General features: G+C 42.2%; 1 long non-coding RNA gene across 2 annotated transcripts; it reads right to left on the bottom strand.

Moving 5' to 3' along the window:
* Window positions 1–19,919: 19,919 nt before the first annotated feature.
* Window positions 19,920–34,306, bottom strand: LOC127389598 (uncharacterized). Of its 2 annotated transcripts, none has more exons than XR_007890670.1 (4): window positions 34,270–34,306; window positions 33,625–33,739; window positions 23,361–23,515; window positions 19,920–21,526 (listed from the first exon to the last, which is right to left on the bottom strand). It is a non-coding gene; the product is annotated as an uncharacterized LOC127389598 (long non-coding RNA). The 2 variants fall into 2 exon arrangements; XR_007890669.1 differs by lacking the exon at window positions 34,270–34,306 and adding an exon at window positions 34,044–34,201.
* Window positions 34,307–72,089: the final 37,783 nt, after the last annotated feature.

The raw sequence follows: 72,089 nt of genomic DNA on the forward strand, positions 1-72,089 counted from the left end.
GGAGAGTAGTTTTCAGGTAAGCATTGGGGTGTGTTGTGCTGCATTGTTGGCTAGGGGCTTGGTGGAGCAGGAGGGTTCACTGTGAAGATGAGGGTCTGAAGATGTGGAGCTGCTGCTAAAGATTTGCCTGACCTGCTGGGTAGGTTGTGAGGAAGAGGAAGAATGAGCGAGAAAAAACAGATAAGAAAAGGTAAAGTAAGGCCTATGCATAGGGAATGGAAATGTTTACTTTGGCTGTGTCTTTGGTCTGGACCTCAGAACACTGGTAGTGGTTTGCATTTTTCTCCCAGTGCTCAGGGATATGTAACTGGGAGGATGCAGGGCAGTACCATCAGGTGATGGGCAGTAGGCAGACAGCTTGCTGAGTGCCTGGGTACAGGATTTGAACAGGCAGATTTTGAACTCTGCAGGGGAAGGTCAGGCTCAGAGCTGGTCTGCACCCTGTGTTCCTGCACCCTTCCAGAGGTGCCAGAACATGCTGCAACCTTATGGGCCCATAATGCCTCTTTTCACAGAGAAAAACTGGATTTCCATGGATGTGTGGGGCCAGAAGGGGCAGGGCTGTCTGGCTTTTGCTGTGTTCACCGAGTACTAGCTCAGGCTGAGCCTGGCTTGAGGTCTGACTATGGGAGCTTGTGATGTTCCCTCCTTCAGACTGATCTCTGCTGGTGGCAGTTTGATTGTCGGTTGGTCTGGTGACAGTTAATGATTGTCACAATTAAAAAAGAAAAAAGTTATTTCCCAATTTTCTTTCCTGTGCTGCTGAAAATAATAGCAAAATCATTGCAAACTACATAACACTAGGAAAACAAATAGGATATCCAAGATGACCCAATTAAGCTGCTCACAGGAAGGGGGGAGGGTTGATTCTTCAGTGGGGCCTGAGAGAAGGGACATAGAGACACTCCATGCAGTGGAAAACATGATAATAACTGCTGGTATCACATAGATTTAATAGCCCTTCGTGTTGCCTTTTTTACTATTCAAAAGAAGTACAGAGGTAAGAGCAGTGATGTGAATGGTACTTCCCAAGGTGAAATGCAGAAAACAAATTCAGAGTGTGAATCAGGTTGTCTGGCAATTATATGGAGAGCCTGTTTTCTCATGTTAAAAGGCTGTGTGGGGCAGTGGGAGACCTACAGAAATACTATGACAAACCCATAATCTTTTAAGAATGGATGCAAAAGAAAGGTGAAAAAAGGAATCAGAGTTGATTTAAAAAAAAAAAAAAGAAATTGCTGGCTGTGTCACTTTTTTAGATCCCATTTTAGCTGTGATACAGTCAGGGTGCTAGATAGGGTGCTCTTAAATTTTTCTGCCTTTAATAAGATGTTCTGCCTTTAATGAGGTATCCCTGGAATGCTGATTAAGCTGAGATGCAACAGAAAGGAAGAGTGGGGCCTGCAGCATGGTGGGCAGTGGATTAGTAGGAGAGAGACTGCTAACGAGAGGAAAACGTTCCCCTTTCTCTGGCGAGTGGCATGTCTGGAATAGCTACAGTATTGGACTGTCATCTCTGAAGGAAGGCTCCAAGAAAGGAAGAAGCACAGGTAAAGAGAAGTCAGGAGAGAAGCAGTGCGAGTTCTTCTGAGAAGAGAGTTGCAGACAGAGCAAGAAACAAAGGTGCAGTCCCAAGGGGATGCCAGTGCTGAGCTTGGGGAGGTGAGTTTTGTAGATGTCAACAGACAAAAGATTTGGAGCATGAACTGTACTTAGCCAAAATGGAGCAGCAATCAGCATTTTTCACTCTGATTTGCTCTATTGGGTTTTTATTTTTGCTTTGTCCTCACACACACTGGACTGACTTACTGGTGAGGTTAGACCTCCCCTGGGTTGTGTGCTCAGTGCAGGATTAGAGCCAGGTCCCCGTTCTCTGCAAATCTTCTACACCTAACCTTCCCAAACTTCTACACCTTTTCTCTTCCAGTAAAAACTAAGACATGTCTCTTACTAAGGCTCTTTCTAAATCTAATGTGGTCCCCACCTATTTGGCTTTCTATTATCCACATTCTTGTTTTAAAAGAAAGAAAAAACTTCCCAGATTTAATAACACCAGTGATTTTCTGAAGAGGCATCTCAAGGAACTGAGGCTCATTATCTTCAGCTGAGAAATAGAAAGGAAAAGTTGAAACACTTCCCTGGGAAAACAACAGATCTGAACACCTGGGCACTTTAGGGTGAAGTGACTTTTTTTTTTTTTAATTGTTTAAATTAGTTGCTGCTTCTTTTTTTTTTTTAATGCTTAAGTAACTCAAACTAAAATTGAGTTGTCAGGTGGGAATGCTGCTGTGAGGGAGTGCTGCTGCTGCAAACTGCCTGTCCTCATCTTGGGGAGATGCCCACCTTTCTCCCTATTTTATGAATGCAGGTGGCTCCTGGATTTTAATTTTTCTGGCTTTCACAGTGGAGAGGAAACTGCTTTTGGAAAGCCTCTACCCCTTTCCTTTGACAACTGAGCTCCTGCAGGTTGAGGCTGGTTTTAACATTGTTCTGTGCAATTAAGCAGAGCGAGAGAGGGGCTTCTGCAGCCACAGTGGTGTTCCTTGAATGTGGAATACACTTAAAGCAGGATTCAGCAGCAAGCTTATTGAGGGGGAGGAGTTAGACAACACAATCCTCCCAAATCTGTCTTTGCAGAAAAGGAGCTTGAGTAAGAAGGGGCTGAGGGCAGACCTGCTGCCTGGCTGGTTGCCTGAAGCCTCCAGCCTCTGCTATCCCAGGCTCACCTGAAGGAAAATGCACAGGCTGAACAGGGAGGCAAGCCCAACATCCTGGGAGGCTGCTTTGCAAGGAGTGTAAAGAGACAAGGACTTGGTGAAGCCCATGGGATGAGTGAGCAGATGCAGGTGGGGCTGTGGGTTGGGGTAGGGGGGGATGTTAGTGGAGGAGAACTTTGAACAGACATCGTAAGCAGCACACCAATGCCTGGTCACCCTGCTGCTGCAGCTTGGAGTCACTTGCTGTCTTGCCAAGGGAGGTTTGTATATGCAGCATTTTAAAGAGGTGTGTCCCATCACTCTGGATGTGCTGTGGCACTCCTCAGTTGGGGACAATATGTCCCCTGGTCCCTCAGACAACAGACCCCATGCCCTTTGAGAGCTTGTCACCTCCTCAACATGACACGGAGATGAAACGAAGTCTCTCCTGGAAAGAAGAGCTTTCAGACAGGTGGGATAAAAGAAAACAGTGTGTTTATCCACAAATCAGATTATAATTCCAGGAGACTAGAAGGAGGGAGAGGGGAGGCAATGCTTGGAATTTGAAATGAGATTTAAAGGAATAATTAAAGGTTTTGCCACTGGAAAATGCCCATGAACTGACTAGGAATAAATCAGATTGCACTTGAAGGAAGTGACCTGGAAATACATCACTGACTGTCCCTTAGCCAAACCTCATCACCACAGGACATCATGGAAAGGAGAGTGAGGTGACCCTGGTTGGAGCCAGGGAGTGAAACCTGGCAGGCAGGGGCTTGGTAGCCTCTAAGTTGGCCTTTGTTCCAGGCCATGGAAATCTCTACTCTGAGCAAAGTAGCCCTTGTTGATACTATTTGCCTCTTGAAAATGCACACAAAATCTTTTATTAAAAATTCTGCAGATGAGTTAACAACTGGGAGAAGTTGGAATATATTAATGTCTCGTGAATTGGCCCTGGAGGTACTTTATGGAAATAAGATTTACAACACTATTACATGCAGTCCTGAATGTGGTTTACATTTTTAAATGAGAAGAATGAATGTTTCTTTCTGCTCCGCTCCCTTCCCCCTTGGGCCCTTGCAGAGGTACAGAAAGATGACCCAGTCAATTTGAGACAGGAGGATTTTTGTGCTGGGGGAGACATTGGCCTGTGCAGTTAATTGAAAGACCTTACTGGCCCCAACATTTTATCAAGAAAGGAGTCACAATCTGTCCTGACATGCAGGACACAATTACAAGTCATTAACAGAGAAATTATAGATGCTAGGATGGAAAGAAGGGGTCTATCAGGCTGCTTTGTCCATCTTCTCTTTGCCAGCACAGGATGGCTCCTGACAGCGTATGGTTCAGTGCTTCTGGAATAATTTAGCTCCTGACACCTTCTGAGAAGGGCAGTGCTTCCAGCAGTCCCATTTATTTCAGTGTTTTAAGTGTTCTACTTAAGATTTTCCTTCCAGACTACTCAAGCCTTGCTAGAGGGAGATGCTAATCCCTGTGGAAACAGCAGTAGGTGGAGCCCCTGCCTGGAGACCTGTGTCATTTGATGCTCTGTGGAGACCTTCCTAAAGAAAAAAGGCAAGTGTCTCCTCCTGGGAGCCCTCTCTGGCCAGAATCGTGGTACCCTGTGTTTGCTTCACTACAAGAAGTGTAACGAATGACCCTGTTTGGCAAGAGCAACTCTCCTGTTCCTTATGCATGTCCTCTTGCGTCTTCAGAGAAGCTGGGCTCCTGAAGCTGTGTGACCACCCTGTACAACACAGACCAAGTGTGCTCTCTCCTAGTGTGTGCAGGAAAGATCAGAATTTGAAAGCTAAAGCCCTCAGCCTGGTGGTTTTGCTCAAGTCAGGCCAAAAGGAAAGAAGGAAAAATCCCAGGGATAAGCTACAGGGAATAGCTGAAGAACCATGAACCACACATTCCCATCACCAAAACTGACCACAGGAGACCAAACCGGTTCAGGTAACCACAGGGTAATATGCCTGATAAGAAATTGTCTTGGTAGGAAGGTGACAAAACAGGTGTGTCCACTTGGGTGTTTCTACTAAAGCACTGGTTTTATTGCTGACTAGAAGATGAAGGAAGAGCTCTGAACTCACTTTGGGCTTCTACTGGTTTTGAGGAAGCTTTTGTACCCAAAATCCAGTAAATTTTCATGAGTGCCTAGTGTTTCAAGAAGCTGTGCTTAGGTAGGGACCATTTTGTTAGAACACAGTGCTGTCCATAGGCATCCCTGAGCTTAGCAGTGAGCCTTTCTGCTGAAAGTCTGCCTCTGGTCCAGACTATCTCAGGTGATCTTGGACCCAAAAATTATGCCACCCTGAAAAAGGGGCCAATCAGACCTGCTTCAATGTCTGGTATATTATCTGCTCCAGGCAGGCTGAAGGCTACAGTTATTCACTGGTTTACTGCGTACTTCTCAGTAGATTGTGCCATCTGAGAGAAACTGGGATGTTGTGAGCAGAAAGCAGAGGTGACATATCTCCCCTTTTACCTGAAACACAGTGGAGGGGTGGGATATGTGAGCCACAGCTAATGTGACACTAAACCTAGCAGTCCCTTGCTGTCATTTTTGTGACATGTCCAGTAAAATCTTGTTTTCCTCTCTGAGCTGCAGGTCAGGAAGCCCAGCTCAGTTGGGAGCAGCATGTGAAGCATGAATGTGGACTAAAGACTTGTTGGAAGCTCCTCCATGGCATGTGCCCAGGCCCTACAGGGAGCTCTAAGGTGAGCTAGCTCTGTCCTGTGTCTGTGGCAGCTGCTCCCCCCCCAGCAGGTACCTCTGTGCACTGGGCTTTTCTAGCACAGCTGAAGAACCAAGCTGCTGCCAGTTGTTGTGGTTAGGAGGTAATGTCAATCTGCTGGACTCCAAAGGGGTAAGTGGCTTTCTTCTGAGCTTACAGACTTTGAAGGCCTGTGGTATAGTGTTGGGGAACCCCTGCGGCTGCAGTTGGCAGAGATGTTAATGCCAAGTCAGACTCATTATTTTAGTTTTATTACCATCTAGTGGCAGGTCTTGGAAACTGAAGTCTTAAATCAGGTGTAAAACTACCCCAGAAGATTGCATGATACAACCTCATAGCCTCTTGCTCTCCCTTGATTTTTTTTGCCCTCTCTAATTTTATCTTTCAGTTAGAATTATGTTTCCATGGATCGGTGGCTTCTCACATATTCAGCCCTGAATCTCCATGTGAAAAGAACTACATATACTTATTTTAAAACCCGTGGCTCTTTTGGTGTTTCAGTCTCTTAAAAAAATCAAGGCAGCAAACAAATCCTAGAAGATTAATACCCTATAAATTAACTGGAAACTAATTTAGGATAGATTAATGAGAGGGAGTGACCAAGGGTTCTGAATATGCTAAGCCATCAAGGTCTTGACAACAAGTTTTAAACTTGCTCAGCACTGGAGAGCTGCTGAGACAAGTCAGGAGGACTTGTTGGTGTTGTCATGCCTGGATTAGAAAGTATTTTGGGTGAATGGCTCCTATCTCTAAAGGGGTTCCTCTTAGAGAGTTGAAAACCTGCCAGGGAGGATCAGAAGTTGCACAGGGCACAGGAAGGCTCCATCTTTGACCTTATTACAGGCTCTGTACTGGTTTTAGTGCAAGAGCACTGAATCCACAGTTAGCAAAACTAGTATTACAGTGTAACAGATAAGTAAATGTACTGAACTTTGTCTTTTTAAGCTGGCTACCAATCTAGGTATGTATCTAAGCATTTCTAAAGTGCAAGTCCCTCTATCTGTCCTCCCTTATCAGCCTTTGACTTTTTCAGGCCAAGCAAAAACATCGAGCTACTTGGTGCCTTAAATCTTTCATGAGAATAGATATAAAATATGTTGGAAAAGCTTTCCTGCATTACAATGAAGTATTTTGTATTTCCATCACATTTTCATGCCTCTCATTGTGCCATGAGGTTAAGGCAATAAAAGCCATCTAGGAGATTCTGGCTCCCTCTTAATGATCTTTAACTTCAAATGATTTTGTGAGCCTTAGCCTGCATTAAATGCTTGCCTCTATTTATGGCTCTGTTACCACAAGCAAATTATAGCTGATAAATGAGGGAAAAGCTAAAGTGGGAAATTTTCTGACATCACAACAGATTTTTTTAAAAATCACATGTATCTATTCTGGGAACTCAGCTGCCAAGTTGACACTTCGTGGCTTGTCAAAGAGCAGTCCTAACAGTATGTGGAGGATTCAGACAAGCCGGTTCCAGTTGTGTCTCTAATGTCCTATTTGTTGCAATAAAACACACCCCAAAACTGGAAAGAGGCAAAGTCCAGCCAGATGTCTGTGATGAGGGAAGTTATTTCAGCAGGCTTTGCAGTTTCATACTGGCATATCCACAGCTCTCCATCAGATTGTCCACCTCTGATCTACACCCTCACTACACAGGGCAGCCCAGCTCTGCCAAACAGCAATGCCAGTTGCTGGTGCTGATGTGCAAAGAAGTGTATGAAAACTGTGGCCACATCTTCAGCTCTTCTGGCAGCAGCACTGGACAGATCTGTCACTTAGAGTCTGCCCTGTCAGTCTCTGAGCTCATTCTGGAAAGACGGGTTTAGCACAGAGGGTCACCATCTCACCTCATGCACATACAAGTGCAAGATGTCATTCTGGCACCAGCAGTGACCAGTGGTGATGGCAGACAGCACTGGAAAATCATCACATGGGGAGCAAAGCAAAAATACAAAGCTGGCTTTTAAAACTGAGACATGAAAAAATAATCACCAAGGGTGCTTCATGCTTCTCTTCCAATAGCTTTCTTATGAGGAGAAAAACATCTTTGTGCTACCAGGTGCTATGCAGAAATGTTGTACACAGGCACTTCAGGGCCTGCAGAAGCTTCAGATGCTTACTTACAGTTTGCTGGTTATCCTAATGTTTTGCCTTGCCTGACCTATCTCCTCAGGGCAGCATAAAAATAACCAGCTTCAGTCCACTACTTGGCTGCTAATTGTCCACTTGTAGACCTTAGTCCCAGCTGGGCCTGTTTCTGCCCAAAGGCAGTTGTGTTGAGTAAAGTGGCTGTTTGCATTTGCAAGCAGGCTCATAATAGAAGCAGGTGGCTGCCATTTTCCATGCAAGAAAGCTCTTTGGAGAAAAGGGAAAGGGGCACATGAGGAAAGGGAAAAAGGGGAAAAAAAAAAAAAAGAAAGCAAACAACTAACATCTGAGAGGAAAGCTTCTGCACTCTTCTGGTTCAAATGGGTAGAGGCCAAAGGTGTGCATAAATTAAAAGAGAAGAGAAGCAAGATTTCTGGACATAAGAGTGAGAAGAAGAAATGCTGCTTCTGCAGTTTCTCTGTTGACCACTGCATCCAGAACTGCCCTGTTTTCAGTTTCAACTAGTATGCAACACCTAAGTGCTTTCCAATGAAGATGCAGCCCTCTGTACAGCTAATTTAAGCCTTCTGATTATTGTTTTCTTCAGTGAGTTAGCTGGTCTCCACAGCTTGAAGGAAGTATCTCTGTTCCCTGAGGTGGTGCAGACCAGGGGAGGAAACACGCAGCTAAGCATGCAGAGAGAGAATGGCAAGAAATCACTTCACTGCTTGAAAGCTTCTGAGCTCTCCTTTCTTGAGTAGGTGAAAAAGGAAACTTCTAACCTGCCTGTCACATCCTCTCACTGGTAACAAATGTCACCTGGAAAGGGGACAGCATGGAGCTTGTGTCTGGAAAGAAACAGTAGAGGAAAAGCACCACAGAATGTACTTGCTCAACAGTGCTGCTTAGCAGAACCCAGATTTAATTTGTTTTGTTTTGTTTCAAAGGAAATTATGTTATTTTAATATTTTTTTCATGCAGAAGTTTTGAAAATTAAGACTTTGAAATTTCTTGCTTTGTGACAACCTTGGAGGAGGAACCTATCAATCTATTAAAATGCTTTATATTACTACATTATAACACTGAATTCCATTATCTATTCTGTTACACTAGCTGGTATCTACCCCGGTGTCCACAGCATGTATAAATACAAGCAGCATAGTGAGAGTGGTTGGGCACTGACTGTTGACCTCTCTTTCCACTACAGGCACCTGAAGGCATCAAATAAAACCAACAGGAGCAGTTTGGAAACAATCTGTGATTCTTCAATCAGCAGGTAACTGAACTGTAGATCTTCCTGCAAAGGGACGTCACAGATGGCAAAAGTTTACGTTGGATCAAGGGAGAAACGGTCAGTTAATGGAAGACATTCCAGCTAGGCCTGCTAAAGACAGAGGAACTGCATCTGCCTCAGAGTCACAGGAGCTTAAAGGGTTTGAAGGTATTAGAGATTTATTAGTGTCCTGGTTTTAGCCAGGATTAAGCCAATTTTTCTTTTCACTGATTTTTTTTTCCTTCAGTAAGCTTTCTTGTAACTAGCAACTGTGTGTTCTGCTAGGCTGATAAGACAGTGGAATGTTTTTCTAACTACTGAGGCTTCAAGGTTACATCTTCACTCTGCCGGCTCAGACACTATGGGGAGATCTCTGACCCCCCCGTGGGAGGCTGAGTTAGACAGACAGCAAAATTGGCCAAAGATATTCCATTCCATATATCTACGTAGGCTCAGAGGAAGGACAGAGATCTTAGAAGACAGCTTCCTCCTTCTTCTCGCCGCTCTCTTCCGTCCATGGCCGGCGTCCGGGGAGGACTCTGCTCATCCGTCACCGCCGACCCTTAGGCTCGAGCCCTCCTGACCCTCATCACTCTCCGCTTTCTCCAGCAGCGGCTCCGGGATTTCTCGGGACTTTTGCCAGTTCAGGGGAGTGCTGTGGGAGTTGCTGGGGGTGGGGGGAGGCGAGAGGCTTTTGCCCATATCTGAATATATATCTGTATATAATTGTATATATTTTCTTGTGTGATTCATTAGTGTTTTAATTAAAGCTGTGTAGTTTAGTTTTCAATCCATCCAAGTCTCTCTCCTTTTCTCTCTCTCCTTCCCTGACTGGGTGGGGGGGGGAGGGGATCGAGAGCATTGTTGTCGGACCTGAGTCAAACGGTGACAACAATTTAATTGGCGCCCAACGTGGGGCTTGATTTTAAGCCCAGATTACACATTTTCATCAATTGGGAGTGTCCAAAATTCCATCTCTGAAGGGAGGAATCCCTCAGAGAGCAATGAGCAATAATTCTGCTGAGTGTCCTGACGGATTGAAAACTGAACAGACACTTGCTGCAATGAATCTACTGGATCTGTTTCCAAACCTGCAATTGTACATGTGGTATGTAGCTGAGGGCATTCTGCTCTTTGTAGCTGCTCTTGTGATTCTTTTGTGGTTTATTGACAGAACTGTAGCCATAATCAACCGTATCATTACCAGCCTAGTGATCCTAGGGATGATGATACTGTTCTCTATGGGGACGCTGTATGTGTACAGTTACACTGCTAGTCCTACTGGTACAACTCCTAAAGTGAATAGAACGGTCCATGTTGGTAACAGCAATAGCTGGTTCAATTTTACCTCTCCATATTCTCTCAAGCTGAATCTCCCAGCTCTTGATGTGAATAGCATGGTTGCAGTGGGGATGTTTTTGCTGAATGTTTATAATATATTGTGGATGCGTAGGGCCAGATGTTGTTCTGCTCACTGCCATTCCCCCACAGGCAATGTTGCTGCCACTGCTGCTGCCAACACCACTGCTGCCAATACCACCACTCCTGCTGCTACAAAAACAACTGCTTCTACAAAGAAAAAGCCTGATCCATCGCGAACCAAGCTAGTTAACCCTGTGACTAGGAGCAAGGCAAAGACAAAAGCAGCAGAAAGTGAGGGTGAGGAAGAAGAGGATCCCAATACAGATGATGGAGCAGGTACCTCTCAGACAGATAAAAAACCAGGCCACTCTCAGACAGATAAAAAACCAAGCCACTCTCAAGCAAATAAAAGAACAACAGGTCCTCCTCAATCAGATGACGACGATGACCTTGCCCACCCTTTCTCTATGAAAGAACTGCGCCTCATGAGAAAGGACTTCACCCGCATTGATGGTGAGGGAATCCTTCCTTGGCTGCTCCGATGCTTTGATAGTGGTGCTGAGACCTACAATGTGGATGAGAGAGAAGCCAAGCAGTTGGGATCCCTGGCCAGAGATGCTGGTATTGACAGAGCACTTAGTAGTAAGACAGGAACTACTACCCTGTGGGACCGACTTCTTTCAGCTGTGAGAGAGAGATATCCCCACAAGGGTGACATCGGATGGCGCCGAAGCAGAACACCCACTCTCGAGAAAGCCATCACCTACTTGAGAGAGATTGCTGTGCGAGAAGTGATCTATAATAACGATGGAATCACAGATCCTGATGATGTTGAGTGTGACACACAAATGTTCCGGAAGTTTGTTCAGGCTGTACCAGCAGCGCATGCCCATATATTCTCCTTCATGGGATGTTTTGAAGGTTACGAAAGACCAACTGTACGTGAAGTAACTGTCAAAGCACGACAGTATGGAGACATCCTCTCTGATTCCCTTTACTTCCAGACCTCAGCCGTTAAGAAAATGGTTGACAGGAAGTATAAGATGCCAAATGGAAGTAAACTCCAGACTCTTCCTAGAGACAACTGGTCACGTGTTGCAGCTATCAAGAAGAGACGTCCTGCTACGAGACAGCAGCAAGGAAGACAGGACTCACTGCGACGCCACCTGTGGTCTCTCTTGAAAAATCATTTTAGAGAGGACATGAGAGTCTGGGACAAGAAACCCACTGATATGCTCCAGTTACGTGTGCAAGAGCTTCTAAACAGAACAAAGCCAGGAGATGGTTCTTCCAAGAGGAAGGTCGCACCAGTCAACAACCAGGATGGTTCATCGAGCTCTAGTGCTCAACCTTAGGGATGCCCTGCCTCCAGCCAGGAGGAGGAGAGGGACAACCGAGTTTATTGGACTGTGTGGATTCGGTGGCCTGGCACATCAGAACCACAAAGATATAAAGCTTTGGTGGATACTGGTGCACAGTGCACTCTAATGCCATCGAATCATAAAGGGACAAACCCTGTCACTATCTCTGGAGTGACAGGAGGTTCTCAACAACTGACTGTTGTGGAGGCCGGTGTGAGCCTCACTGGTAAGGAGTGGCAAACGCACCCTATAGTGACTGGCCCAGGTGCTCCGTGTATCCTTGGCATAGACTATCTTAGGAAAGGATACTTCCGTGACCCGAAAGGGTACCGGTGGGCCTTTGGTATAGCAGCTGTAGAGACTGAGGACACTGAACAGCTGCGTACTTTGTCTGGCCTTTCAGATGACCCTTCTGTAGTAGGGTTACTGAAGGTTGAAGACCAACAGGTGCCAATTGCCACTTCAACAGTGCATAGACGACAGTATCGCACCAACAGAGACTCTGTGATCCCCATTCATAAGCTGATTCGGCAACTGGAAAGCCAAGGTGTGATTAGCAGGACTCATTCACCCTTCAACAGTCCTATCTGGCCAGTGCGAAAGCCTGATGGCGAGTGGAGGCTGACAGTGGACTATCGTGGCCTGAATGAGGTGACACCACCACTTAGTGCTGCTGTACCGGACATGCTAGAGCTTCAGTATGAGTTGGAGTCAAAAGCAGCTAGGTGGTATGCCACTATTGACATTGCTCATGCATTCTTCTCTATTCCCATAGCACCAGAGTGCAGGCCACAGTTTGCTTTCACCTGGAGGGGAGTCCAGTACACCTGGAATCGACTGCCCCAGGGGTGGAAACACAGCTCAACCATTTGCCATGGACTGATCCATGCTGCACTGGAGAAGGATGGAGCTCCAGAACACCTGCAGTATATTGATGACATCATTGTGTGGGGTGACACATCAGAAGAAGTTTTTGAGAAAGGTAAAAAGATAATTCAAATTCTTCTGGATGCTGGTTTTGCTGTAAAAAGAAGCAAGGTCAAGGGACCTTCGCGAGAGATCCAGTTCCTGGGAATCAAGTGGCAAGATGGTCGTCGCCAGATCCCAATGGATGTGATTAACAAAGTAACAGCTATGGCCCCACCATCAACTAAAAAGGACACTCAAACCTTTTTAGGGACTGTTGGTTTCTGGAGAATGCATATTCCATGTTACAGTGAAATTGTGAAACCTCTCTATGAGGTGACCAGAAAGAAGAATGATTTCAAATGGGGTCCTGACCAACAGAAAGCTTTTGAGCAGATCAAGAAGGAGATTGCACAGGCAATGGCCCTTGGACCGGTTCGAACAGGGCCAGACATCAAGAACGTGCTCTACACTGCAGCCGGACACAATGGTCCCAACTGGAGCCTCTGGCAGAAAGCACCAGGGGAAACTCGAGGTCGACCCCTGGGATTCTGGAGCCGGAGCTACAGAGGTTCCGAGGCCAACTACACAACAACTGAGAAGGAGATACTTGCAGCATATGAAGGAGTTAGAGCCGCTTCAGAAGTGATTGGCACTGAAGCACAGCTCTTTCTGGTGCCCAGACTACCGGTGCTGAGATTCATGTTCGAGAATAACCTTTCTCCTGTCCATCATGCCACCGATGTGACTTGGAGTAAATGGACTGCTTTGATCACCCAAAGAGCCCGAATAGGGAAACCTAATCGTCCAGGTATTGTGGAAGCAATTACAAACTGGCCAGAAGGCACCCACTTTGGAATGCCACCACAAGAAGTGGTGAGACGAGCTCAAGAAGCTCCACCATATGATCATCTACCAGAGACTGAGAAACAATTTGCTCTTTTCACCGATGGCTCCTGTCGTCTTGTAGGGAACCACCGGAAGTGGAAAGCTGCCGTGTGGAGTCCTACACGACTGGTTGCACAAGCAGCTGAAGGAGAAGGTGAATCAAGTCAGTTTGCAGAGGTGAAAGCCATCCAGCTGGCTTTGGACATTGCTGAGCGAGAGGGGTGGCCGAGACTCTACCTCTACACTGACTCGTGGATGGCAGCAAATGCCTTGTGGGGTTGGCTAAAACAGTGGCAGCAGAATAACTGGCAGCGAAAGGGTAAACCTATTTGGGTTGCTGACCTGTGGAAAGACATTGCAGCTCGGATAGAGAAACTGGAGGTAAAAGTGCGTCATGTGGATGCACACGTGCCTCTGAGTCGAGCCACTGAGGAACATCGACACAACCAACGAGCAGATGAGGCTGCTCAAGTGTTCCAAGTAGACTTAGACTGGGAACACAAGGGTGAGCTTTTTCTGGCTCGGTGGGCCCATGATGCTTCAGGTCATCAGGGCAGAGATGCAACATACAAATGGGCTCGTGACCGAGGGGTGGACTTAACCATGGACACTATTGCACAGGTGATCCATGACTGTGAGACATGTGCTGCAATTAAGCAGGCAAAACGGTTGAAACCTTTGTGGTATGAGGGGAGGTGGTCAAAGTACAGATTTGGAGAGGCCTGGCAAATTGACTACATCACACTTCCTCAGAGCCGCCAGGGTAAGCGCTATGTGCTTACAATGGTGGAAACAAGTACAGGATGGTTGGAGACATATCCTGTGCCTCATGCCACAGCCAGGAATACTATTCTGGGTCTTGAGAAGAAAATTTTGTGGAGACATGGTACTCCAGAGAGGATTGAGTCAGACAATGGGACTCATTTCAAAAACAGTCTTGTCACTGATTGGGCTAAAGAGCATGGTATTGAATGGATCTACCATATCCCATACTATGCACAGGCCTCAGGGAAAGTTGAAAGGTACAATGGTCTGTTGAAGGCTACCCTAAAGGCAATGGGTGGTGGAACTTTCAAAAACTGGGATAAAAATTTGGCAAAGGCCACCTGGTTAGTTAATACCAGGGGATCCATCAATCGGGCTGGTCCTGCCCAGTCAGACCTTTTGCATACTACAGATGGGGATAAAGTCCCTGTGGTATGTGAAAGAAACCTGCTGGGTAAAAGTGTTTGGGTCTATCCTGCTTCAGGCAAAGGTAAACCTGTCAGGGGTATTGCTTTTGCTCAGGGGCCTGGACATACTTGGTGTGTGATGATGGAGGATGGTGAAGTACAATATGTACCTCAAGGTAATCTGACTTTGGGAGAGAATCCTTAATTTGACAGCTGGTAATGTATAGAGCCTGTATGTAATATATGGTATGGAATAAGGGGTGGAATGTCCTGGTTTTAGCCAGGATTAAGCCAATTTTTCTTTTCACTGATTTTTTTTTCCTTCAGTAAGCTTTCTTGTAACTAGCAACTGTGTGTTCTGCTAGGCTGATAAGACAGTGGAATGTTTTTCTAACTACTGAGGCTTCAAGGTTACATCTTCACTCTGCCGGCTCAGACACTATGGGGAGATCTCTGACCCCCCCGTGGGAGGCTGAGTTAGACAGACAGCAAAATTGGCCAAAGATATTCCATTCCATATATCTACGTAGGCTCAGAGGAAGGACAGAGATCTTAGAAGACAGCTTCCTCCTTCTTCTCGCCGCTCTCTTCCGTCCATGGCCGGCGTCCGGGGAGGACTCTGCTCATCCGTCACCGCCGACCCTTAGGCTCGAGCCCTCCTGACCCTCATCACTCTCCGCTTTCTCCAGCAGCGGCTCCGGGATTTCTCGGGACTTTTGCCAGTTCAGGGGAGTGCTGTGGGAGTTGCTGGGGGTGGGGGGAGGCGAGAGGCTTTTGCCCATATCTGAATATATATCTGTATATAATTGTATATATTTTCTTGTGTGATTCATTAGTGTTTTAATTAAAGCTGTGTAGTTTAGTTTTCAATCCATCCAAGTCTCTCTCCTTTTCTCTCTCTCCTTCCCTGACTGGGTGGGGGGGGGAGGGGATCGAGAGCATTGTTGTCGGACCTGAGTCAAACGGTGACAATTAGTATCTCAAGGTCTTGCCTTGCTCTTACCTTCCTTTCCTTTGCTTTCAGCTCCTGCTGGAAGTGACGACTAGGTCTGATGGCCATTCGTGTGGCTCTTTATGATGCTCTCTCAAACTTAGAATTTTATGTGGTCCTCTGATTTTTATTCTATAGAAACATTTTTTAACTCTAAGAAGGGTCTATATTTGGAAAGTAAAAGCTGAATTCTTGCAGAATGCTTAAAGTGATATGTTAGAATACTGCTAACTGGTTTTCATTCATCTGCTGGGACAAAATATTGTAAGTTTTGCATGTTGATATTCTTCCATATTTTCACAAGATGTTTTTACACATAATTTTGGAACCACAATCAGTATCAGGTCAGTATTGCTCAGAATAATCTTTAACAAGGTTAAAAATGAGAAAAAACTATCCTGGATGCAGATAAGGTATGAATGAATTACAAGAGCTGGTTGTTGTGTTGTGCAGTTCATCTTATCCCAAAAAAGCTCCAGAAGTGCATTTTTCAGAGGGTTCTGTATTGGCAAGTGTCTTGCTGCAGTATTTCTGTCTTTCGAAGCCAGTGTGATGAGCTGCATGGGTGTTTTTAGATCTGAATCACATGCAAAAGGCTGATTCCCTTTTTTTTTTTCTTCTTCTTCTTCATAGCGAGCCCAAGGAAAGGAGACAAGAAAAAAAACAAACAAACACCACCACCTTTGGAAGAAGATCAGCAGCAAGGACACATGGAAAAGGTTTGTCAAGATTTTCAGAAATACTTGATTTGTACTTTTGCCATCGAGCTAAGTAAGTCTAGATCAAAGCTGAGCTTTGGTTCTTCATTCCACTTGCATTTACATTCTCTGGTTGGGCAGAAATTTCTGGCAATGTCCTGAAAATTAACCCCTCCTTCCTTTTTGGTGCTCTCAACTCAGCTACCTGGCTGACTTACCAATGCTGCTGAAGCTTAGTAGCACAGGTCCCCATTAGGCCCCCAGAAAGAGGTTAAGAGTCTGTGGAAGGGGTTTTTTTTGGTCCAGGCCACTTTTATTTTCAAGAACCCCAAATCACTCTGCCGAGTGGCTGTTAAGAAATCGAAAGTGACACACACCCTTTTCATATTTGTCTTCAGTGCAGATACTCACCTGTTATGCTGGCTTTGAGAACTGGGCATGTTCAGTAGCATTAAGGGAGCTGTGCATTTTGGAAAGAGCAGGTTTGCTTTTCTATTTTTAGCATCCTCTTTAAGCATGTGGTGTTTGATCTGAAGCTTTTCAGTGCCTAGTGTCCCCTCCCTATTGATGAGCTGCCAGTCTCATGGCTTGCAGCAGTGCACAGATAAACTTCCACAGCTAAATTAGCTGCTTTTATAGCTGATAACCTTGGGGCACATTTGAAATTCATGTCATAAAGTATAACACATCAGCACAAGGCACCAAATGTGCTGGTGCAGGGCAAGGAGTTCTCTTGACCATAGGCTGGAAGCAAGTGCTCAGAAGCAAGGTAGTTACTGATGTCAGCTGAGCACGGCTGGGAGATGGGGAACTTCCATTTGTGTGTGTGCTTTGTTTCCCAGTAGAGACAGTGGGCATCTTGGGGACACAGGGCCACGCAGCAGAGACGAAAAGTGAAATGACAAATGTTGTCTTGAATGATGGTTCTGATGATTGCACCTTCTGTCCTCCAAAATTGAAGTGGGCTGAGAATATTCAGAGAATAAAGCCATTGAAGGCAGTGGTAACAGAGAAGTGGAAGAGTTCAACTTTCTTTTAGCCAGGCCTGTGACACTGACCTTTCTTGCCCTGAATCACAACACACTTTGTGGTGTGTTGTGGGTTGGAGGCTGGGGGATTCAGAGTCAACCCTTAGCTCTGCACTGTGTCCTTCAGCAGGTCACAGGAGTGGATTGTCTCATTTTGAGTAGTTGCGTTACTGACTCCACAAGGATGCTGGGGATGGGGGCAGCATCACGGGCTTTTGTGCCACAGGTACATGAACTGACACCTGGATATCCACAGGTTCACAGTTGAATTAAAGTTAATACAGCTTTGGGATTTTATAGTGGGTAAAGTGGCAATTGTAGGAATGGAAAACATAGGTACTTGAAAAAGAGAGATCATCAGCTATCAAATTCTCATTTGAAAAATATAAATCTTTGGGCAAATAATTTTTTTATTTTTTTTTTTTTATTCAAAGAACCCTGCCAAGCATCATCCTGATGTTATATTTAGCTTGTAAATTAAGTGTGTTCTGAAATCTTCATCTGCTGAGTGATCTGAGCTTTTTGTCTGCAGCACATTGGCAGTAAGTGCTCTGGGAAGAACTCCAGGGTCTGTGGACTGATGTCTGTGTAGTGCTGGGGAGTGGCTCTGGAGCTGCAGTGCCCTTGAGGTGAAACGTTTAGCTGCTTTTAAGCTAAGATGTGGTCTGCAGCCTCTCTTCCATCCTTCAGCTTCTGGAGTAGAGAAGTTATGAAGAAGCTTTTAGTGTTTGTATGTGTAAATACTTACATGTTTGGGCATAAAGACTTACTTTATGTGGTTTGCAGCTCTGTGTGTTTTCTTTTGTGTTTCAGGACAGACAGGCTGTCAGGGAAATCGACTTATCCAGTCTTCTGAGTCAGAAATGTCCTAGAGGTGAGATGAAGGGAATAGGTGTGTGGAGGACATGCATCTTCTTTATACCTGCAGATGTGGCTGTCAGCCAGGGCGATGAGACATAGTTCTGCAGTGACTGTTGTGTACTCAGAGCAGGTCTGTGTCTATACAGGCCATGCACTGAGTGGTGGCAGAGGGGTGGAATAAGGTGAAAGCCTCTTGACACGAGGGTAGTCAGCTGTGAATGACTGCACAGCTGTTGAGATTTGCTTCTCCATGTCCTGCACATAACTGCCAGTAGGACAGATTTTCAGAAGAAAAAAAATATAAAGAGGCACCTGTTAAGCAAGCACATTTCTGAAACTGTAGGGAGTTATGTAATGAAATCCCTGTGTATTTTACCTTGTGAGTGTAGGGTATAATCTGGGCTGCATCCCGCTGGGTTTGAGAGGTGTACCATCAGGCTGGACATGGCACATCACTGGCTGAAGTAAAGAAGACTCTGCCGGGACAGGGTCCCAAACTCCTCCACCCCAAGCTGAGGAGCCCTTGCCAGTACTCCCCTGCTCTGGCAAGGAGAGTTCCCTGAGTGTTGTAAATCTCATTTTCTCTGATAGAGGGTTGAGGCAAGGGAGAAAACTCTCAGCCAATCCTTATTAGAATACCTTTTATTCATAAGAATACCTTTATTTATTTATTTATTTATTCTAATTTATTCATTAGAATACCTTTTATTCACTAAGTTGCCGCTAAGGGAAGCAAGCTTTAACCACTTGTGGAGGTAAGCCCTGCATCCTTCTGTCAGCCACACGATGGCAGAAAAACCAAAGATCATTGCAAAATCTTTTAAAACAGATGCTGCAACCAGGGAAAGCACCAGCCTCTCCATCTGTTGGTGACAAGGGTATCACCTCTTAGTTGGCTAACCCAGATCCCACTAGCAAGCCAGCCTGTTCCAGAGAAAGAAGGCTGGGAGGGCTGTGCTGCCTGTAGCTTCACCACAGGGAGGTCACAGCTTCATTCCTCTGTTCAGGAGATCATCATGCCATCACACACAGCCCAAACATCACACAAGACCTCTTATTGGTCTCCATGCAGTCCAGTGACCACAAAGAGCTTGAAGAAAGAACTCCCACACTTCAAAACATGCGGCAACTGTAAATTCAACAGCACAAGATCTTGAGCCACTTGCCAGAACTAGAGCTGCTTTGTACAGGCAGTTAAATAAACGGCCTCCAGAGGTCCCTTCCAACCTGAAATATTCCATACACCAACCTGGTCCGAGTCAGTCTCTGCAGGCAGCTCTGCTCCAGCATCTCTACACTCTTCCTTTTAGCAATGGGGCCCCAAACAAGCTGCCTTTGACCTGGAGCAGCCATAAGGGTCTCAGGGTAATCTTCTCACTGCACAAGAATGGCTTTAAGCAGCAAAGACCTATGCTCACAGTCTGAAATGAAAGTGGATTTCCCCTCAATCAGCTTACCTCCTATGTAAGATCTCTTACCTCAAAAACAGATTGGTTTTGGTTTTGTGTTTTTTGGCCATTCATTGTTTAAAACAGAAAATTAATACCCCTGGTGTAATTAAGATTTTTCTTCTGCTTAGTAGTGACAATTAGCTGCTTTCTGCCTGCTGAAGTGATCCACTAAAGGCTTAGGTTACTAAATATCAGAACTGAATCTTTGGTACTCATTTTAAGTCATGCAGTTTTGAGTTGTGTCAGTATTACAGGGAGCTGAAAGTGTGTTTCTCAACAACAACAACAATTAATATATATATTATATATATAATATATTATATATATTATATTATATATATTATATTATATATATTATATATATTATAAATTTTTTTATATATATAATAAAAATGTCTTTACATTTAAAAAACCAAACCAGAAGAGCACTCACGTGCACTGAATTCTGTCTCCTAGACATACAGTACTAACCTTATCAGTGCTTCTCCTCCTGTAGCAGCCTGGATGTCAGTGACAGCTAAAGAGAGCATTACCTTTGCTCTAGTCCCGAGCTGTGCAGCTGAAAAGATCTGGATGTGAGCTTAAATTAAGATACCCCAGGTAGCTCCTGCCTGCCCCCAAACCATCTGGCTCTGTTTGGGACCCGCAGCAGGCGGCGCTCCCCGGCTGCGGAGTGGGGTGAGCGGCTCCTGGGGCAGCAAAAGCCCCTTCCCCCCCTTCCCCGCTGCAGGGAGAAGCCCCTCACTGTGCAGTTATTCCTGCTGGAACCACAAACCGGATCCAGCTCTCAGCTGGGAGAAATAAAAGCAGGATTAGCGGTGGGCACTGGACAGCTACAGCCTTTTGGAGAGCGCCACGAGAAGGATAACTTCAGGCGTTTTGTGTTCTGGAAAGTCCGGGGCTTTGGCAAGTGCTGCCAGACAGATCAGCTGTGCTGCCTCCTGTAAACTGAAATGCCCTCTTGATTCCCCTGAAAAGAGAAAGAAATGAATGTGCTGCAGAATTGATACAGAACGAGACTGAACACGGGATCACTGCGCTGCCGTTAGCAATGATCACCCTAAGCACCCTGCGGACTTTCTGTGGTAGGAAGAGGTGATCTCTGTGAACAGAAATCCTCATGCTGACTTCCTGAGGTGGGAGCTGGAGTGATATTTTTAGATGAACCACATCACAGAGAGCAACCAAAGACATGCAGGAGACATTCAGGTTCGTTTGGTGAGAGACAGGCAATTCACACATTAATCTTGTCAAGAGAAATCATGTCCAATTCTGTAAAAATGCACCCAGTTGATTTTCTAGCAGCTTTCCAACTTTCACAGAAGTCTGGGTTCTGCAGGTAGCTTTAGGGACATCTAGCCTAACCTCCTGATATACAGGTTACAGAATTTTCCCCAGAAGTTCAATAAAGTGTATCTTGGAGATATATTCCAAACAGTGACACTCTAGGAGTTCACTCCAACAAGACTTGTCAATGTACAGTCCCCTTGTTGCTAAGAAATGATACCTCCAGTGGAGGTAGCAAATTTCTGCTTTTAGCTGTTAAATCTTGCTTGGCCTTTTATAAACACATATATAAAGGCCTCTTTTCCAGATCCCCTGTTTTATAAGTAATTCAGTAGCCAAACTACCTCTCTACTATTTTTTTAAACAAACTAAAAAGACACACTTTCTCAAATTTAACTTTAAAGACTTTATGGTCCTATTTTCAAGTTCCTTCGAACTCTCAAGACATTCCAGATTCTCCTAGAAACTTCTACACCAGAACTGGGAGCCCATTCAAATATCCAGGACTCCATTTACCCCCTTTAACTGATATACTCCCTCTTTTTTCTTCATCCCTTTACTTGGGAGAACAAACACCAGATGGACAGATGTGACTTACCTTGCCAGACCCCTGAACAGGATCCCCACTGCAGAACTGAAGCTGCTGCTTATGTCTTTGCACCACCCGCACCATGTTTGTTCCTCAGATCAGACACTCTGCCAGCAATACAGGTCTTCTGCATCCTAAGGAGAAAGAAAGTTCTTGGTGAAGTGAGGCAGGAGGCCAGCAAAACCGTTACCATGAATTTCCAGAGGGCAGACGTCAGCCTTTTTGGGACACTGGTTGAGAGAGTCCTTTGGGAGACATTCCTGAAGGACAAAGGAGTGCAAGAAGGGCTGGACGCTCTTCAAGAAGGAAATTCTGAGGGTGCAGGAGCAGGTTGTCCCCATGTGTCCTAAGACGAACTGGCAGGGAAGATGGCTGGCCTGCCTGAACAGGAACTGAAGCTGAGAACTCCCTGCATTTGAAAACACTAAAGCTGGCAGCACTGCTCCAAATTTACCACTGTGACAAGCAGCGCAATCCTACTAAAGTGGACATGCTTCTACTTGACCCAAAATTTGCCTTATCCACTCTTTATAATTTAAACCTTTGAGGAGACCAGTAGTGCAGTACTTAGCACGTGTCCTTTCCTAGCATGCACTTTTCGTCAAGTAACTTTTTTAGACAAAGAATTTTCACAGGAAGATGAGAAGATCTGTCTGATGAAATATTGACTCTCTCAATTCATATTAGATTCTCAAGCATCATTCAACAGCTCTGAATTGACTAAAGGCCATCACAGCAAATGGATTTCCACCTTCATCTTTAGTTCTTGTCTGAGTGATATTAATACACATTGTTTATCACTAATGAGCTCTAGAATATGATATTAACAGAAGCAATTAAAGCCCAGCATAACTGTCTGCAACACAGTGCTGGAGCTGAATATATGGTTAATGAATCACTTCCATAGCTCAGTTCCAGTTTCTGCAGTGCAGACTGTACTTCAGATGAGGTAAGCTCATCTTAGTGTCCAGGCTGTTGCCTTTGTTTTTAACTTCTGTGTCTGATGGAGGTTGCTTATGTAAGAGATCAAATAGGTATTTTGTACAGGTAGCCTAGTTGGGGTTTTTATTATTTATTTGTTGTTCAGTCATAGCAGCTACTTTCAAAGTGAGCTATCATATTTAGACTACTTCTTCCCTCACAAGGCATAGATTTAAACTTCTTTTAAGGTGTTTAAGCTCAGGAGAACAAAGCTTGCTTTGCAGCACTACTTAGCCAGGACTGCCAGACCCTGTCTTCTTGTGCAGTTAAACACTACAGAGACAACAGGCACATCAGGATGGGGTTTTTTGCCTGGTTAAACCCCTGCTCTCAAGGCAAAAGCCTTGGTGAAGTGCTGGCTTCAGGGCAACAGTTAAATGTCATTGGTGGCCACAAGAATTCAAAAGCTAAGACTGAGGTCAAGAAGGAAAGCAAAGTATGATGCTATACAGATAAATTTTGTTTTGTGCTAATGCCATGTCCCAGCAAAGGTTGGGCACCTCTGTCTTTAATGAACTGTATTAAACACTGAATCTTCAAGATGCTTCAGAGCTGACTCAGTCCTGAAAAGGAAACAAAAGCTGCTACTTGACAGCAACATTCTCAGAAGCAAAGATGAGAACTGCTGTAAACCTCCAATTTAATGACTTGGTCTTACACTGGAAGCTAGAGAATTTTTACTAGTGACATCAGTAGGAACATGTTGTAGTTAAAGCTTGACTTGAAACAGATGAGCTTTTCCATGTCCTGATATACTGAATAAACCACTCATCTAGTCTTGAAGGTGAGTGAAGAAAACCAGAAGTATCAGACAACATGATCCTTTAATCACATACTGCAAGAAATTGCTGAGACAAGCCAATGACAGTTTGAATTTGCTTTTGTCATATATTTTGGCAGAAGGCTCAAAATCTGCCTGAAGGTGCTCTGTCAGTCCAAAATGAGAGAAAGTAACAGCAGTTAAACTGTTTCTGTTTATACACTCACCTCTGGCTCTGCTGCAACAGAGCTGGCATCCTACATCTGTGATTTTTTCCTCCAAACAAACAGTTTTGCCTCTAGGCTCCCCTGGCTGGCTTGGACTGTGCTGCACGGCTGCTTCCCTCAGCCCCAGCTCTGGCTGCTGTTCTTAAAACATCCATCTGAAATGAAAGCTGAAATGTAGCTCTTCAGGTAGCAAAGTGGAACACACTTGTCTGCAGGAGAATCAATTTTTACCTGTCTTCACCAAGAGATGTTACCATCACAAATACAAGCAGGCTCTGTGACAAGCAGGCACTTTGACATTTTTGATCTCTGACCGATGCTTAGTGGCAAATTAGTCAGCAGTTCCTTTTTTATTTTTAAGGAGATATCTATCTAAGCAGCAAGATCAAAGCAGCGAAAGCATCATTTAATTATGCTGACTTGAATTGCAGTGTCACTTTAATCTGCAATCACTGAAGCAAAACTTCACCGAAAGCAAGGGAAATACTTCAGCAATTAGCCTGCTCTAAGCTCAGTGCTGCTGGAGTCACATTGCTGCAGCAGCCATGCTACTGAGCTCTGGGATGTCCCCACTGCCCAGCAAAGCCTGCAGGTGAGGGTCCAGCTCTGAAATACTGGAGCTATGACACTGGAGGTGAGAAAGGGAGACTTGCTGGGCTGTTTTAAACAAAACTATCTGGAAAGGATCTTTACAAGTTTTAACTTCAGTAAAGGCAGGGTTATTGAGCAACTTCTGTGCTTACAAGGCTTCTTGGTTTACTAGGGAGAAGACCATGTACTTCTACTGAAAGAGATCAGACTAGGTCTATGCTCTAAGTGTTTGGAAATAAACAACATTAATAATAAAATCATCAAAACCATTGTTTGGGTTGGAAGAGGTCTTAAATATTATCTAGTTCCAACCCCCTGCCATGGGCAGGGGCACCTCCCACTAGACCAAGTTGCTCCAAGCCTCATCCAACCTGGTCTTGAACACTTCCAGGGATGTGGCACCCACAACTTTCCTCAGGCAACCTGGACCGGTGTCCCACCACTCTCACAAGAAATAATTTCTTCCTAATACCCAATCTAAATCTATCCTCTTCCAGTTTGAAACTGTTACCCCTCATCCTATCACTCCATGTCCTTATAAAAGTCCCTGCCCAGCTTTCCTGGTCCCCTTCAGGCACTAGAAGACTGCAATAAGATCTCCCCAGAGCCTTCTCTCCTCCAAGCTGAACAACCCCAACTCTCTCAGCCCGTCATAGGACAATCACACAGATGGAAAGGAATGAGTAGAAAAGTAAAACCTTCCCTCCATTTTACATAGAGGCACCTAAAACATCAACTGAGAAAGCAGTTTACTTACAGTCCATAGAAAACCTGGAACACTATTACAGGCCACATCTTCACTGGCCAAAGCCCAGGATTAAATGGGCAGTCGCTTCCTCTCAGGGCCACCAGCAGCATAGACCCTTAGGACCATCCTTCAGTGCCTGGACAGCTGGGTGCCTGCCCTGCCCATGTGTCAGAGAATCATAGAATCATAGAATCATAGAATCCTAGGGGTTGGAAGGGACCTCGAAAGATCATCTAGAGGTAGGTAATTCAGAAGAGACATCCCCAGGGCTTTTTAGCCCATGAAAATGGTGGGAAGAGTAAGCCCCTTTACAAATCACTGGACAGGCAGAAGCAGCCACTGCCTCTCTATATACAGATACCTCAGAAAGCTCTGACCATCCATTTGCAACCTTCATTTTTTCCCAAGGAGCCAGCCACTGAGCACCAAACAAACACCAGCACTTACCGCTGGCGAGCGACCAGGTTTGTCAAAGGAGGGGGAAGACGCTGGTCTGAAGCAGATAACCCCCCCAAAAAAAAGCAGTCAACCCCCCAGTGAGTGCGTGGCAACCACCTCCTGAGGGCTCCTGGCCCATCTGCCCAGGCCAGCACCCGCCTCCACCCTGCCCGGGGCCCCTTTGTGCTGCCAGTTCTCAGGGGGGGCGGGGGTGGCCATGGGTGCTATATGAGGCACCTGCGGCTCTCACAATGGGCTGTGGGTGCTCGGAGGAGAGACAGATTGATGTATTGTGTGCGGGGGAGGAGGCTGTCACTTGAATCCATGTGAACCCAGGCTTTCGGGGCAAGGGAGATTGACAGCTTTTGTAGGTTGCAGCTCTCTTTCAAAGCTCTGCTTTATAGACAGTAGGTTAGGGGGCCCAGGCTTTCACTCCCATAATTCGAACAGGGCAATCATCAGCATTGAGAATTTCTTCTCTCTCTCTTTTTTTTTACCCCCCTCCACTTGTTATGCACTAAATGATTTCAGTGGAGGAATGTGCAGCATTAATTAGAATTGGTTAGCAGATACCAAGGGGAAAAGTTTCTTCACAACAACTATAGGAGGTGTCACTGCTACAAAGATGGTTTTGTTTTCCTTCTCCCCCACATTATCACTGCAATATGTAAGGTAGCGATTCTTTTCATTTAAATTAAGTGGAAAGCTACTAAATCTTGTTTTATTCTCCAAAAAGAGAAAGGTCCTTAACACTTATCTTTTAACTTCTTTTATTTTGTAAGGTTAGTGTTTACTTTTGCTTTCAGTCCTCTCCATTAATCGGCCTGCAAAGATGTGTATCCAGTTTTGTGTATCATTTAGCTCTTACAACTCTAGGCCAGTACAACTAATATATAAGGATTGTCTCCCGATTAAAGCAACAGTGTTACCATTTAAAATCAAAGGCGCTTGTCTAGAAGGACACATTGAAATGCAGAAGTGTGGCTGCCTGTTCTCTGCAGGGATTTCCTAGTTTCTTTCAACTTTTAAATAGAAGTTAAGCTAAAAGATGGACTCGAGCATATAAAGCAAGATCTTAGAAGAAACGCTCGTTAATGTATTTATGTTTTTGTTTCATTCCTTAAAAACTTTCCCCATTCACAACATGCTAAGAATGATTAGCCCTGGCAGTGTTTAAATAATTTCTCCTTTCAAATGTACTCCACCGGATTATCAAAAATAATTAAAAAACTATTTAGAAAAAAAAAATCAGACGTGAATGTCAACATTTAACAATAGACACAGTCCTGTCACTACATCACAGGGTAATATGAACACCATTTTCTGTCAGGGGGTTGAAAATTTCCAAATTATTACCAACATAAAGCATGTCTTCTTAAGACATTTAAAGACAACTGCAGCCTCCAGAAGTAGACTAAGTCTCCAAACCTTGCAACAATTTTACATGAAACATGAAGACATTTATACCTTGCCCACAGTCTCAGTCAGCAAAGGCTGCTAGTGTTCTTTGTACCAGGCAAAGTATAATTTTTGCTTCCTCCCCGCAAGAGAGTGCTGGCAAGTGCAGCCCCAGACAGAGCTGCCTGGGCAGGACAGAGCAGAGTTTCTCTCTTCCTACAGAGGCAACTGTTCTTCTCTTGCAGGGCCTGATTTTTTGTCTGACCCACATGCAGAGAGTCTGGCCTATGCCTTATAGAGTCAAAACCACAGCTTAATAAGTATGCTTTGTTATTCAGCATCTAGATCATAACGAGCTTGATTGTATTTTCATCTTACTGATAAATCAGGAGTTACTAGTGGGGTGGAGTTAGAGCTGTTTTAAACACAGCTCAGCATTGGAACAACTTTAAGAGCTGCATAAAGATGAGCTAAACAAAGCCTGTGCAAAGCAAGAGAGGAGCAGTTCCTACTAAGCATAGGATGCAGTTTTCTAAGTAGAAAGTCAAGTGAGTGAAAAGCCAAGTAAAATATTTCACCTTCTGGCTGGAGATTTTTCCCCCACCATGAACAGCAGCAGCAAGGTTATTAAACATCTGAAATCATCTTACAAGGAAAAATCCATTGGATATGAAGAGTTATTTTCCATAGTGCAGGGGAAGGGAGAAGAGTCTCTTTGCTAAGGAGATTCCTACCCCCCCTAAACAATAAGTTCAGCTTCAGTGGCTGGGATTTCAACCCTGCAGGGTGTGAAGTAACCCCAAAGGCTCAGTCAGAGCATAATTAATTAATTAATTAATTAATTAATCAGATGCCAATGTGCAGGGGATCCCAGGCAGCTGAGCCGTTTGCTGCCTCAGCCACAGAGCAGCAGTTTTCTGGGGAGCTGAGGTCACTGCAAAGATGGGTTTTGCAGGAAGCCCCAGCGTCGGTTGGGGCAGCCCAAAGCTCGCTGGTCAGCACCAGTTTCCTTCCCCCTGCAGCACTGGCACTGTGCAGCAGGACCAGAGCTGCATTGCTGCTAGGTGGGTTGCTCTCGACAATTTTCCCATGTCTCCTGCACCCTGGCCAGCTCCTTTTTCTTTTTTTTTCTTTTTTTTTTTTTCTTTTTCTTTTTTTTTTCTTTTTTTTTTTTTTTTTCCACCACAGTTCCTCTCTCAGAATTATGCATCCCTCATGCATGTAAATGAGAGGAGTCCAATTACAACCGAGGGAGAAAGGGCTTAATGAATCGTGAAAAAGCAAGAGTTGCATAGAAAAAGCTCAATCCCAGTGCCCTCTCATCCCCCCCCCCCGCCCCCAACTTGGAAACGTGTGTTTCTCATTTTTGAGAGTAAAGAGAGAAGGCAGAGGAGTGAAGGAGAGAAACCCGCAGCTGAATGAATACAGCACTTGTTTGTGTTTGTTACAGCCTGCACTTGAAATCTGTGATACACACTTTTAAAGAAACATAGTTAAGCAGAGAAGTTCTGTACCTCTACCCAGCACAAACAAATGCAATGCACGATTGTAGGTAACTATGCTCAAGTTCTCCCATCTGGGGTACATTACTCCTCTTACTCTCTTTTCCTCTGTGTTTCTGTGTAAGGTCTTACATGAATTCAAAGGACAAAGATCAAGTAGAAGCTGTTATTTATGAGGTTTTGTAAAAAACTGCCACAGGTTACACAGTGTAAGTTGTATGACCAGCTTTTCTCTAAAATTTGGTCTAAAAGTTTCCTTCTTTATTTCACAGAATCTTACAGAATCTTAGGGGTTGGAAGGGACCTCGACAGATCATGTAGTCCAACCCCCCTGCCAAAACCCCCTTTCCATTTGGGCATAGAAGTACCTGTGAGATTGCACATAGAAGTGATTTCTCATTAAGACAGGACACGTAGAAAAAGGAATAAGTGCCACAGAAACATTGATAGAATAACTCCACCTGTACACAGAGTTACACAGGAGTATGAATAACTTGTGGAGTTACACCAAGCTTAATTCAATTTTTTACTAACTTGATCTAGAACACTGCAGGCAAAATGCATAGGAAAGGCAGTGCACAACTTCAAGCAGCTGTGGGTAAATATTTGTCATTATAAGCAAATGGAATAAAAAAGGAAGACCTTCTGCTTTGGTGTGGCCCATTCTTAGTTATTTCTGCACAGGTGAAAGAGTCCTGAACCACTGCTGGTGATCCAGGAGCCCGCTCTGGTTAGTTTAGCTACTGCCATGAGTAGTGGAGCTAAACTCTATGATCTTATAAATAAGTTGTTACTGTCCCAAGTTGCTCCTTCAACTCTGGGGCATTGAAGTGAAGACAACAGAAATCCCATGATGGTGAAGAGAAAATAGAAGTGGTGCACAAGAGATGCCTGCCTTTGTGTCATGTACTCATTTTTTCTAATCTTCTAGTGATCTCTTTATTGGAATTGCCATTTGGCAGGGCTCTTGGATATGTTGTCAACAACACTGTCAGCAGGGAGGACATACTGGTCAGTAACCTCCATGTCCTGGATGGAAGTGCTTCCATCTACACTATTGAAATTGGAAGTGAAGAAATGATGCCAGCCCAGAGAGTGGGTGGAGTAGCCCAGATCACTTAGGAAAGGAAATAAAAGGAGCCATGTGGAAATACTGTACAATAGTAAGGGTTTGCCAGTCCCCATATCCACAAAAATTGTAAGTGTACACTCTGGGCTTTCTCAAAGAGACACAGTTGCTGAATTTTGTGAGGTTAACCTCCTGACTTTGTCTCAGGCTAGTTATCCTGGCCTCTTCACAGCAAGTGTTCCACAATCCTGAATTACTGGCGAGATTCACACAGATGGGTGCTGTCCCCTCATCTAACTGAAAATGAATGAAAATTTATAAGACGTCAGATAGAAAAAACAAATTACTACTTCTGGACTGCAGAAAGCAGAATGTTTCAGTCTGTTAAATTAATTTCATCCAAAGATGGTACAGAAAATATCCTGAAGAGCACACATGTTGTAGACCAAATTTTCATATATGTCACTTGTCCTTTAACTTTCCCCGGCCCACAGAATGACTCTGTCAGCCAGATAAATAAAACTTTGTTCAGAAACTAACAATTATAGAAGAACAGAGGGAAAAAAGACTATCTGAGATCCACAGTTTTTTGGATTGTTGTCCCCTTTTGTTACCTTTGCTGCATTACCTTTGCTCAGTGTAATGAATGTGGTGCTCAAGTGCATCTTGTTCTGGAGTGTGACTGACCATCATTCTGTAATTTTTTTACCTGGTTAGGAGTTTTGCTAATTTCAGATGAGAGGCAGTGCAAGGGAAGTTGCAAAGTTATGATCCTTCTGGCAAGAGCCAGCTCTTAGTTTGTCTCCTCTGCACTGTCAAACCACAAACTGCTCATGTGTGAGTCCATACAGTTGTCCTCCCTCCTCCACAGCTGTCACCTACTTCATATGATTCTGGATATGGCACAGGAGCCTGGGGAAAACACAGTTTAGGCTGGGATTTTCAGAATCCCTTCCTATGAATAATTCCCATGGACATCAATCTCTTTTCCCTTTGAACTGGTAACCTTTGTATCCATTATTAAAAACAGCTTTACATACAACTCTGTTAAGGAAAAGACCTATTCTGAAGCTCATGATTGGAATACATTTCATGATGGAAGGTGGATAAACAAAATGTTTTTAGTTGGCAGTTTCACCAATAGGCAGCTAACATGCTGTCAACATGTTTTCTTGAAGGCCCAAACACCACTTGGTGTTGAAGGACATTTTTTTTACTTTTGTTTTCCAATGAACACTTTTTTTTAAGTAATTTTAGGTCAACGCTTTCTTCATGCATTTTGAGGTTATCTTCTTTGTTTTGTAAAGCAGTGCAGAATAGCAGGTCTTTCATACAATATAATGGTAAAAAAGAAATACCAGTACAAATTATGAAGTCACTAATGAGATACTGATTTGGTATATCAACTTACAAAGCCACAAATAGCAAAGAACACAAAACCAAAGAAATGCTCCATTTCCCTATCAGTGGCACACACTGATAGCAGAAGGGACATTTTCTGCATCAAATCATACACCTGCAATCTTTATTTCCCAATATTTTCTCCACACGAGTGTTTCTTTTGTGCTGACGCATGGGGTGGTGGTCAGTTGGGTTGGGACAGCTTTCATAGATCACCAATTTGACCTCCACCTCCTGGAAAGGGGGTGGTATCTTTCTAATGCCTCTTCTCAGCAATGGCATAGAAGGACACCCAGGGGACTAAGTTCTTGCCAGTCTTTGCCTGCTTCCAGACTCTCTATCCCAGCCCTTTTTGCCCCATTCACTTGCTAACTCAGAGGTGAGAACATATGCACCTTGCCTTGTTCACCAAACCTCCTCTTTGTTTCTACACAACTTCTACCAAGAAGAACACAGGCTGGTGAGCCAGAAGGGAACAGCACAAGGTACAGACACCAATAAGTGAAAAACAAGGATCTATCTCAGTTTTGGTCCACCAGCTCTGACATACCTAGCTTTAAGATTTAACTGCACATGAGTTATGTTTTCAGTAATCAGTTCTGATTGTTGCAGCCCAGGATTTGACTGTCTGCACAAAAACATTTGCTCCTCTTTCAACAGAAAATGTACTAAAACACAGTTTAAAGTTGTTGTAGTTTTTTTTCTTAATGGGAAAACACGAGGTAATTAAGGAAATCATGCACCATGCCATGTGGAGGCCTCCTGACAAATACAACTTTGGTGGCCATGACCCTGGCCAGAGCAAGAAGGCTGTGATGTCACCTCATCCCCAAGTCCCAGTTTCACGGATACTATCTCTGAAAGGAATTGTCTAAAGGAGATTGTTCCTTATGAAAAGTTCACATGATGAAGTCTGAAGGGCTTGTTTCACTTGAAGCCCAGCAGGACAGAGCTGTTTGGAAAGAAGCATTCAGTGTGTTCTGTTTTGCTGAAAGCTGTCACAGTGAACAAGTACTTAGCAAACAGCATGAACAAGGATTTGAACTAGAAAACTAGCAGGGCCCTGACAACATTGTAACAGTGGGCTTGTCTGTCCAGAGCCTGTACATTGATGCATGGGGGCATGAGAAGGAAAACAGGAGAATTAGATTTTTGTATGTTTAATTTTTTAAAAGGTGGGAATTTATTATTGCTCTGAACTTGTTTGTATTTTTGTGGTCATCTTTGGCATCAGTGGGAGGGGAAAGCATCCTGGTGAGAAGGGGTGCAGGGCAGAGGCCCAGTGCAGAGCCCAAAGGGTGAACTGATTGCTTTGCTAGGAAGCAGCCACTGCTTTTCCTATTGTCCTGGTTTGTTATGTTTCTACTTCCATTATGATGGGCTGACTGTTTAAGCTGTTGCTCTTTATACCTCTAATCCATATTTTGCAGTGAACAAAATCTAAGTCCCAGTCCAGAGCTGAAGGAGAACCTGCCATTCCACACCTTGAAAACAGGTCACAGCAGCTGCTGAGCCACACAGGTAGAGGAGACTAGCACCCATGAAAGGCTCTCCTCCCCCTCCCCATCATACAAGAGACTGTTGAAGACAGCACATTGACAGTGACACTAGGATCAACAGAAATTCTCCTTTTAGTTTTACACACTTCAGCCATGCACTTGTTTCTAAAGCAAACCTCAAAAACACACTAACCACACCTTTTCACCAAGATAAGGACTACAGTTTTCTAGTTTATGACAAGAAAAATTTCAGAAGCTGTAATAAATAACATTTCATTTATCACTTCTAACATGATGTGGAATTTCCTAGACTTGAAAAATCCTTAGCTGGTGTTCTTCTTTGCTAAGGGGACTAACAGTCTCTTCTTCAGGTTGTCTTCTGCTAAGAAATTTACACAAAAACTCTGTTTCCCTCCTCTTTACAAGCACAGAAGAGGCTCAGGATGAAAAACACTTTTCTAGCCTATAGGAAAACCTGTCCATTTTAACAGGTCCTGGAACATGTTCGTGGACCTTCCATTCATTCCCTTCATACTCTTTACCATGGCTGAAAACCTCTGCTAATGGTTTGTGGAAAGAGCACAAGTGGAGAAAGATAGAATGAAGAACCACCTGTCTCTACCAAAGCTTAAACCTTGGACAGGAGCATTGCTCACCTAAGTTGATCCTAGGAATTCCTTGGTAGAAATTCCTTCTTTTCTCCATTCATGCTCAGTAATAGCGTTATTATTCTCTCTGTAAATTGGGATCAATATACATTGCCTTTAAATTATTATAAATTACTATTTTGTGATTCTGTGGTAAAGATTAACTTGTCTGGCTTCCTGTCTCAATGTGGCCCATATGCCATTTATGGTAAAATCTTGGGATCTGAGGAATGTGGAGCTTCCAAACCCTTTAGAATTAAGGACTCTTCAGAGCTGCAAAGGCAGGAATGTTTTTTAGTAATTCAGATGGTTTCTGGGTAAGTTCTGTACTAAGGCCCTTCACAGCACTGCTAAATGGGTAGAGCTGTGTTAAAGGGAAAGCAGAATTGTGACCACCAAAGTGACACGTCTGTGCTGGCTTTCTCCAGATCTGAGGAACATGGTTTATCACTTTAATGATAGTGCAGATGTATTATTTTCTAATGAACATGTAAGTATCAGGTGTTTCCTCAGGCTCAAAAATATCTTGTGGGATTGAATTTAGTCCAATGACACTCAAAGCTAATATATTCCTTTGACACCCACATACCTCAGGATCCTGGTAACTCTATAAAAAGTTTCTTCCCCCTATAACAGTGTTTTCAGCAAAGCAACTCTCTTTTTCAAGGAGAATAATTCTGATAAGACTGTTCTCCCAATGATGTTTTTCAGCTGCTCCCTAAACCAAAGAGCATATTTTCATTATGAAAAAAGTAAGTTATCTTCCCCTCTTTTTCTTTGCTTTTCCAGCCCAAATCTCCTCTCATTTCAAGTATACCACAGTGCAGAAGTTTCAAAGAGAAAGAATTAGGCTTGTTCTAAAATGCCTCCATTATTTAGGGACTCATAAAATTTACAGCCACAGCATCTAATCAGAATAGTTTTGTACAGAAGCAAAGCTGTTCCAATTTACCCAGCAGGGTCATACTCACCAGCTCTCAGGCCCAGCTCTCTCCAGTGGCTTTTTAACTGCAGACAGTCATCAGTCTGTGAGAGACAACAGTCCTGTGATCCCAAGTTCTCTATGGAAAGGCCATGCTGATTCAGCTAGAAAGATGAAATCCAAATGATTAAAAATGTCCTCTAGAAACTTTACCCATACTTATGCTGCACTGAAGCCTCTTTTCTAATTCTTTTTTCAGTCTTTGAAGATACAGGCAGATGTCCACTCCACAGGCAGCTGTGGCCACAGAACACAAGCCACCACTTGATTTGTGGGATGGCTTCTCTGAGTGCCCTCAGATTGCTCCAGACAAAACCTGGCTTAAATTAAACATTTTTTAATAAGACAGCTAGGTTTAGCCTGGAAAATCTCATCTTAAGAGATAAAACGCTCAGATTATGCCCTCACCACAGGACTGAGAGTGAAATCCCATGAAGAGGTGACCTCCAGGTAGAAATGGTGACATGCCAGCACCACAAACAGCATGACAGTTACACATCTGCTGCTAAAATTGTCACTGTTCCATCTGACCGCCTAGAAAATAACACTCAGCAGCAGAATTTCTGTCCTTGCATGCCATGGGAAAAACACATAGTGTCTTCCATTCCCCACCCCCACAGATAAACAGTATTACTTGTCTTTAAGATGTTCTCTTCCCAGGGTAGCCTATCTTTAACTCATGCACTGTTTGAAACTGTAAAACACAGAGCTCCTTTTATGCAGGGAGGGATGTGTTTCTGCCAGGTCCCAGTGTTCTAGGGAATTTGCCAGATCCCTCAATAACTTGATCCTCCGCTTTTTGGCTCGAATGTTCAAACTTGGCTCTTTGGTCTGAGTTCTCCCAAAAAAAAGATCTCCATCCCCTCCCACATCACACTCTCCTCACTGCCTGGTAACCTTGTGTGAGGTCCATCCCCTTTAACATTTCCTTCCCCAGCACGGCAGCCGGGGAGGGAGCAGGAGCAGTCAGTCTCTCCACCCTCCAGACAACACAGGAATATGTAAAACCGAAGGATTTCTATTTGCAGCGTCTCATTTCAGTTGTCTGATGCTTAAAACATTGCAGTCCTGTACTGGGTTTGATGACCACAGCACAATATATCCTTCATAGAGCTGCAGAAAACCAAAACAAGTGCCAGGAACAAGGAGAGAGAAAGTAAGGGACTGGGTCCAGCCCAGCTGCGCTGTACTGGGAGACCAGTCAGGGTTAGGCACACCTGCCCCTAACTGGGGAAGTCAAATATACATACCAGGCCCAGAGCTATGGCTCCTACTCTCTGGGACTGCTGCTTGGATAAGGGTTAGAATTTAGGCAAATTTATCATTAAAGATAATGCTAAGGGTTAAGTCCATGCCAGCAAGACTGCAAAAGTGTCAGCCTGAGAGAGAAGGGAGGTGCCACCCTGTTGGCTGTGGTGTCATTACACAAACACAGTGGCTGGAGGATATAGCTGCTCCTGTTCCTGGCCATCTGACCGACTTCCCTCACAAGCTCTTGTTCCCTCCTCTAACCAAAATGAACAGATTTTGCAGAAAAAAAGGAATGTAATATTACAAGTCCCATGTTAATAAAATGCTTGAAAAACACAGTGCAAATAATACTATGGATCAACTTTGTCCTGGGTTTCAGCCACTCTAACAAGCTTACAGCAGAGATGAATTTGCTCTGGTGCTTTTGTCAATAAAATTCTAGATTAAAAGAGACCCTATACAAAGCTGGTCCCAGAGGTAATTGCTAGTTAATCAGCCAATTAACTGACCCAACGAGTAGGAAAAAGGGGAGGGGGAGTAAGGGGGAAAACAAATCAGTCAAGGTATGGTAGAACATAATTCTTTAGGAGTTAATGTTAGAAACCTTTTCAAAGGGATTACAGCCTACCTTGACTCATTCCCCCATCTTCTTTTCTTTTCCCCTTCTTCCCAATTTGTAATTGTTGGTTCCTCTAATTGGCTGATTAACTACTTATCACAGACAGACCTGGAGGTATGTGGGATCCCATTAGCCACGGAACTTGATTTCATCTAGCAAAGCATCTGCAAGGGCTGTTTTTCTCCTACCCAGGCTGATGGTTTAGAGTCAAGCAGCATTTCATTTGAGAATATTATTTTTTTAAACTAGCATCTCTTTTATTTATTTAATACTACAAAGAAGGGAAAGATTTTTTTTTTTTGAGAGTTAGTTATGCAGAGTCATTTTTAGCACTGGTGTTTGTACCCCTCAAACTAACCTATTTATATTCACTGATACATTATCAACACGATCAAGATACTTTAATGAATGAGTTGTAACAGCTGCTTGATGTTATGGTAATAAGTAATGACAATAGAATTAATCTCTATTTTCCTTTGATAGTCACCAGGCTGCTTTCTACTAGCAGCAGTCCTGGGAGATGGGTCCTAATGGTGAAAAGGGCGAAGTAAGAAAGTTATCCTAATTTCCTCTCTTCGGAGTCCTGTGGGGGAAAAGAGCAGAGCTCACCCTTGCAGTTGTTGGCTTCACGTAAGATTTGTAGTAGATCAAAAAGGAGGTACCAGCCTGTTCTGGTACATCCGGAAAGCATGCAACCAAGGGGGAATTCAAAGTTGCTGTCTGAAGCTTCAAAGAGGAGTTTTGCTGTTTGATTAACATAAAGCAGATCTTACAGCATGTCATTAATGCACCTTTTCCAGCATCGTGTAGACAGAGATGGAGCTGCTGTCCTTAAAACCATGACATCCTAGGTAGACAGGGCACTAAGTCTGACCTCTCTAAAACAATACCTGTCAGTGCTCATGGCTGCACATTTGCAGATTATTTTCTAAATTCTAAATTTTCTAATTCTAAAATTTCTCTCTCCTCTTTGCTTGGGCAGCAAGACCCTTGGCAAAGCAGCAACTCCTCCACATGCAGTTGTCCAGGGAAATGGGGACATAATGAGGTTCTCCTAACATAACCTCTATTGGGTAAACCCCTCCTTCCAGTTCCGCTTCTTCAGCTTCAGAAGAAAGTTTGGGGTTTTAGTTCTATTTAATATTTGTGACTATTTATTGCTCCTGCCCTGTTTTCTCCCTTAGCAAAAGATCTGGCTGAGCATGGGCAGCCCATCCTCAACTGCATGTAAATCACAATCTGATTAGGAAGTGATATATTCATCTCTAACTCCTGCATAAAAGTTATTCAAGTATTTTGACAAACTAAGTGCTGTTTACTTTATACGTTTTCTGCTAATTCTAAAGATTTTTGCAAACCTAAAGGATCTCATGGAATTTACAGGCTTGTGGCTCTGCTATTGAAAGTATAAAAGCATGCTAAATTAAGTTGATTTGCCTGTGAAAGAAACACGTCCATTATTCATGTCAGGGCCCTGTCACATCAAATTGAGGGAGTGAAGAAAAACCTTTTTTATCAACGTTTAGAAGCAAGGAAAAACCCAACTATTCAGGGACTGAATTTCAATTGGGAGAAAGTCAGTCTGAAAGCTAGGTTAAAAAAAAAAAAAAAGTTGGGGACATGTCTAATGTTGGAGATCAGCAAAGGGTGGGTTGATTTAACTTTGGCTGGAGGAAACTTGAATTACACACAGTCTCGATGTCTCTCATGTAAACTTGTCAAAAGTAGTTAAGCTAATTCAGATGTAAGTCTCTTCAGACCTCATTTTTCTTGCTTGCTTCAAAGTAATGATAGAAATGGTTACACAGATGGAGCACTGCATTTGTGTGATGCTAATATTTTTATCCACTGGCTATCACATGTTTTGATTCTTATTAGCAGGCAAGATGTAGGGTTTTTAAAGTTTGATTATCTGATAGAAAAAAATGAATCAAGATTGGTTTAGATATGGTTGTGCATCTCTGTAAGAGACGGGGCTGACATGATCAAAAATACTCAGGTTTGTTATCTGGCCATTGTAAGACGTATTCTTTCATGTAGCCAGAAAATCTTGACTGACTTTTTAAATTATATACTGTGACTGGTACAGACAAAATAGAAGGCACATGTATACTTGTTATTTTATAAATAAAAATAGTTTGCAGTCTACTAAACTATTTCAATATACATAGAGTTAAATGAGAAACTGTACAGCAAATAGTTTTATAAACTGAAATTCTTCTCATTGCCCAATTATAATTTCTTGTGTGGCTTGCTTATTTAGCAAAACAAAAAGCTTACAGTTCCTTCTCACTACAGTTGGTTTTTTTATAAGCTTAAAACCAGCATGTTAAGTGGCATTTCACAGTCTTCTGCTTAAAGCTTAATTGGTTTAGACTGAATCCTTAGAGATATTCATTAAAGGAGGTCCAGTTTTTATGTCACTGACATTATTACACTGTACAAAGGGTAATTCAGTAACTTGTTTGCCCTAAATCATCCTTCTGGGTATCAGGCTTATATATCATTTCTGCATGAGGTTTGCTTTCCTACCTTTTGCTTTTCTCTAACCTCAGAGCCCTTTGGTTATCACTTTTTCTGCTTTAAATCTCTTATCTGAAAGACACTCTACCACCTCAGCCAGGCACTCTCTTATACTTCCCAGCTTCAAAGTCTCAAGCTGGGAAAGCAAATCTAAGTCCCAAATGCTGGACTGGCTTCTATAGGACCCTCCAGTAAAGTTAAGTTCTTGTCTTTAATTGAAAATTGCAGCCAGAGTAAATAGGAGTTAGTTTCCAGCAAGCTTGCCACAAAAGGAATTACCTCATGGAGTGGCTGCATTGCGGTAAACAGAGGGGACACAAAAAGAAAGAAAAGGAGAAATTAAAAAATGGATAAAAGAGAGAGGCATTGTATTGTGGAGGTAGCATGAAGACAAGGACTGCTGGCCAGAGGAATTGTATTTTGTGTGCTTTCAGCAACACTAACACCTCCCAAAAGTAAGGGTTACTACTAAGCAGGCCAGTAAAGAAAGGTGAGTGTATTAAGGGAAATGGAAAAATCAGGCTTTGTAAATAACAAAACCTTTTTATTCTGTAAAGACCAAGCAAAGTGTTGCTGCTGTGTTTATTTATAATACTTACATTGAGTTGACAGGTAATAGAAGTGATACATATCTAGCACATAGATTACTTTTTCTGCCAACAGCAGTTACTTCCGTGTACCCACAAATTCCTTATTTTACAGGACTTAGTGGGGAGGAGAAACCCCGTCTGCATTTCACTGTTGATATATCACACTGATCTCCTGGCAAAATGCAAGCAGCCTTGCTGGAAACATGCCAGGCCCTACTAGACCAGAACAAGGAGAGTAGTGGTGGTGGAATGAAGGGCAGGATCCCTTTTCCTTGCTCAAACCTCCACTGCCCTGGGATTGTGATGTTGATACAGAGTCACACAACATCATCAGCTCTTTGCAGTGACTCAAAAAGATACAGCAAGTGAGGAGAATCCAGTGATGTTCCCTTTCTCCTTTTTCCCACTCCCAGGAATGGGGGTGAGTTGTTTTTTGCTTGTTGGACTCCCTGGACTGGCTCAGTGAATGGTCAGACCAGCCCCAGCATTGGCAGAAGGGAATGGATGGGAGGAAATAAAATCTCCCTCTTTGGTGGGAGCTACAGTTGTAGTAGCTCACCTGCAATATGGAACTGCACCCTGAGATTTACTGTATTTGGGCTCAGTTCATAGCTCCTTTACCAACTCCTTGAGTCAACCTGGATATGTCACTTGATACCTTAATCATAGTGTTCTCCACCCACAAAATGGGAAGAATAACTCTTCCTTTTCTTCCAGATTCCTGGAACACCACGCACAGCACAGACACTGTCTTCATGGGAATCCACTCAGTAACTGTGATAGATTTTTGTTTAAAAATAATTATTATTAAAATTATTGTTTAAGCAAACATACTGACCTCTGTTCTGTCTTGAGTAGATCACTTAGACCATCCATCACATCACTCCATAACAATGGAAACAGTTCAGCTACGGAAACTCTGCAAAGTTTCTGAAAAATAACAGTATGGATATTATCAGGCAATCAGACTATTCCATTGTTATCTGTGCACATACTATGGGCTTTGTTGTGGTTTTTAAAAATAATTCATAGTTCATCACATTCACAATGCAGGTTTGAATGGAAGCCAATGGAACGAGGGTCTAAAAATCTAGTAGAAATTTAGCTGAGTCTGTCAATACATAATACAGAACTAGGGGAAGCTGTAATATGATTCTGTAAAATATATCCCACAATGTTTTTTCATTTATATGGCCTATTTTTAATAAAATACAGAGTTTGTGAATTAAAGAGCACTGCTGAATCAAAATTGTACTGGTTTAAAGTAGGAAAATGCATTTCTTTCTACTGATCTTTCAGTATCTTAGAAGTTGTGTTGATTCAAAACTCTCTCAAAAGTTTCTGCAGCATGAAACCCTTGGATGTATCTGTGAGAAACAGAACTGATTAAAAATCCAAACCATCCAAATAAACAACTTAGAAATGGCATTGGTTTTGAGAGTTCTGAAAGTCAGTCACTTAGCTGAGAACTTAGGAAGTCCTCTTTCAGTTTTATCTCTCGGACTTCAGTGTTTGTATCCTTGAAAGTTTTTATTTTTAATAGTATTTTCCTTCTTTTTTTATTTACTGTCATGGGGAATAATTGAATTGTGCATCATGTGAGACTCTCTCCATCTGTACACAAGCACAAATGCCATGCTTCGAAAACTTGGATCAAAATGAAGGCAGAGAAAGAAAGCACTTAAATTGAGACCTTGGCCATTATTATTCTGCTTACAGTGCACACTTGGGAAGTTTTCGTGTCCATAACTCAATGTCTCTGGTGCACCATACCTCTTGAAGATATCCAAGTTCATGTCAGCATTTATCTGCTCTTTTCTCCTCAGTTCAACTGTTTTTCCGCCTGATGATTAGAATGAATTGAGTATTTTGAACTCATCCATCAGATTTGGAAATGGTCCCTGAATTGATGAGAGTGTTTAACAGTTAATTGAACATTTCTGTTGTGAACTTTCATTGCTTCAAAGTGCAAAAATACTGCAGCCAGGAACATGGACAAAGAGAAGAGGATCCATGACACCTTTTTGCACCACAAATATTTTCATCCTCTAGAGAGCAGCAGGTATTTCAGTAGCAGAGGCATCACTCTGATCTCACCCTTTGATATCTCAAGTGATCTGAAATGGACTTTCACAGGACCCAAGGGCTCCCATGTTCTTCAGCAAGAAATAATTGCACATTTTTTAAATCCATGTTTTATTTGTGCTCACACAGACTGACTTCCCTAATCATACAATTCTGCCATCTAACCGCTACCCATGCCCATGTGGGACAGATGTTCATAACGACTGATATTGTTCTGCCCTGGTGACACACACCTTGATAAATAGCTCATTATAGGCAAGTACAGATACAACACACACTTTCTGCGCCCAGCAAGGCTTTCCAAAGGGACTTGATGATCCCAGTAAGTATTTTGTTGTTTATTAATCTTAATGTAATCTGTATATCCCACTGTCTTACGTAACGTTGAATATTCACACCTGCAACCAAGGAAAAAATAAAAGAATCTGAATTTTTCTCCCTTCTTGAGAGTCATGAAAAACTTCATCTTCCAGCTTTTCTGCTCCAATACAGCACTTCAACTAAAGAGAGATTAGTTTTCTCCATTCTGAAACTCCACCAAATCACTTTGTCGTACCTTTCTCCTTTTCACTGACTTTGGTACAATTCTTTCGGAATATGATTTCTTCATTCACTTATGGCAATCCCTTAACTCAATGTCAGTGCTTCCTATCATCTCTGGCACCCAGCAGGACATTGGAAGAGTGTCCCATCTTCTAAAGCACCTTCACTAAACTCCACTGCCTCTTAACAAGGACCTGAAGAAAGCAGTTGCTTCCTTGCACCTCTTTCAGACCACAAAGCTTTTCCACTGCAGAGCTGCCTACTCTGCTTCACTGACAAGGCTAATTCCTCTTGACCAGCTCCTTTTATTTAGTAGCTTTTTTTTTCCCCCCCCCCCCCCCAGCACAAGATCATTCCTCTCCACTAAATTGTTAATTAACTTTCCTCCCAGGTTTTCCAGGCTCCTGTGGTGTGAGAGATCTGGCCTCAGTCCTGCAGCTCTGGCTAAGCAGTCACATCCCCCAGCCCTGTGAGCTGGAGGTCTGGGCTTAATTTCCTTTGGAAGGCTTCTAAACAAAAATAAGTATTTATTTCCAAACTACATTTCTCCCCCACTGTGGGAAGCTGCTGGGCACGGACTTTATATTTCCCGGGAGGATAAAAATTTTTTAGCATAAATTCTAATTCAGAACAAGTTCTGCTCAGCACCAACTTCCTGAAAGGCACTTGGCCCAGGGCTTGCAATGCATTTAAACCAGTGCTAACAGCCATTGTCCCCCACTCCATCCTGGATTTTTTACTCCTTCATGTATGTGCCCATGCCATGACAGCACAGGCATCAGTGCAGTTCTGTGATGAACCAAGCTGTGAAATTTATCCAGCTGAAAGATGATTATTTTCTTAATTTTTTTTCTGGGCTACTTTCCAGCCCATCTCAGTTGATGATGTGACTCACAAGCACTGCAGCCAGAGAAGAGCTGGAAATCAGGAGCAGGGACAAGGGGTTGCTTTTCTGCAAGAGTCACAACTGAATGTCTGCAGAGCACTCACCTCCTGGAGGGTCAGTGGAAAGCCAGGCATCCTCAGAGGTGACCATGCTTATCATGGCCCTCATACACTGTCAGACACCTGCAAACACCAGTTACAAGAGGAACTATCACAGGAATATCACTCGTAATTTGACATTCATACACCTGCAAATGAAACCACTCCCAGGCTCTGGGGTCCCTCCCATTACGTGCAGAGCTCTAGGAATGTCAGTGATATCCTGGTGCAATGCACACACCTCAGTGCACAGCAGCTCGCTAGAAGAAATACAGCCCTGGAGAAATTAAAATCCATTCACTGCAGCATATTCCTATGTATACTCAAAGCACCCCTCGGACAGTGTCAGAATAATTTCCCATACATTACCAACCAGAAGAGAGCTGTGCAAATAGACAGAGGTATTTTGGAGGCAATTAGATTCTGCAGTACAGCAATTTTCTGTGAGTTTGATACACAGCTGTTCTCCTCACTGTACTGCAGCCAGCTCTACCTGGATTTCTCTCCAGGTGTTAGGCATTTTGTAAAGTACATAAAAACTGTATTATTTGTTGATTTTACATGTTGTACGTCCCCTTTCCTCTTCCCTTCAGGCCCGAGGTTCTCCCCCAAGAGCTGAGCTCAGGTAACTTGCCGGTTGCTCCGTGTGCTCCCTCTGCTGTACCTGCAGCAGAAGAGCAAGCCCGGAGACCAGCTGTGTTTGCATCAGCTGCTGGGGTCTTAACCTTCAGCACACCGGTTTGCTGGTGCCACCCTCTTGCTCTCACATGTTTCGGCACATATGCTTCTGTCAAGAAATATTTAGGAGATATGAGAAATATTATGGGGATATTCAACTAGCATTTCATAAAAATCACTGTAAATTTCATATCAAATCAAGTGCACATGTGCAAGTCCCTGGTTCGAATACCTGCAAAAGCAGCACAGAGAGCTATAGCCTAACCAAGATTGTTGGCTTAAATACAAGCTATCTACAGGGAAAGAAGTTTTTTTTTTAAATTGTGTTGTCGTGGAAATCTATGGTAATCACATCTCCAACTTCAGCAGAGTGAAGTGCAGGAGCACATTGGAAAGACGTTGCCCAGTGAAGTCTGACTGATTTACCCAGTCTTACCCTTGCTGCTTTATGCCTGGTCTGGTTTCTGCCTGAGACTGGGAACTCCTCAGAACTGCAAATGCCTCCAGTTCTTGGCAACTGATTTGGGGTACAACATTGTTTTTTAAAGAGACACCGTGAGTGAAAATAAGGGAGAGCAAAGGCTATTTCAACTGAAAGATAATCTGACACGAAGGTAGATTAACTGCTTGGGAAGAGTCACAGGGCATAGGGATGTAGCACTCTGTCCCCAGAGAAGAACCCTCATTAGTGTGGTAATTTGTTCTTTCTCTTTTTCTGGCCCTGGGAGTTTTCATTCCTTTCTGCCCCATGGCACAGCTTTGGTTCAAGCACTGAAGAAGAGTCGTATCTAGAACAGCCTCAGGGCACAATTATGTTTGAAATCTGTCAGGATGAGGACCAGTTAAACGCAGGTATTGCATCTGTGGTAAAGGTTGTGTCCAGAGGACATTGCCTGTGGTCGTATGCAATGACACCACTGTTTTCCAGCAGGTTTATGACTACAGACTGCACCAGGGAACCCAAATGCAGGGCATGATGCCACTGGTAACCCCTGGGAAGTCAGGAATGCACACCACTAGGACAGAGTTTCTTACATAGCATTGCTGGGTAGGGACACAGGTATCATCAGCATGAAGTTTAATCTCAATTTATAATGAAAGAAAAGCAAAAAGCAACAGTACTTCTCAATTTACAGTTTCACAAATAAATCCAAGATGATTATTCACTCATGGCACTGTCAGTACTAACATTCAAACAGAGTTAATCCCACCACGAGGCTGGCTTAAAATGAATACTTTCAAGGACTCATTATAGATATTATGAAGTTTCTATTTCTTTCTGCATCCTACTTTTGAAAATACTAGTGTGTAATTTGGTCCCAGGGGCGAGCTTTTCTTTGCAACTGTGAATTGTTTTTAAAAAATTTCCACGTTATAGAAACACAAAGTTCTTGGAAGATGCCCTGATTTCATATGGCACTGTTTACTCCTACAAGTTCACAGTAATTCTTCAAATGAAAACACAGTGTTGTATATTGCATTGAATTTGGAGACAATTTGAGCTTGTGAAGCTAAAAAATACATAAAAACAATGCAATAATTAAAATGATGAGATTTTCATATCCTGACAGAGTGAGGCTTGATGCTTTGAACTCCAACAGCTTTTCTGCTAGGGATGTATAGGAAGAGGGCAGGAGGTGTTTGCAAGGCTGCCTGGTAAATACTTTCCTGACACTGCTCTTCCTGCTACCTAATGCAAGATCCTGATGGATGGTTATGACACAGTGGATGTGGGAATAAAGGACTTCTGCACATATGCAGCAAGGCCCATAATGACACAGCTTCAAGCGTTGTAAATATTGGTCCAACCCCCAGTGTTTTAACAGGCTGTTAGAGGTACTGATTACCCAACAGATTACTTCAGACACTCTTGAGATTCAGATCATCTAACAAGATCTCAGGCAGGAGGGGAGGAGGGGCAGGGTTTACACAGGGGTGCACTGCTCTACGGGGGCTATTGAGAGATTTGACGATATAAAGACTGCGAGTGGCTTTACAGATAGTTCAATGAGAGGCTCAAAAGGTATTCTGTAGCTTTATACATACACAAACATTTACAGATCTTTTAAAGCTCAAGACTGTCATTTCCAGTTTATGTGCTGTATATTGGCATTATCCAGTGTGACCTCAGGGAAGCCGTAATGTGATGGTATGTTCAGCTCTGCTGGATCTCCATAGAGTGGGCCAGGAATGCATTGGTGAACAATACCCAGGACTGCACAGAGCAAAGAATGAAGGGCAGCAGAGTTTGATAACCACATTAAAGCACTACCAACATCTGTTCAAGCCAAAGACAACACTATCTCCAGGAATTAACCTTCTGAACCACTTAATCATTAACCTCAGCAGAGAGAAAGTTAGACAACAAGAGCCTATTTGTCAGTAGCCCCTCAGAGAGATGCAGTGAGCAATATTTTACTGAGAACAGCGTGAGAAGGGCTTGCCCAGCTTTATAAATTTTAAACACAGAATATATTTGTGTGGGAAACAAGGAAACAATGGATGTAAATAAACAGCTGATCCTACCTTGAAGCCTTCGTTCATTTATCCTGTTTAAAGTGGCTTGACTGGTTTGTTCTGCATCGTGCAACAACACTTCCTCCAAACAAATAGAGATATTTCAGTTCTAATTCAAAAATATTGCTGGTTGTGGAAAGATTTACAAATGGGTAAGATGCGACAGTTACAAACTTTCACCCATATCCACAAGTTTTCTGCTGAAAAATAGATCAAGGACTGTTGCTTTGCAAGAAAAGATTGAGAAGCAAATGAGTTTTGTTTAATAATTATTTGTCTATATACACTGTCTGACATGTGAGGTCAGCCATTAAGTTAATCTGCTATAACCTGTCCAAGTGCCCTCTCCCTTCACACAGTTATATTTGTTACAGATTTTCTTTCTTTTGGTTTTGTTTTTCAAGGGAGGAAAGGCTTTGGTTTCTTCAACCTGCAGCGCCCCAGATTTGTAGCAAAACTGCCCTGTATTGGGGATGACAGTTTGTTTCTCTGGACCTCACATAATCATTTACCAAGGGGGTGTAAAGCACTGCCACATAAGAATGATGCTGTTTAACACCCACTTTGCACCAACCTCACTGGCCACACAAGGTGTAGGACAATGCGTAACGAGGGCCCATATGTCTACTTAGATATTGCCACAGTTGGAGAGGGCAAAAGGAAGGAAAAAATAAAACAGTGGGGAAGAAGACTGACTGCAGGGCTGCAAACTGCTGAAACACAGGAGTTATCTAGCAACAAAATTGGGTTATCCCAGGAATGGCTCAAGGTCTCTGTGCAGGGAACAGGAAACAAGTTGCAGGAGAATAACCACTTGATATAAATATATTCTCCAGGTGACAGACTGGTCCCTACTGCCCACATGGGGGCTCCTGTCTGTTGCTACTTAAACTATCCTACTTAAAAGAGAATCATGATGTCTCTGTTGGGGGGAAAAGGGATGGTCTAACACCAAAGGATGAGGAAGGAAAACCATCTGCTGTTTTTTCTGAGTTAGCTTTCTGTTGGTCAGCATGTTAAACTGACCTCATGTGTGTCAGAGCCAGCACAAAGGCAGAATCACACAACCAGGGACAGAGACCCACTCTTTCACACAGCAGCAAGACCTTTAAGTCAGCTCAAATCACACGTGTAAACTCACCTACACACATTTGCTTACAAAGCAGACTGGGAACTTCAGCAGAAATAGATCAATAATGTTCCATTTTTCAAGAAGTGGTACAGTATTACCACCCTTGGTAGAGTAGTCATGGTTGAATGGGCATAGAAACTGAATTACCCACTCAGATTAGGGGTTAGACTGAGGAAAGTGTGGACTGCACCTGGTCTGGAGGCCCCATTCCTGCCTTCCCATACCTGCACCTGTCCAGACACAAGACAGAGACACTACACTCCACCAACAATCTACATATTACCTTGGGCGCGAATTATGGTGGTGTGCTGACAAAAATACAACAAGCAAACAAACAAATAAAACAAAACAACAACAAACCACCCAAAATAATTGCTTATTTTTTACCTAATAATTATTACCTACCTAAACCAGTTAACAGTGTTGTCTCCTCAAAGGTGGTCACACTTACAAACAAACTGGGAAGATGCTTCTTTGGTCAATACACCTTGCGAAAAAGCTCATCAGACAATTAATTTCTCCCACAGGATTATTCATCATTGACTGTACTCCCACAAATTGATTTCTCAGGGTTTATAATGGTAACTTAAGCCTTAGTGATGACTCTCCATGCTCCTCAGAGGCTGAGCTGCATAACTGGCTTTTAAACTACTGTCTGCTGAGAAGACTGAACTGGAGCAGCAGACAAGGCACTCTGCTTTCACTTGGGTCGCTGAGCTCATTAATGTGGATAATTAATTGGAGATTTGTACACCGACAACAAGCAGGTCACAGTAGCTGTACTACCCCCCTCACCTGAGCACTCTTGCACAGACACCTGCTGCTCATAATTAAGATCCATTGCCCAAATTTACATATCCTGATTTCTATCACTCAGCTCCTAGAGACAAAGGAAAACATTTACTGCAGGAAAGTGACAGCTCAAAATATGCTTCTTGTGTATGGCTTGGCTGGGCAGCTGCTTTTGCTAAAGGGCCCTGACATGAAACACCAGCGTGTTTCTATTTAAAAGGTATATGTTTGGATTGAATTTAAATAAAAGCACGTGGTGATTTCCCCCTTAGAGGGATAATAGTCTTTTCATTAGATAACAAGTGTCAAAAGATGCCATAAACTTCACAGCAGGCTTTGTCAGGGCACAGGACTATGTGGAGTACAGCAGTGAGCTTGCAGAATCACCTCTTCCCTCCCTGGACTGGCTGTTCCAGTGTGTGGATCTGGGTTAGGATCAGCAGACATCTCACCAGTTACACAGTGGAGACCTTACCCTTGGCTCCCCTGGGAAGAGGATGCTGGCCCTGGCATCCACAATTCAGCAAGGCTAATATGGCATAGGAGACAGAGCTGCTGTGAAGTCAGTTGACAGTCTTTGAAAATACAGTAAAAATGCCAGACACTCCTCTGCAGGGCACGTGGAGCATGCAGCTCTCATTGGTAGTTCAGAGGGAGGCAACTTTCCATGTGCACACCTTTATTGCACTGGAAACAGCAGCTATCACCTGCTTTTCAGCTTGTTGGGTGACACTGATAGTCAGAATCAATCTCCTGGTAACAGTCCAGGTTGTTCCTCACTTCATTTCTCCTCCAGGTTTATTAGGTTGCTGTAATGCCCCATGGCAAGATTCAGCTTTCATTGGAAACCTTTTAGTCTTCACTGGGTTTAATCAGTCATCCAAATGATTAAAATTATTCTAAACCTGATTTAATCACATACCAAATGATGGTTAACCCAGTACAGCTTCCAGGGCAGAGCTCTAATGTCAGCAGGATTTGGATTTACAGCTCACTTCAGTTCATTTCCAAATCTGTAATTCACATTCAAGTATGTTGTCAGCTCATAGGCAAGGGATGAAATTAAGAACATGAATGGGAAACACAGTAGAGGGAATACAGAGAGATGTAGGGTGACCCCAGTACAAATATAAATGTATAATGTTAAGCCAGAGTGATCTGCAGGAAGTCCAAGGGGTAGTGGTGCAAAATCAGATTAAGAAAGAGCATAATTTGGATGCATCATGATGCTCTCCCTCTGGCTTCTTCCTTAGCTGAAGATCAAGATGAAAAGCTGACTTTGCTCTGTGGTTTATTTCCACCTTTATATGAGCTAACTTAAAAAGTGATGGCTGTGCTTTTAAAAGCATTGTGTCTAAATTTTCCTGATTCTGTTCAGAAAGATAAGATGGCATTCAAGGCAGAGGACTCACAAGAGTCTCATAGGGTGTGTCAGATACTTTCCACATGTCCCTTTTGAAACACTTTTCCTAACAGTGTTTCCTTTTAAAAAAAAATTCAGCTAGCTATAACTGAAGCTAGGATGATAAACCATGTACACCTGAGGTCTCATCTGGCTTGGCAGTTCCTCTTTACAAGGACAAAAGCAACCATCCAGTTCTTGATGTCTAAAAAGCAAAGTTCCACACCAAATTTCTTTCTTTAAGGAAATGTAAAAGAAAGATCTAAAATTAAAGTTACCTAAAATCATGACTGTTTCTGAAAATAAGTGATGGGTATTTGATGGCTTACATTTACAAATAACAGAAAAGAAACTAATTTCAATGGCATTGACAGCTACCAAACTTAATATTTAAGACACTTCAGAATTAGACATAAAAATGGTACATTACTCCTTATCTGTGACATAACTCCAGAATGCATCCACTGGAGTACCTGTTCAGCAGCCTGTGGCAAATGAAGAAGACAAAGAAAAACATTGTACTGGGAGTCATTAATTGAATTAATTAACCTAGTGACATTGTCATAAGAAGAATTTATCTGGCAACCAGCAGGAGCAGATCTCCAATGATTTCACCATGGCTTCTTCTGCAGATTAACAGTCACACAAGCCCCTGGCAGCTGGCTGTTAACATTGCAAATTATCAGAAATTAATTAGCCAAATGCTGTGCACCCATGTGGATATTTTTGTTTTTAAGTAAAGATTATGAAGCCAATAGCTTGTCTCACCATTTATTGAGAGAAAATATCATTATTTAAACAAATAGATTACAGCAGGGCTTTCTAATGAGAGTAAAGAAATAAGTGTGTGTGTGTGGGAAACTTAGAGCAAACAGAAGTAACAAAAGCCAAACACTTGTAAACAGGAATTAAACAATCCACTCTAAATACAGGGACGTACATAAATTAATTCAGAAAGGTCTGTTGCTTTTTTCATAATAAAAATAATTCTATTTGCATACTTTTCAGAATAATTAAGGTTGCTTCTTCAGTTAAGCTGGGAGTAAACTATTCAGAAGTACTTCTGCAAGACACCTTTGTTCATACATATAATAATTACCAGATGACACCTGAAGGCCAGAATCTTTAGGAAACTGAAAAAGCCACATGAATCTTAATCTTATTTTCTGCAACCTCTTGTTAGAGTAACAGGCAAGGTAACCATGGCACTTTGGAAAGGCTCCTTCTTCTATTACAGTGCTTCCTAAAAGTAGTCAAAGACCTGTCTAAAATAAAGTCTTCATCTCCGTGTGATTTAAATGGAAGGAAAACACACTCATTCTTACTAATGGGTTTCAACTGTCCTCTTTAAAATCTCTTTTACTTCCACCTGACGGTGCCTTATTTGTATGTTTTCTATTTAAATAGGCTTGGGAAACTACAGGAAGCAATTTTTAACCATGCAAAATGGAGAGTTTACTATCAATTGGGAACTGTAATACAGTGGGGTTTATAGAATACAAGCAATGGCAAATTTAACCCAAGAATGCATAGATTCAGCGGGAGACACAGAAGTACTGTGAGGGTAAAAGAGGGGCAGGGGGAAAGAGAAAAGGAGAAAAGATGGACTGGAGTAGTGACTAACTTTGTTTGAGGATGTGTGGAAGCACGGAGGGTCAGAGGGGCCGTTGCTGGCACTCTGTACCCAGCCTCTGAGAAGGTGATGTCAGGTTTGAAATCACATTTTCTGGGACATCTCAAAGGAAACGACTGGCCAGGTCATCATTCCAGGCTAATGTGATATTCTTCCCTTTGGGAGCTGCAGGCTCTGTCTCAGGTTTCCAGTCCCTGGGGCAAGATGAGGCTTCAGAGGGTCTTTTTGAGGACAAGGCAACCCTGAAGGTTTCCAGGGTCTCATTTTATATGGCAACAAAGTCCATGTCACAGAAACTCCTCTAAGCCAGAATGCTCTGTGCCAACGACTATTCAAAAACCAGGAATGTCTGAAGACAATCCATTGGCAAAGCAGGCAGCTGCCAACTTTGCTTATTCCCTATTTCCTCACCTAGCTGACTGGTTTACTTCCTCACCAGGCACGGAGCTAGGAAATGTGCCCATGTACAGGCACCCAGAAAGTCTTGCCTGGAAAACATGCAACATCCAGAAACCTGAAGTTTGTGGACATCAACAACTCTCATTCCTAATAAAGCAGCCTTAAAAGAATGTTATTCCCTAGTATATTCTCATGCTCCTGCTAGTGGATGTACAGTTACTTGTTACCACGTGCGCTGCTCTCATTTTAAACAGCTGCTTCTCTTCCTATGCTTGAAGGAGCCTTAGTGGATAAATACTGCAGAGGCAAAATAAAAGCCAGCTTCCTGAAAGCTGATACCACAGCTAGGCTCAGTTGCTTGCTTCTTGAGAAGCTGCTTTATCACAGCATCAATCTTATTGTTGCATGGCATACAGAATCAACCCAAGGACTTACAATTAAGCTCCTAAATCCACATTTATGCAACGAAAAGGCAATAATTTGATTTTTTTGAGTGTTGAATTCTCATTCCCTGGCTGTAGAAATCTAAACCTTTACACTCTTATACCTATACATTACATCTTTATGTTTTCCTAGCTATAAATTATTGCCTGCTTAGGTTCACTGAGAAGGAATTACATGCTGGGAAAAAGCTACAGGGAATGAGATGGCTAGATAGAAAAACAGAGACTAGAACCTGAGCTCTTAGTTATGGAATCTTTTTTTAGGAACCTGAAAATTCCTATTGTAAGACTTTTCCATTTTTTTTATTATTGACTACTATAAGCATTAAAATAATACAAAAATAACCTGCTTAAACTCTTCAAAGAAATTTTATTATTATATCTTATGGTGTTTGAATTCTTATAGACCTTCTCAAGCACTTATCTTACACAACTGTCATAATGTCAAAACTATGTAACATTTACCAATCAGTTTTTAAATAAAACTATCAAATATCATAAAAAAGAGAACACCATTGGGGAAAAAAAAAAAAAAAAAAGCCTGTATTCTTAGGAAAACTTGTTGGACATTTCCAATTATGTAGCACTTCAGGAGAACAGCAAAGTGCATTTAGTATAAGCACATCTACAAGAATGCAGAGTGGGTTTTGTGCAACAGTATGTGCATACATGCTCAGGTAAAAAAGCAGTGGATAAAGGCTGCATTTCATCCTGAGGAGAAGTTTAGAAGCTGTGTGAAAACTCTGTTTCAACTTCTGAGCATGATACTGAACCAGAATCAAAGAGAATAACTCTGCTGTGAGAGGAGCCTTTTTCCTTAGGTCTGTGAAACTTCTGGGTTTGTAATTTTCAGTGCTCTTGTACCAGAACCGCTCTGTGTGAGTACTTGCAAGTAGAAGAAATCTTCAGCATGCATGATGTGCTGCCATATGAAGTGACATAGGTGGCTAATTTCTTTTGTGGATCTTACCAAAAAGCCTTTGTGCATACGTGTGCCTGTGTGTTTGTCTTTACATTACAAGAACACTTGTGCTTTGTGTGCAGAGTCTTGTGCCTCTTCAACTTCTCATAGCCAAAGAGAAAGAATATTTCCAAAGGCTTCCACCACGAAAAGACTGCAAGAACACTTTTTATATAAGTTTTACTGTGCCCACATGACAATAGCTTGCATTTTTTCTACATCAGAAAACCTTTTCATGCCTTTCCCCTCTCCCTACCCATTATAAAACATACGTTCCTCAGTGCAATGGAAAACAAAACACGGGGAAAGACAGCAGCTTTAACCAGAATTTTCAGAAAAACATGGTTTTTGTTTTCTTGCACTTTCCTGGGTGACTTGTCATGTCAAATAGTGTCAGTCACATCTGATTAGGTGACTTTATGACTCCAAGACATAAAGCTACATGATTGATGCACCTCGATGCAATGCACTGCAAGATGACTCACCCTCTGGGAAACTTAAAACAATGCACTTCTCAAAAAGCTTAACCCTTAGTGCTCAGAGTCCAGTTCCACTAGCATGCTTCCATCAGGGTGACATGACAGAGGGTGACCATGGACTTAAAGGTGTAAAGAAGAAGTGTGGCTTTTCAGAAAGTGAGCTGATTTAGTAAAAAGACTGAAGAAAATGCTGATGAGTTTTTAACTTGGTATTAACGTAACAGCCAGTGACTTAATACCCCTTAGAAATATATTTTCAGTAATATATTAATTTTTGGTAAATCCAGAATATTTTGCTCAAGAGTCACATGGATTAAATAAAACAGATAGCTTCTTTGTATCATTTGTCCAGTCTTCTAGTTTGCAAAATCATATATACAGGTCACAGATCACACCACTGTGTTGAAGAATTATCAGCAATGGTCTTATGCCCCTGCAAATATTGAGGCACTATTATTAAAGCAATAGAGAACTCACAGCATAACAGCTTACAAGTCATCATTATATCACCAGAGTATTTTTTGGTGCCTAAATGAGATGTTTCATTAAAATATTAATTGAATTATGGAAAATTTAGGTGGAGGGCACATTAATTGCCACTTATGGCCATTTTCCTCATTTATTTAAACTCAGTGATGACAGATGCTGTGAGATATGTCTCTTGAGGAGAAACATTGTTCATGAGATTTTGAAAGTAATTTACTTTTTATTTTATGCAGGAAAAGAGATACACAAAGCCATCACAGATTTCTGCTTCTTTTAACAAAAGCTAATCCAGATACCTACTTAGATATAATCTAACAACACAGAAATAATTGTGCTGCATTAAAGTAATACTGGTTTTTTACCTGTAGACAGTAACACATTTCAATATTAGCTATTACCATCTCATGCAGCATTATTATTACTTTCTTTCATTGCATGATTATTAGATCTCAAAAAAGCCCACTGTTTTCTGCACAATCTTCGTTTCAGCTATTTTACTATTTAAAAACAATCCCCCAGTAAAGAAAATGGAACAGGTTGTAATGATATTATTTTGAGAACTTCATTAGTTGGCTGTGGAAATATTAAACCATGTGGTGTCCAAACAAACAAGGAAGAAATACTGCAGCCTCAACAAAGGAAATGCACTTTGTCTTTGAGCTCGTGGTGAGCCATGGATACCATCCATCTCCCTCTTAGGACCCTTCTGTGAACTTTGGGAGGTTGAACCTCTCACTTGCTAAGAGCCCTCTGCCCAGGAGAGTTAAACAACTAACACCTCCCAAAGACAGGCAGTAGTAACAAGGAAGGGCTGATTAGCCCAGAGCTAATCAGCATCAGTTTATCTACAACTTATGCTGTCAGACTAACTCAAAATGAAAAGTTTGTGGTTGCAAAGTGCTTGCTTGTCCATGGTGTTTTATGGATGACATCTTGATTAATAAACCAGACCAGTAAAAATCTAAAATTACGTCCATTAAAAGGATTAAAAGCTGATTAAATAACAGGTTTCCACATGTAATTTTAAATAGGAATTGTGTTTATCAGCTGTTTTGAGTGCAGTCTCTAAGGGTCTGTTCTCTGCTACATACCATTTATATCAACTACTTGGGGAAAAAAACAAATATAAATCACAGAATCACAGATATCTATATAATATAAAAACATTACTGATAAATAATACAGACTGGGGAAAGTTAACTAAAGAAGACTGGACCAATAATATGAAGTCAGCTGGACGGCCTGGTAAATCATGCACAATGAGCAAATACATCTTTCATTCGAGCAAAACCAAAAATCACAAACCTAGAAATGAAGCATGCAGGCCACAATAACAGACTGAGGAATCTACCCAGTGAACCTCCAACTTCAAAAAAAATCTTTGGGGTTGTGGATGAAAATTATTCTCCTTCACCGTAAAGTAACCAAGGGAGCCAATGCAATCTTGGAGTGTGTAAGCAGCAGAATCTCAAAGAGCAGCAGGCTATATTACCTTTTTAGCTGGTATTGGTATTACTGCTATTGAAATCTGTGCAGAGTTTTGGCATTTACAATGCAAAAACAACATGGAGAACCCAAGAGTCCAGAGAAGAGGCACAGGAATGAGTAAAAGGTAGGAAAACATCCTTTGTGGTGAAAGACTCCAAGAGCTCAATCTATTCAGTGCCTTTCAAAATAGACCATCTGACTCAGTCATAGCCCCTACACAGTATAAAAGGAAATCTGACAGCTGGTCCTGCTGTGTTTTAGACAGAAGATGCAGTGGATGGATTTTGAAACTTGATAAATTCACATTAACTGCAAAGTTCAGATTTTACTCCAAAGTTGAGCTGGTAGAAAAACAGAGTAAGTGCAGAGAATCTGTACACTTTTTCTTTACTGTGCATGGATGGTTCTGCAACAATGATATTCTAGTTGGAGCACAAGTACTGACCTTCCAGCAATGATTCACAGAGGACTCCCACTGCTTAGGTCATTCAGGAAGTTAAGTTAGATGAACACAATCATCCTTGTTGACCTTCAAAGTCATGACACTAGCTGAAGATTAGACCTGAAGTCTAGAAGAAAATATAAGGCTCATGTTCAAGATATCTAGCCACTAGAAACCACTGTAAGAACCACCTTTAGTGTGCATGCTGTTGACTCTCAACTCCAGTTTGTCTCTTACAGCCATGAGCTGGCTAAAAAATCCTAAGCAAAAGACTGACAGAATATTTTCACCTCTACATGTGCTGCACAAAAGGCTCAAGAACAATTGTTTCCAGTGGGAAGGGGGAAACTGGAACAAGGGAATCTTTTGAACTTTGCACTATTGATTAGCTGCACTCAGCTAGGGCAGTAGTAAATACTGATGGACTATTGCCCATCACTGCTAGTCAAGATTGCATTGTGCACTGGTGTAGAAGGAGCAAGGAGCATATGACACTTCACAGAAGAGAGAAGATTTTTAAACCTATTTGGTGAAAAAAAGTTGCGTTCAGTTATTAAAATTCAATCCCATTTTTTTCCTACTGCAGAATTCATTTGGCTCTGCTAGGAAGACAGGATTGAAAACCTGCCACTAGTAGCTTTTACTTGCATTTTTTCTGCTAGCAGGAAAGGTGACTGGGAGTTACCCCAGCATCATGCCATCTGTGAAACCTGCTGTAGCCTTATGATATTTAAGAGAGGACCTTGTCTGATTCAACTGCTCATGGCTGCACTACACCACTCTCTTATTTGCTTGCAGTCTTCAGGAGGAACAGGAAGACTGAGGTGCTGTGAGGAGGCAGACTCCTGTGCAATTGCAGCCTGAGTGCAAAGAGACACTGCATGATAAATTCCCACTAGCATCAAACACTCTTATCTTCTTCCCGTTTCTTGTGCCCTCTCCCACTCACCTGGAACAGAACACTTCCCCTTGTTGTATCTTATCTTGAAAACAAGGAAATACCATGAGTTACATGTCAATATGACCTCTGTGAACTAGGAAAAAGCTGTCTAATGTAATGCCTTGTGGCTCCATTAAACCAATTAAAGATGCACCTTGAATCCTAGCAGTGTTGGGAAAAGAAAGTATGCTTTAGGCTGTGAATTCAAAAAATGTGAAGAGACTGCTCAGAGATCCTTCCTAAGATGAGCTTATATAGGAGTTTCCCAAAAGTATCTTTAAACTCTGTTTTTTTAACTTTTTAAAAATATCTTCACTTTGTATATATTGCATGGATTAAATTGAAAATTGTAGTATTTTAGGCAAGCTGAAGGTTAACTGGGGAAATAGGAGATAACATCTAACAAAATGGTTAGGGATTTTCTTTCCATAGTTTAGGAATCAATGAAACAATAAGCAAGATGAAACATTTGTATGGATTGGATTTTCTTTGCCTTATCTTTGTACGAATCCCTTGCTCCACAGAAAACTGGGTTTTGCCCTTAGCTTTCCTCTTATTCTTCCATATTAGATTACACTTTTTGACAAGAAAATGTGAAGATACATTAAATACTTTTCCAGGTCAGAGCAGATCCCCATCAGTTTAACTCATGACTGGGCTTCTCACATTGGACGTTCTGCCATGTAGTGTATAGCAGAGCAGATCCAATGTGGAGGAGCAAGTGCAGGATGTTGGCTCTCTCCAAGGATATCTAAAGTGGGTTGTGCAGCCCCTGGACTGTGTAAAAAAAAGAGTATGAAAGAGCTGCCTTGAATGTCCTGCTCTCCTGTAGTTGGTACTCACCTTTAAGTGGAATCAGCACCAGATTAATGCTGTCTGAAGCCAAGGATGACCAAGTCTAAGCAGCACTAGTCACACAGATGAAATCTCTAATTTAGGCCCATATTTGTCAGGAAGGGTCCAAGTTTCCTAATCCTGTGGAGGTAAAAAAGTCATTTTTCCTTATGACATTAAACTAAGCCAAGTCAAACGAAGCTTAAAAACTTCTCAAGGTCTTTGGAGAATGGAGAAAGACAATGTTCCTGCATGAGTCTTGCCCTACTGATGTCCAGACTTGATCTGAAGACAGAGGACAGATCAGATATATGCCAGCTATGTTGATAACCTTTTCACTGGACAAATGAATGCAGACACCTTTTCCACACACAACCATTGCAGCAGTATACACTAATTTGGTGAGGGATGTCATCTAATTAAATAGATAAGCTGGTATGATCGTTAGTATGGGCACACATGTAAAGTTCTCTCATACATCAGACTAATTTTTTTTGCCTATAGGGGAAAAGCACACAGTGCATCAGTGTCAGAGCAAGACTTGACAGAAAGTTACCCTGATTATCTTCAGCTTAAATTGCCTTCAATCTCAGCCTGACTCAAATAATTTAACAGAGGTTTTTACAGTTTTGCTGGAAATGTTTTGTATTTTTTATATTTCCATGCCACTGGTGAGGTCAAGAAGCCACTTCCCTGTGGGCCTGTCTGACTGAAGAGAGGATCTGTAGACAATTCTTGGCTGCATCTGGAGATACCTGATCTTGGATGAAAAGAACTGGTGAACTTTTGATAAATGCTTTGCTGAGATGAAGTCTCAAGACTTGCCCTCAGGTGTGACAACAAGATGCTTCTGTAGATATCCCACAGAAATACAGATACTGCTTCATTAGATGACATTAAACTACAATTACATTTCAGCATCTTCATTGTCAGTCCAGAGGAAAATATTCACTACCCTGAAACAAGAGGGGCAGCACCAGCCAATTCACCACCTCACCCTGGCTGTGTGACCCCACTCTCAAGAGGGGAAGACAGTTCTGGTTCTATAGCCAGTGTGCTACAATCGCTGGTGGGGGAGAGAAATCATTTCTCCATAGAAGACAGCTGGAGTGGAGCTCAGATCAACATATCACAAGTCATGATCACTGCTTCTGGGCCTGGACATCACTCCCAAATGATGCCACATTAAAAAGAGAGGCCCAGGTCTTACCTTCATACACTAGGAAGTTTCTCCCATCACAGCTTAGCTGCTCTCTTTGTGTTAGCAGAAGCTCTCACTGTGCTTCTGGCCTGGCTGGTTTGCATCCCATCTTAATGCTATTTACTGGTGGGTCCTGCTGGGAGTGTTATCAGACCTGCATGGCCTCATGAGCAGCTACTGTGTACTGCTCTCCTCTGCTCCTCAGGTTTGACAAATGGATGTGAAAAGAAGCAGACTAATAAGAAAATGCAATGTACTAACAACAACAAAACCAACAGAAGCTCTGGTAGCAAGTGACTGCTTTTTGGCATTTCACCTAGCTCAGACATTTTCTCTGAACAATAACAAGTCAGTAAATCACAATAAACCAGTTGGAAGAGAGGTGTTTAACTAACTAAATCACTCAGCCTTATCTGTTAGCTGATAAGTGGGAACCAGATTAAGGACAGCACTAACTCCAAAAACAGGCTGCACGGGTAGGAGGAGCAAAAATAAATGTCATGTTTTCTCTTTATCTGGCTTAACATAGCAGCAAGAACACAGAAGCAACAGATTTGAGACAAACTTTTTACTAGAAGAACAAGATACTCCATTCAGATTATCAAGCAAATGTTCCATACCTTACACTTTCACCAACACTCTCAGAGACCACCCAGTTTGCACCAGACATGTACAAAAAAATTGACATGAAAGACTACAACTGGTGCAAAACACCATGGGCAAAAAAGAACAAGTACATTAGAGGATTTTCTGTATTCTCTCACTGTTTGATGTTAAAATTTAACTGGTTTTTATGCTACAGAGATAGCTTTCAGCAATTACTATTTCTGTCCTCTAAAACAAAACACACAGATTATCTTTCATAAAACTGTATTCTGTGAAGGATCATTGGTTTGGGAAAATATCTAAATGTTTCTATAACATCAGTGGAAACAAACTAAGGCTGTAGCTATTATTTACTGTAGCTTTCCCTATATTCCAAAAAATCTTTTAAAATAGGAAAATACATATCAGCCCATATTTTAATAGGAAATTTTAGGGGAACATGAAATGCATTTAGCTGCTCTGCAGAATGAGTAATTTAAACAACATTTACTCTGAAAGAACATGCAGGTATTACTTTATGCTTCTCCCCCACCACACATGCACAAAAGGAAATATTTTGAGAAAATTACTTTAATATTGATGTTCTTTTTGTAATAGAGTCCTTGTTACTGAGGCAGGACTCAGAGAACAGCAGAACATTACTGGGGCTGGGAGGTGAAGGCAGATTGCTGTTTGACTTTGTGGCATGCTTTGTAAGCTGGGGGGAATGGAAATGCCAACCCAAATCAGGAAATGCTATTATAGTCATGGAGAAAAGTGCTGGCGTGGGAGCAGTGGTGAGCCAGGGATGCTGCTGGAGCTCAGCACTGCAGGGCCAGCCCCAGGGGGCTGTGAGGCAGGCAGTTCTCTGACCTGCTTCTCACCTACAGTGGAAAGAGGGGAAAGAAGGTGTCAGATATCCTTCTGAGGCAGCAGTGAATCAGGACACCCTGAAGAGCAGGCTTTTTGCACTGATCAGTGAGGAAGGGCAGGAGAGGAGTGAAGCATTTGTCCCGCTAGGAGAAGAGTAAGGTGACAGGTACAAGCCATTCTGCAATTATTGTTTGAGAGTGTTGTAACTCGTCTCCACTAGTTTTCCTAGATGTGTCTGGGATTGTGTTAAGTCAAAGAACCTTTCATTTGCCAGACAGAGGAGCCCACGGCAAAAAAATTGGTAATGCCTTCCTCGCCCAACCAAGAGAAGCCTGTGGAGCTGCTCTGCCCTGGCAGAGCTGCAGAGCAGTCACCCCTAGATACAGGGCATGTAACAACACTGAGCAAGGGCTTCATGGTCCTGGGAAAAGTAGCTGCCTTCCTGCTCCTCTCATTCACTGCACAGTACCTGCAATCAGGCTCCAGGTCCACTTGTTGCCTCCTGCACACTGTGATTTCAGTGCACTTCTGCAGAGAGAAAAAGAAACAGGAGTTGAAGGACCAGAGCTTTACCCTGTGAACTCTACAACTAAACCATAAGAAATATTTTGTGTAGAAATACTGCATTTACGTGATCCACCATCTTCTCCAGAAATCACTTCCTTGTCATCAGTGCTTTCTTTGTAATGCAGTTATTTTTTTCAGTATCTCCTACACAGGAGCAATCTTACCTGTACAAGTCACAATCATCCTCTAAGTGATGGTACTGGGCTCCCTAGATATTCCTGCTTCTCAGAACTCTAACAACTTGGTTGCTCAAAGAGAGCCCAATAATTTATGCCTATTGTTCAGTTACTTAGTAGATCTACAACTCTCGGGGTATCTGTAGATAGAGCATCCTTGCCTATATTTGGGTGCATTCCCTCGTTACATTCTCTTCTGGCATAGTTGTTGCTTTGAATTCAAGGAAGAGGGAGAAACATATAACCTGAGACATGTTTCTTACAAGATTATCCCACTGACAAGTGGCACAACAGTATGTGCCTCCAGAATGAAAACTGAGTAGAGCTGACAGCCATATCTTTCCATAGGCCATTAATTTTAATGAGTCTAGAGTTTATAGCTAGTCTTAAAAATGTTCAGTATAACTACACCAATGTTTCCTTTGCTTATAAATTCTTGGGATTTATTTCAACAGGGAAGAAGATACTTAAAACATATTGTTTTGGTCAAGGCTTCATCTTGTCCCATTATCACTTGCTGCCCATGCAATTAATTCAGCTACATCCTTTAGGAATATTTAATATATAGCTGTGAGGAAAAATAAATATGCTTCCTGTATTTCATGACACAGTTTAAAGGGATTATTGCTGGCTCATCCCATGCAAAACTCCTACTGAAATCACAAGGGAAGGAAAGCAAGATAGGCTATTCTGAGTTTTTGTTGTTCAGAAAAGATCTCTGAAGCAAATGCAATGTGAAGTTCCAGTAACTGATAAACTTCCTCTGGCTGATGTCATTCAGCCTTTTTCTTCTTGTTGCTTAGTCAGGCTTCTCTAACTGCAGAATTTAAGTCTCTCACCTAACATTTTCACAGATGTGGTTACTCATGAGGACACTGTTCAAAATTACTAGCTTAAACCAGGGTACAGAGATGTCAGGAAATGACATAACACAATTCCTGTGTTTTGAAAAGCCTCTCATTTTCTATGTGAAACCTGCAGGTTCCTAAGAGGGAACTTGTTGCATAAGGTTAAGTTTTATCACATTTTGAAAGCAAAATCTGTCTTGATGCAATATTCTGAAATAAATAATTAAGACATTAGTGGTCTGTACCTGTAGTCATAAGTCCAAATATGAATGAATAAGACAGAATTCTCATTATGAACAACAGGATTTTGCCTTCTCTGAACATTAGAAAACCTGAACATTAATTCGTTTTCTCAGATTCAGATTAGAAACCTGGCTTTAAGTTATTATAATTTGTAATACTTTGTGGTAGACCTCACTGGTTTGGGAATCAAACCACACCTAAGTCATTATACTTTCCCTAACACAGTAAAATCTTTTTATACTCTTCTAGTTGCTCTCATCACAACATCAGACTGGAATGCAATGAGGACCTTAATTTTATACGTATATCCAGATGGAAAACAACAGTCTGCAATAGTCTGAAAATAGCCCAGGCAAATTAATGCCTTTATTCTGTCCAGGCTTTGGAAGGGATTTTGTCTACTGATGATTATATTCAGTATCAAAATATAAAGTTGCTTATTTTACAAAATGTAGCCCTTGCAAGATCTACGTACTGTATGCTGAGGTGCAATGATTGCAGCTTCTGGTAAGTGCAGAGGCATCTGGTTTTTGACTGACAAAACCAAGAAAGCAGATCATGAAGCCAAGTGTCACTATGTTTGTAACTGTCATCAAAGCTGCACAGATGAGGACAAAAAAACCCAATCCTTTACACCTATGGGGAATCTGGATCTGCAAATAGATGTTCATACATAAAAATATTTCCTTTCTGACAAGAACTTCTTATTGTGAACATGGTCTTTTATGGACCCAGCAGAGAAGACTGTGAGTGATGAACAGGATTTCTGAGAGCTAAAGTCATAGTCATAAATTCTGGTCACAGGTACAGAACAACACCCTAATAACCTGGCCTGGAACAAGACCTCAGCAATTCAGAGACACAGTAATTGCTACACCTGGAAATGTGTGGTTATTTCTGCTTTAAATCTCTCATAATTTAAAAGAAATTAATAATCTCATTTTGTTCAGGTCAAGTACTGTTTCATTTTCTTTTTATCACTTTTGGAAGCTGTAAAGAAAACCTCCTGCCTAAGGAGGTAAAATAAACCGAAACTGACATCCAGAGTGAATTCTACTGCCATTAGAAAGGGCAAAGCCTGTGATACCAGTGCACACAAGTGCTTCTTCAAGATCAATTTGGCCCACAGGAAGGGAATATGTAACTTTAAACACGTTTTTTACCTTTTAAAATCTACTACTCTAGGGGAAATATTTTTGTTCACATTTACAAATCCAGCTTGCTTGCATTTACATTTTAGTTGCAATGAATCACTAAAAGGATTAAGGAGGCAGTCAATCAACTAAGAGGAAAAACAAAGTTTAGGCAGACTATTTTTAGACGTGCAAGCCCCATCACAAGGAGGCTCCCAGCTCTCGGAACAGCCAGAAAATGCCACGGTTTTGCAAACAAGCCATGATCTAGATATATTTTCAGGATGACTATTTCTCTCCAGCTTTGTAGAGAAAATCAATATCTTGTTTTCAGATGTGTAAATGTAGTCGTCTCTCTGAAGTGCCCCGGTCAGTTTACCACACGTTCAGCAGCTGCTTCTTTCCAGGCTATCCCACGATTCCCAGCCTATGAGGATTGACAAGGCAATGATAAACTAATGTGCCCCCTCAGCTCTGTGCACAGCCCATTGTTCTGGCAGCTGAGACCCTCTGCTTCTATTTGCTTTCTCCCACATACATTATTCAACAGCCCAGGAAAAGGCCAAGAACCTCTTTCATTCAGGAATTCTGTATTAAAATAATCAATTTCAAACTGAAGCGGGGAAAGGAGGCTTGCTACAGGCAAGGCCTATTAATAAGCCACCAGTCTCTGCCATTTGCATTGGAATCATGCTATCATGAGGTAATATATTATTATATTTCTTTTCCATAAGAGGAAGAGGAAACCTAAGAATACTTCCCTCTCTTTCTCAGCAAAAACCTTAATTAATCAACACCTATCTGATGTCATATTTTGGCACTATTTCCAATGTAAGCACCTCATTTATGGGGGTCTGTATAATAGACTACATAGGCTACAACTTGACTTAGAAAGTCTTATGGAGGGAAAGATATTTATAGTTCCACAACACAGACAAGCTGGATGTTAAAAATAAAAGACTTTTTCTGAATGTTTCAACAGAGGATGCAAAATCCATTGTTCTGTGCAAATTTTTCCTGGCATTAGAACGTGTTTGATCATGCCAAAAAGATGCCCAACATTGTTTAGTCATGAACTCACATGACATTCAAGTGCTGTACTTCTCCTTACAGTGTTACCAGAAAGGGAACACAGGAATAAAAGAAGAGCAAGTCATGACTGTTGCACGTCACATTTTCCTCCTATGGCACATTTAGAAAAATAAGGGAAAATAAGACCACCACCTTCAGAAAAAGTGTCACTTCTACAGCCAAAGAGCAGCAGTCTCTTGCAGAAAGTCCTGCAAAGAGGCATCACTTTATTAATTTGGTCTATTTACTGAGGCCAGTTCTCCTCACTCCCCATTTAAGCTACCCCACTTTTACTGTTGAGTTTTCAGCCTAACTTCTCTCAGTTTTCTGGAGCCATACACATTTATGACAGAAGCATTTTTAAATTTGCCTGCTCTTAACATCTTGCAGGTCAATAATATAAAACAAACACTGATGTCAACAGTAAGAAAGGATGGACAAACCCAGGCCCGTGGCCATGAGTGTTAATGGGAGGCACATTAATGCCTTCAAATGGTGGTGTTTTCCCTTATTTTCTACTGGTGTATTGTGGTTGGTCTTTGTCAGGAATCTTCCACCTGCTATGTGACATTTCTGCTAACCAAGTACTGCCAGTATTGTTTAAAAGTCCTTGAAACCTGGTAGGACTTCAGTGAGGTAAACATTATATCTACTTTACCAGCAGCATCATCAGCCTAGTGAGGAAAGGGGTGGTGAGTGATGAACTACAGCTCATTGTGGCCAAGCTCTGCTCAGCTTCATGAAAGGAGAAAAGCTTCACTAAGAGCCCAGTAGTTTCTGCCCAAAGTCTTGGCTGTGAAATCAGAGTGTAAAACCTTAGACACTGCTTTCAAAAGTCTGATCTTACATCTCAGTGGGGGACAGCAAAATAAAAGAATGTGCCCCACTCTGATAGCAGACGGAGGATTTTTTACCGGTCTGTTCTGATACTGGCACTGAATCCATCCATTTAGAGATGGCTGTTCTGAGAGGAAAATCCAACAAATGTTTGGTGTTGGTAACAAAATATCTAAAGCTAAACAAGCTAAATGTACTGCTCATGAGTCACTTCCAGAGCTCAAAACGCTCAGTGAGTGAATAAAACATTCCAGAAAGTGCCCCGTACAGCAGGAAGCATCCAGCTCCAATAAGCAGATGATTTTTTGCCAGTCAGTGAGCAGTGCCATGTCATTGTTCCAACTTTTCTTTTGCATTCTGGAGAGTTTAATTTAGGAACTCTGCAAGAGACTTGCATGAGACTCACCTAGAGATGAGCCAGTATCATGTCCAGATTTTCCATGGCCTGAACATACCAAACCCTCATATTTTCACTGTGCAAAACAAACAAATCCCTCATTCTTGGCTTAGAGGAGAGGGAATCATTCATATGCCAGTGGTCAGGTGCTGCCTGCTCGGGGAGGAGTAAGAGAACAGAACTTTGGATCTTACATCTTCACTTTGCAGACCTGAGAGCAATTGGTAAGGGGGGAGAAGAACCAGGTCAGAGCAAGATACAAGATGCTCCAGTCCCTTTGCCTACCAAGCAGGAAGACTTGTGGCACACTGACCAAGTTTGTGCAGCTGAAGAAGACTCTTATGCTGCCAGGTCAAGCATAGTCTGGAACACTTGTACAGTGTGTGTTTACCTAGATCACTCAAAACTTGCTCATTTTCTCAATGTCTGCCTTTAAATGCAGGCTAATAATCAATGTTACCACAGCTGTTCTCTGTCAATACACTTTGGAGATTTACAACTATCTCATCTTTACTCCCAAAGAATCAGTTTCTGGGAATGTCATACTTCTTTACAACACTATTCTCAACCTAGTTATGCACCACCATTAAATCTCTAAAATGAATACACATTATCTAAAATACAGAAGCAACACCAAAATATTTCTAACATACACTAATTTCATTTTGACTAAAAGGCTGGTCTACAGACCTATGTGTAGTTTCTAACAATGGCTGGTATGCAGTCTTTCCATAAAGAATTTGCACTCTAGAAGGCCTCCAAATTAAACCAACCTGGATAATAATATAAATGGGAGTAGAAAAAAACATTAGGAAGTGAAGCTTGCACAACTCCTTGCACAACTAACTCAGAGTTTAAAAGGATGAAAGGATGAGATGTCTTGTAACATGCCAGGATCTTGTGGCCACTGTAAAATACACTCTGCTTTTAATTTTCTCCTAATGGAGTGGTTCAAAATGCATATTGATACAAAATACAATATAATTCAAGACTCCATGCAGGCAAACCATACAGTTCTTCACCATAGATATATTTAGCTTTACTAAGTGTCTAATTAAGCTAAATGCTTTAGCAACCGTGGTCAGCTCCCATTACCCATTGTTATATCTCTGATGTAATTTTTGTCCAGCATTCAGCATGTGAATTTATTCTGCAATTTGCTCTCAATGTTTGCAGTAAGCCCAACAGGTAGCACGTCAAAATGCTGTCAACATGTATCTGCTGCTTTACATATGCCTGGAGTAGAGCAAAGGGAAAGTGGAAAGTATTTCTATTCCTGAACTCAAAACAAGCTGCAATACTCATTGACACCATGCAGAATAAAAGATCGAGTAGTGAAAGAGTAAGGAAAGAATAAGAGTAAGAGAGGAAAAATCAAAACACCAAAACAAAACACCAAACAAAAAGCAATTCAAAAGAGAAAGATGATAAAATAAAATACATGGTCAAAGAAAGGAAGCTCTTAAAAATAAACCCAGACCTGTAACATACTGAGTTCTCCTCGGACCAAGCAGAGTTCCCACTGCTACTAAGAGGAGCCCAGAGGTAACAAAAAGGCTGGTATGACCAGTGCCAACCAGTGCAAACACCACCAGTAAGAGCACGCAAAAGCAGTTACACTGAGACCTGTGTGAGCCTCAGCTCCGTTCTGAACTTAGAAGCAAAGAGTAAGACAGGAATGATTGTCTGCCAAATGGGCACGTACAAACATGGAGAAAGAAATTTGATTTTCAAACCTCTGAAAACTCATCAAATTGCACAGAAAATGTCCAGGTATCTCTGTAGTATAATGAAAAACATTCTGGTATGGTTAGGAGGGAGAACATCACAGAATGAGTGATTCCAAGGCTAAACCATTTGAGTCCTGTGTGACTATGGCTGGCTCAAAGCACACTTTTTCCTTGGAAATTAATACATCTATAGCAAAAATCCTAGTGGGGATATGCAGGTTCCTTTGGGGTTTTTTTCTGGGAAATTTTTGAAATGTTATTTCTGTGACATAAAAACAAAGACGTATTTTTAGAAAATCTCACCAAGTCCAAATTCCAAGATTTTTACTTTTTGTTATACGTGGTGACAAACATTTTGGACTCTCAGAATTTTTCTGCTAGCAGAAATTTCATTTTCATTCCTATTCTATTTCATCCTTCCTTTCTTAACAAGCAGGTTTGTAAGAAAGGGAGAAAGGAAGATATAAATCCTGTACACTGTGCTTGCAGATGAGTGGAATCACTAATTACCTACAACAGCCCAATCACATAAGGTGCCAAGTCCTGCTAAAGTCATCCAGCAGCTCTGGGAGTGGGTAGTGCCCAGCACTTTGTTAGGAAGATCCTTGCCAGTACTGAAATGAGCTGCATTGTAATATTACACGCTTGCTACTAGAACAGATCCAGAGAAGGGCTAAGTGTCCTCAGCTCTGATTATCTCTCATTGGGAATTGAGAGCACTTGGCAAGATCCAGCCTTAAAGCTGCCTGGCACATTATCCTATTTTATAGAGTGATTTATGTGAAATGAAAGTGTATAGATAGCAAATGTCAATGGCACAACAGTGCTAATGTTTGGTGATGCACTTACATGAGAAGAAACGTGGCCTGTCCAAGCAGAAGGCAGCAATGCATATGCTTCTGTCACTGAGATCCTACACACATTCCCGATGAGCACATTTTGAGCTCCTATTATCATTAGTGGGAGGGGGATGGGAGACGTCCATGTCTCTGTGTGTTTTCTGTGCTAATCTGAGAGCTGGACCAAATCCCAGTACTTGGGTCACTTGTACACAGAGTTCTCATTGTGAATCAGGGGTAAAATGGCAGCCTCTCAGTTTTGCTTTGAAACTATGCATTTTTTAAAACTTCTGTATGCATAAGCCTCTTATTTAATGAATGACTCCCTTTGTATTTACATGTTCCACCATCCACAGAACAAATAGGGTTTAGTTGTTTGAGAATGAAAACTTCTAGTCCTCGAGGGAGAGAAGAGAAAGGGAAAAATAGTTGCAGCTATTTTATAGAAGTGGTAAGAAATTGATTAGCCTCTTAGTTTAGCATCTTACCTGATCTCCAAGGCATTCCATGGACACAAATGTGCTCTTTCTTAAGTTACGTGCTCCACAGCTTCGATCAGAAAAAAAGTTCTGATATAACTGTAACTGAAACATACTGGTTTCAATGCAGCTGAGTTCAAATCAAAAGTGGTCAGAAAAGTTATTTTAGGCTGCTTTGGATCATTACCCTAAATTAGAAGGGTCTTACCAGACCTGAAGCCTTCTTAATCTTATGCCTTTTTTATTCCCTTTAAATTTGGCTGATAAATGAAATACGTGAAATAATAAATAAATTTAAAATATATTACAGAAAGAATTTCAAAGGATTTAGCAGATGAGATAGGAATGTACTGAAAGCTGAATTTTAAGTTGTCTTGATTTCCAAAAGGAAATAGTTATAAATTAGTTCTAGGGCACTCTGACTCATTTATAAGAGTGGTTCAAGAATCTCTTCAATATTAATTAGTAGCCTGTGAATTCAGCCTGTGCAATTATGATGAGACAGTTCTTTGGGCATGAAAGAGCTAACTTATCATATTTTTGAATTCACCATCTATAAGCTTGAATATTTTTGTATTTCCATATTTCTCAAGTAGCACTTAATTTAATCTTATCCCCATTTCTTTCAATAAACCATTGTTGCGTCTCTTAAGCAGCACAGCTTCCTCCTCTAACTCATCTCCCCGTGAAATTGGTTTAATGAAGCAGAAAGGTATGAAGCATTAACAACACTGGAATTCATGTGGTAACACTTCATTTTTCAGAGGCACTCACATTTCCTACCTAATTTATAAAATCAGCACACAAATGATTTTTATCACAGCCATTACATCAGTATAAATTACTGCCTTTTCTATAACACGGCAGTTAGTCAAACTGTTGAAATTATACCTATTAGTCATAGAGGGGAGGAGGGAAAAAGAAAAACCTGTAGGTTTGAGTGTAAAAGAATTTAGTCTAAAATAAAGACTGGTAGCAACCTTACTGAAACACTAATATTAATTTACCAAATGAACCCAAAGTGCAGATATTTTGCAAAGGAAAATTAAAACCACACAAAGTAAAGCAAATGGGTCGATTCGTAAGGAGCCAAAAAGGAAACTCAGCAAACAAACTGTGCTGTATCAGAGGTGTCCAGAAATGCAATTAGGAAGAAGTTCCTCACAGCCAAGAAGGCAAGACATGCCTGACTTCCACTCACAGCCCCACATTCCTCCAAAGCTTTCCCATCTACCTCATTCTTCCAACACTGGTGTTCTGCTTTCATGCATGGTAGCTCCTTCAAAATCATCCTTATCCTCCTAACTTCCACGTGCACTGTCACCTGCTTGCATCCTGACTGTTCCTTTCCAGGATAGTAGGAATCAGCCCCTACCACCCATGTTGCCTCACAGCAAAAGTATAGTTATGCTTGCTGGGAAAATAGTGTCCTCTGTTTTCCCAGTGAGTATGAGCAGCCTTTCCAGGAGCTATATCCTGATTTGCAAAGTTTATCCTGTAAGAGAATAACTGCTCATTCTGCAGATGCATCACATACTTTAAAATACTTCAGTCTTGTACTGCTCTGTAAACAACACCTGTCTCTGCTAGCTCTGCTGCTGGTCTGACAAGTGTGTCCTGGGTCTCCTTTCCTGTTTGCTGTCCTTCAAGCATGACTCCTTCCAGGATTGTTCTATAAAGTCACTGTTACCTGCTTTGTCAGATCTCTCCTCCAGATCTGCCTATGTGAAATAGCCATCTGATAGAGGCAGACAAAAGGTCAACAGGAAATACTCTTTCAGAATCACAAAGATGCACCAGAAAATCTACTCTAACTTTTATTCTTACTCTCCTTTTTCTAATTATTTCCCCTTGATACACTTCCTCATTCCACTCGGATGGGAAATGCTCAGAGGCAGGGACCATGCCTTCAGATTTGTCCTCTCACAGCAGCAAACATAACAGGGCACAAGGCTTCATGGACACTGCTTGGTGTCACTGAGGTCACTACATATTAAAATCAGTTTAAAAAAAAAAAATTCTGAGCTGCTTAGGTTGCCAGTGCAACAGCATAAAACATTCAAGGTGCACACAGCTCAAGCCCCCTTTCCTCTGTGTGTTTTGCCTTATATTTTTAACACTCTCTGCTTCCAGTTTTCATTAATTAGCCCTTCCCTCTACATAACATCACAGACTTTTTGCCCAGCACTCTGTCTCAGCGGATGTGATACTTGCTGGTGGAGAAGTGTCTAATGATGGCACCTTGTGGCTAAACTAGCGAAATGCTTGGGAATAGGAACAAGTGCAAAGTAACTCAGGAAAATATGAAGAAAAGGCTGTAGTATGAAGAGCATGTACCTTCCCCCAGAGTGGCTGCTGTAAAAAATAGTGTAACACTGTAAAGCTTTGCAGACATCTCCTTGGCAAGGCTCCTCACAAGCCCTGCCTGCCTGCCCGGCACCTACAGCTGCTCCCTCTGCCCCTCATAGAGTCTGGAGGTGCCAGCAGGGGACTTGGTATAAAACCTCAGCCCAGCAGGAGGCAGGAGAAGGGGGAAGGGGTCTGAGGTTTGCACTAGGCAAAGTGAACCAGCAAATCCAACTGATCCGGTGTGAGAGGGGGAGAAAGGGCCCAGGCTTTATCTGCTACCCAGAGCCCTTGAAGTTAATGTCGGCTCTCTTGGGTGCCCTTCAACTATGCAGAATAGAGAAAGTGATCCTGAACCCAGGGAGAGGTTTCTGGTCTGCACTGGTCAGCAAAAACACTGACATCCATGGAAGCCCTTGCTGCATTCCTTTTTAGAGGCACTGGTGTACTTGCTGCCATGGACTGGGATGTACCTGCTCTGAAAAGCTGATGGCATTGGAGAGATCCTGAATGCCTGCTGGTCACTGATTATGGAGGCACACAATTGGTCCCCATCTCTAGATTCTTCCCTAAAAGTTCAAGAGTGGGTGGCGCATCCTAAATGAGCCCAGACCTGCAAGTTAGCTGCCAGTTTGTAGTCATGGCCAGGACTCAGCATGGTATAACCAGAGCCAGAGAGGTTGTGGGGTCTTTGCTGACTAGATTAGGCACAAGCCCTGATCAAGACAACCATCAGCAAGGAACTACCAAAGCTGAGAACACACCAGCACTGGCTCTGTTGGTACTAATGCAAGCATGTTTCCACACACAGAAGTAGCTGACAGGATTCCCAGAATGTGATGAGTAACAATGGTGGGATTAAGAACAAGAAAGAACACAGACATATCCTACAGATAAAGGATATTTGGCATCAAGCAGTGTCACTGGAGATGCGTCACAGAATCACAGAATGTTAGGGACTGGAAGGGACCTCAAAAGATCATCTAGTACAACCTCCCTACCAGAGCAGGATCTGCCTCACCATGGCAGAGTAGAGAGGGAGGAGAACCTCTCTCCACCTACTAACCACACCCTTTCTAATGCACCCCAGGATGCCATTGGCCTTCTTGGTCACAAGGGCACATTGCTGACTCCTAGTCATCCCTTCTGTCCACCAGGACCATCAGGTCCCTTTCCCCTACACTGCTCTCCAGCAGGTCAGTCCCCAACCTTTACACGTACATGGAGTTGTTCTTTCCCAGATGCAAGACTCTGCACTTGTCCTTGATGCATGTCTCTCTAGGTTCCACTCTGTTTTAGAACATCTTTAACATGTTATTAACATAATTCCTACATGTTTTGAAGTCCTTTTCAGAGCTGCCTCCAAGTTTCTGCCAAGTTTCAGTATGAGTAGCACAAACACCATTTGGGAAGAAAAACAGGAGTCCTGAGTTTGCCCAAAGATCACCCAACAGACCAGGTCTTCTGCATTCCAGAGACAGGAACACTTCATTACAAAATCTAAATACAAGTCCTCACTCTAGAGGAAGACCTCTGTGATGGAAAATCAAGAAGGTTCATTTCAAGTATGAAGGCTTGGAAATAAATTGTGTTGTAGTTAGATATATGAAATCCTGAAAGAGTAAGAAAAAAGGTGAAATTTATCTTTGCCAGGTAGTTATATAGTTTCTCAGTAGACTGAAGTCTTCAGACCTAATCAATTATCATACAAGGTATAAAATAAATGGCTCTACATGCCTTTATATAAACACTCAAGGCAAAAGAAATTACCCTCATTGTCCATCCAGGGGTTAGCATCCATATTAAAAGACAAATGAGACTCTCAAGAACCAGAACAGTTTATAAGCAGCAATACAAAATAAACAGAAAGTAATTTTGTGCCAGACCTTACCTGCAGCTGTATCAAGA

This window comes from Apus apus, chromosome 12 (genome assembly GCF_020740795.1).
Source record: "Apus apus isolate bApuApu2 chromosome 12, bApuApu2.pri.cur, whole genome shotgun sequence".
In the NCBI taxonomy this organism is placed as follows: domain Eukaryota; kingdom Metazoa; phylum Chordata; class Aves; order Apodiformes; family Apodidae; genus Apus; species Apus apus.